Source organism: Lathamus discolor, chromosome 3, assembly GCF_037157495.1.
Source record: "Lathamus discolor isolate bLatDis1 chromosome 3, bLatDis1.hap1, whole genome shotgun sequence".
Lineage (NCBI taxonomy): Eukaryota > Metazoa > Chordata > Aves > Psittaciformes > Psittacidae > Lathamus > Lathamus discolor.
The window spans coordinates 140,599,772-140,660,719 of record NC_088886.1 but is presented as its reverse complement, the minus strand read 5'-3'; the positions used below and the strand labels follow the sequence as shown (position 1 = coordinate 140,660,719).

General features: G+C 46.5%; 1 protein-coding gene across 5 annotated transcripts; it reads left to right on the top strand.

The window, feature by feature from the left end:
* The first annotated feature begins 1,854 nt into the window (after positions 1 to 1,854).
* Positions 1,855 to 35,906, top strand: XPNPEP1 (X-prolyl aminopeptidase 1). Of its 5 annotated transcripts, XM_065672204.1 has the most exons (22): positions 1,855 to 1,942; positions 3,320 to 3,411; positions 6,200 to 6,330; positions 14,477 to 14,544; positions 16,195 to 16,295; positions 16,597 to 16,689; positions 17,606 to 17,749; positions 18,069 to 18,164; positions 20,360 to 20,441; positions 21,402 to 21,612; positions 24,598 to 24,687; positions 26,001 to 26,051; positions 27,164 to 27,222; positions 27,910 to 27,987; positions 28,513 to 28,584; positions 29,748 to 29,838; positions 30,219 to 30,278; positions 31,103 to 31,172; positions 32,337 to 32,510; positions 33,415 to 33,491; positions 34,215 to 34,313; positions 35,358 to 35,906. In XM_065672204.1, the coding sequence occupies exons 2-22, from the start codon at positions 3,357 to 3,359 to the stop codon at positions 35,484 to 35,486; spliced, it is 2,031 nt and encodes a 676-aa protein (XP_065528276.1). In that variant the 5' UTR covers positions 1,855 to 1,942; positions 3,320 to 3,356; the 3' UTR covers positions 35,487 to 35,906. The 5 variants fall into 5 exon arrangements, with proteins under 5 accessions (XP_065528276.1, XP_065528278.1, XP_065528280.1 ...); XM_065672206.1 differs by lacking the exon at positions 3,320 to 3,411; XM_065672208.1 differs by lacking the exon at positions 29,748 to 29,838 and having other exon boundaries at positions 30,218 to 30,278.
* Positions 35,907 to 60,948: the final 25,042 nt, after the last annotated feature.

Below are 60,948 nucleotides of genomic sequence, written 5' to 3'. Positions count from 1 at the left end.
TACCTGAGATGTGTGAGACAGAGCTCCACAATGTGGAGAGCTGCAGAGGGCAGCAGCAGGGCTGCAGGGGGGCTAGAATGGCTCAGCCTGGAGAACAGAGAGAAGAGGGAGCCAGACCCTTTCCAGATGTGCATAGCAAAAGGGCAAGGGGCAAGCTGCAACGAGGAAATTAGAATCACAGAATAGTTATGGTTGGAAAGGACCTTAAGATCATAAAGTTCCAACCCCCAAATTCTGCTTGGCTATCAGGAATAAAGCGTTTTACACCAGGGTGGTCAGTACTACCACGGGAGGCTGTGCTTCTCTGTTCTTGGAGATACACAAACCCCAGCAGGAGAGTCCCTAAACAACCTGCTCTAGCTTTGAAGCTGGCCTTGCTTTTAGCAGGGGGTTGGGTTAGAGACCTCCAAAAACCTCTTCCCCCCCATGAATTATTCTATGTGTCTCTCATCTTGTTTTTGCTCCATGCTTCCCCTGGAAATGCATTAGAAATACATTAGTAGTTAGGGAGACCCAAGTGGCTCAGTAAAAGCCTGGATTGTGTTGGCTCACCAGGCACAGCAGCAAACATTTGTCAGCTTGTGGGTAAAGCTCTGCAGGCTATGCCATTGGTGTGGACTGAAGGAGAAGAAGGATGAAGGGCAAAGTAGCTGCTGGCTGCACCTTTTCTCCTCTAGAAAAATGCTGACAGGCCCAAGGACTAGTTTCATGAGTTGACCTTGTATCCAAACAGTTCTCCCCTGCCAGCGGGATGCTGCATGTAGTGCCCAGCCTGTGTATCTCTGAGGGGCTAGTACTGAGCATCTCCTAGTCCTAAGGGCCCAGCCCAGCATCTGCTCTCCTAATGAGTCCCCAGGATGCACGGCAGGCCCTGGACTAAGATGGGTTTCACTGAGCTCCACATTTTCCTTCTCTATTCTTCCTCATAGAAGGAGGGGTGGCTGCAGCACTGCCCCAGTGTGGGGGACAGAGGGTCCCCAGCGCACCGACTGCTGCAAGCAAACCCTTCCGGCCCAGATGCAGTTACAAAGCAGCTTTTTCACTTTGTTACAGCCTTTCTTGGTGGCGATCTTCTCATTCCTGCATTTCTGTAACTGCCTCTTGGCTTTGTCAATAGGGTTGACTTATAGCCCCCCTGTAAAACACTGCCGGGGCAGAGGAGAGTGGTGGAAGGTGTTTTCATCAGCGAGCATGCGTGACAAACAGCCGTATTTTACAACAGTTCCACTCGCTGTCGTTACAAACACTGTTGTTACTCCTCCCTTCCAAGCACAAAACTGATGGTGAGCTAGCTTGAAAAGTAAATGGTGGAGCCTTGTGCTGGGCCCTTAAACAGTGACGGGATGCGGGATGCTGCCGTTCCTCTGCCGCTGTGCTCAACCCCAGAGAGCGAGCGGTGCCAGTGCTCACTCACCCGCTCCTCCGGCACACCGGGCCCTGCCCCGGCTCCTTCCGGCCCGCCTCGGCCGCTCCGCAGCACTGGCGGCTCCGGAGCCAGCGCGGGCGGGAGGGAGAGAAGCCAACCTCAAATCCCCGCCACGGACGGCGTGTTTGGGAGTCACAGCGCGAAGCGGACGCAAGGGCCGGGGTTCCGTGGACACAGCCCCGAGGCGGTTCGCTCCGCTCCGGGTTTACACCGCGCGGAGGCACCGGTAGCGGCCAAACGCCGACACTTCCCGCTGCCTGCGGCACCCTCGGATCCTCCGCCTGGACCGCAACACGGAGCCCTGCGTCCGGAGGTCCCTGCCCAGGCTCTCCCAGCGGGGACGGCGCCGAGCACCGGGCTGGGACCACGGGACAGGGCGGGCGGGCGGGCGAGCCGTCCCGGTCCCGGTCCCATCCGTGACATCCGCGACATCCGCCGGCACGTCATTGGCGGGTGGCCGCAGCCGCCCACGTGATCGCTGACGTCGCGGCGCGGCGGCGGGCGGGCCGGCGGCAGGTGAGGAGCGGCGGGGCGGGGGCAGGGGAAGGCCCGGGCCGGGGTGGGTGCTGTGGGGTGATGGCGGAGCACGGCGAGCGGGCGTGCAGGGCTTTCGGCACGGCCTGGGCCCGGCCTCACAACCGGCACCATCAGTCGCTCCCCCTCCGGCTGTCCGGGCCCGGTCGGGGCGCTCAGGCCCTGCCGGGGTACTCGGGCCCTCTTAGGCAGGCACGGCCAGGGTGTCCAGGCCCAAGGGGCCCTGTCAGGCTATGTGGGGCTGGGGAGGCGCAGGCCGGGCTGGGGGTCTCGGTGAGTTTGGTGCGCAGGGTACTGGGGGGCAAGCCCTGGGGTTTGTGCGAGTGCTTGGGCTGCCCTGCATGCGGCCAGCCTGGGTGGGAGGGCCTGGCTTTGAGGCAGTGCTGCTGGTTCCTGATGGTGCAAGCTGACATACTGATTTTGAACACTGGCACAGGGTGCCCAGAGAAGCTGTGGTTGCCCCATCTCTGGCAGTGCTCAAGGCCAGGTTCGACGAGGCTTGGAGCAACGTGGTCTAGTGGAAGGTGTCCCTGCCCGTAGCAGGGGGTTAGAACTGGATGAGCTTTAACGTCTGTTCCACCCCAAACCATTCTATGATTGTATGAACAAGTGTATTCATAAAAGAGAGAAAACAAGGAGGAAATTATCAGAGGAATGAGTGTATATGAAGCAAGCAGGATGTAACCACTCAGGGTGGTCTAATGCAGCAGACACAGGCAAACCCAGATGTAGCCTCTCCTGTTCTTGCCTCCCTTCCCCACCATGGCTCTGACACACCATGGGCCTCATGTCCCCAGCCATGGCCTGCACCCGGGGTTGTAGCAGCCCATTGCTCTGTGTGCATGTGGGAAGCAGGAGACGACGTCTGGTTCCTCCAGCAGCATTTTAATGGTTGCTGTTTGACTTGTGTGTCTGATAGAGGTGTTCTCCAGGCAGGATCCAGCCTTGGATCTCACCCTTGGAGAACTGGCTCCTGTGGTCTAGTGAGGTGTAGATAATATATGCCTAGACAGTGACAGATTTTGGGATCCAACTCTGTCATCATGCTGCAGAAGTGCTTTGCATGTTACTTCTGCTCTGCCTTAGTTTCTCCGTCTGTAAAGTGGGGACTCGCCTCTGACATAATGGTTGTGAAAATAAAGTGGCATAAACCAGCACATGCTTGTAAGATTCAGTTTTAAGTCTTGACTAGAAAATGGCTGGCCCTTGACATTCCCTGCTCCCCCATGATCTCTCCATGCACCTCCAATCTAGCCAGTGGAACATAGTGTTAATGGACTTCCAGCTCTTTGAGAATTAGAGTGTTTTATGGGGGACAAAGTTTGTCAGCTGCTTCAGTTTCACCCTTTGCTTTCTCAGGCACAGTGGAGCTTATGAAGACCAAGCAAAAAGCTGAATGGTATTTTGTGTAAGCAAAGGCAAGAGGCATCCAGACGTGGGGAACTACAGAGGCAGGTAACATGGGAGTGTGACACCTTGGAGAAAGGGCAGGGAATGGGACTGTTTCTTGTACTGCTAAATCATAGAATCATAGAATGATTTGGGTTGGAAATGACCTTAAGATCATCCAGTTCCAATGCCCTGCTGTGGGCAGGGATGGCTCACACTAGACCGTGTCGCCCAAGGCCATGTCCAGCCTGGCCTTGAACACTGCCAAGGATGGAGCATTTACCATTTCTTTAGGCGGCCTGTTCCAGTGCCTCACCACCTTCACAGTAAACAGTTTCTTTCAGCTGTGTTTGGTGTTAATCACTGGGGTGATTAAATAATGATAGAGAAGCTGTTCTGACTTTGTAGAGGATTATAATTATAACCCAGAAAGGAAAGGTCACTTGTTAAAAATTATGGGGGGACCAGAGTAAATGACTGCCAAAGATGTGGGAGAAAAGAGCTTCACTTTCCCCAGAAGCTGAAGGCAATTCTATTGGAAAGATTGTGGAGGATTTTTTAAAGCCATTTCTTATACTGTAGGACATCTAAAATAGATGTCCTCCTCAATATGGGTTTTGTTGGTAATCTGGCTTAGTTGTGTTTTAATATTGAAAGCAAGTCTTTCAACAGTGAGAGTACTTTGTTTTGTCCTTGAGAGAATCTTTTGCTTGCTAAGAAAACCATGGCTTGTCAGCAAGGAGCTTTATTAAAAGGCAAAGCCTTGTTATTCCTTGACTGAATGAGACTTTCAGGCTCATGGAAACAAAGCACAGGTCAAGAAAGGAAGCTGTGTTCTTATGAGTCTGTAGAAAGAGATTCTTTCTTACTGGCTGGTCGCTGTGTTGTTGCTTTCTCTCCTTTGTGTTTTTCCTTTGTCTGAATGTAAATCAGCAGCAAAGTTATAGAATGCTACAGCAGCTTGTTACAGAGGACAGACAGAAACAATTGTATTATTATAAAGTCCAGTGTATCTTGCAAACACTGTATAAACTATGAAATTTGTCTTGGAAATCAATCTGAGGTGTTATATAATCCCACTGGAGTCAAGATATCACTTTGAGGGTTTAGTGTGTGGTGCCTTTTGAGCTTGATTTGCTTCTGGTGGTTTGGGTTTTAAAACACACTGTACCTGTGGGCAGACAATCAGTCACACACAAGTCTGGTGTACTCCAGACTTCCTGTGATGAGACATGTGGTGGTGTTGGGCTGAGATTTTTGCGCCTGAAATGTTATCAGGTCTTGGTTCAGTTCCTGAATTGGTCACAGCGCTGCTTGGTGACCTTGGTCAAATCACGCCTTGCTATGGTTTGTGAAATAGAGGGAGCTTTCTGCCTTCCTGTTTAGATGGCAGATATCACAGACAGGGGCTGTGCTTTACTGGGTTTTGGCATAAGATGGTAATGTCACTTGGGGCTCCTGGTAATTACTGTGGTTTAAATAGAATAAATACTTGGATAAGCAAAAAACATTGGAGACTTGCATGCTATTTGCTTCTCCCATGTATGATCTGTTTGTGGATGTGGCTGTGAAATGAGTTGTGAAATGAGCTGGTCAGAGTTAAATACTACATAGCATGGCATTCAGGCAGCACAGAGCCTACCGACCTGGCCCTGGACAGTGACAGCATTAAACTTGCAACATCCCAGCATTTTCTTAAAAACTTGAGAGGAATGGGTGGAGAACGAGGAAGGGGATTATCCCACTTTGAGCACCCTTTGGAGATGTGAGTGAAGAAAAACTGGAGAGAACCTATGAAGAGGTTCAGGTTTCTTGATTTTCATAGGTTTTCAGGCCAGGCCTCCCCTCATCTTGAACATTCTCTGCAGTCAGCTGGTGCCTTCCACTGCAGCCTTCACTTGTGCCAGCATGGCAGTGTGCTCTGCTGTGTCACAGTGTGTGGTGCTCACAGCAGGCCTCAGCTGCTGATGGTTTCTGGGTAGCAAATTGAGAGGCTGGTGTTCACTCCAGTGCCAAAGGTACATCCATTGCAAAACCACAGCAAGGGACAGGGATTGGCCTGTGCCTTTGTTTTCCCCTCTGATCTGCTGCCTTCCAATCCAGCCCGTGCCCCACCCCTGCCTGCCTGCTGCCAGCTGAGATCTGCAGAGCATTTGCCAAAGGTCTTCAGAGAAGGCTCCTTTAAGCCTCTGTAGTTGTCCTCTGGCAGTCACTTATGAGAACTCAACGGGCAGTTCCTCCCGTTATCATTGTGTTCTTGCTACATGAACTAACATGCAGCTGTGAGGTAAGTATGGCCAGTGAACACATCCCTGTGAATGTCCTTGGCAGATTTCTTTTTTCTGAAACCCTGGGCTACGGTGAAACTTGTAAAAATTGCATCCTTAACTGCCCCTAGAAGTTTCTGAAAAAACCACAGAGACAAAGTTTCTCTCTGTGGGGCTACTTGTGATCTGTGAGTACTTGGGACCATCAACATCACAGGCCAAGAACTTTTCTGGCTGTCATAGGGCATGTCTGAGGTGCTCTGGTTCCTGCTGCTGTCCACATGTAAAAAGGGTCAGCAAGCATGCTGAGCTTGTGTGTTATCACCACTGGGATGCCAGTCCTTCTATGGGTGGGAGAGGTCCTTTACAGGATAAATCAGCTTTGACTTTCTGGCCTCAACTTGATCCCTCATGCTGAAGGAACATGAGCAAAGAGACAAGACAGCAGAAATTCTGGGCCAAGAGGGATGATGTTGGCACAGTTGTCCTCAGTAGAAGATTCCAGCAGTGACTGCCTCTAGCCGGTATGCGTGAGTGGCCTGGGATGGCTGGAGAAGCTCTGAAGTTTTGTGTTTTGTTTTAGTTACAGGTAGGAAGATGAGTCCAAAAATTACAACAGAGCTGCTGAAGCAACTGCGGCAGGTGATGAAGAGTCCCAGGTATGTCCAGGAGCCTGTCCAAGCCTACATAGTGCCCTCTGGAGATGCCCACCAGGTATGAATGTATTAAGGGTGTGATCGCACTTTCCTTCCCTGCAAAAAATAAAAGCTGGGGATAACTAAAGTCATTCTTTATTCACTCATTTAGAAACATAGAATCGTAGAATAGGTAGGGTGGGAAAGGAGCTTAAGATCATCTAGTTCCAACCCCCCTGCCATGGGCAGGGACACTTCACACTAAACTGTGTCACCCAAGGCTTAGTCCAGCCTGGCCTTGGACACCACCAGGGATGGAGCATTCGCAACTTCCCTGGGCAAGCCATTCCAGTGGCTCACCAACCTTACAGTAAAGAACTTCCTCCTTATATCCAATCTGAACTTCCCCTGTTTAAGTTTTAACCCATTACCCCTTGCCCTATCACTACAGTCCCTAATGAAGAGTAGCTCCTCAGCATCCCCATAGGCCCCCTTCAGGTACTGGAAGGCTGCTATGAGGTCTCCACACAGCCTTCTCTTCTCCAGGCTGAGCAGCCCCAACTTTCTCAGCCTGTCTTCACACAGGAGGTGCTCCAGTCCCCTGATCATCCTCGTGGCCTCCTCTGGACTTGTTCCAACAGTTCCATGTCCTTTTTATGTTGAGGACACCAGAACTGCACACAATACTCCAGGTGAGGTCTTACGAGAGCAGAGTAGAGGGGCAGGATCACCTCCTTTGACCTGCTGGTCACGCTCCTTTTGATGCAGCCCAGGATACGGTTGGCTTTCTGGGCTGCGAGCGCACACTGCAGCTGGCCCATGTTCATTTTCTCATCGCCCAGCACCCCCAAGTCCTTCTCTGCAGGGCCGCTCTGAATCTCTTCTCTGCCCAACCTGTAGCTGTGCCTGGGATTGCTCCAACCCAGGTGTAGGACCCTGCACTTGTCATGGTTGAACTTCATAAGGTTGGCATCAGCCCACCTCACAAGCATGTCAAGGTCCCTCTGGATGGTATCCCTTCCCTCCAGCATATCAACCGGACCACATAGCTTGTTGTCATTGGCAAACTTGCTGAGGGCGCACTCAATCCCACTGTCCATGTCAGCGACGAAGATGTTAAACAAGACCGGTCCCAACACCGATCCCTGAGGGACACCACTCGTTACTGGTCTCCAGCCGGACATTGAGCCATTGACCACAACTCTTTGTGTGTGGCCATCCAGCCAGTTCTTTATCCACTGAGTGCTCCATCCATCAAATTGATGTCTCTCCAATTTAGAGACAAGGATGTTGTGTGGGACAGTGTCGAACGCTTTACACAAGTCCATGTAGATGACATCAACTGCTCTGCCCCTGTCCATCAGTTCCATAGCCCCATCATAGAAGGCCACCAAATTGGTCAGGCAGGATTTCCCCTTAGTGAAGCCATGCTGGCTGTCACCAAGCACCTTGTTGTTTTTCATGTGCCTTAGCATGCTGTCCAGGAGAATGTGCTCCAAGATTTTGCCAGGCACAGAGGTGAGACTGACTGGTCTGTAATTCCCCTGGTCTTCCATTTTGCCCTTCTTGAAAATGGGGGTTATATTTCCCTTTTTCCAGTCGTCGGGAACTTCACCTGACTGCCATGATTTTTGAAATCCGATGGCCAGTGGCTTAGCAACTTCATTTGCCAGCTCCTTCAGGTCCTGCGGATGGATTTCATCAGGTCCCATGGACTTGTGCACGTTCAGGTTCTTAAGATGGTCTCGAACCAGATCCTCTCCTACAGTGGGCCCAAGGTCTTCGTTCTTACAGTCCCTGCGTCTGTCTTCCAAGACTTGGATGGCGCAGTCAGAGCCTTTGCCAGTGAAGACCGAGGCAAAGAAGTCATTAAGAACCTCAGCCTTCTCCAGGTCCAGCGTAGCCAGTTCTGAGAGCTGCTGGAGGGAGCCTGTGTTGTCCCTAGTTTGTCTTTTACTTGCAATGTACCTGTAGAATCCCTTCTTGTTATTTTTCACATCCCTAGCCAAGTTTAATTCTAACTGGGCCTTAGCCTTCCTAACCTGGTCCCTAGCTTCCTGGACAACATCCCTCTACTCTACCCAGGCCGCCTGTCCTTGCTTCCACTTTTTATAAGCCTCTTTTTTCCTTTGAATTTTCCTCAGCAGCTCCTTATCCATCCAAGGAGGTCTCCTGGCCCTCCTGCTGCACTTCCTTCTAGTTGGGGTGCAGCACTCCTGAGCTTATAGCAGGTGATCCTTGAATATCAGCCAATAGTCTTGGGCCCCCCTGCCCTCCAGGGCTATATCCCACGGAACCTTACTGAGCAGGTTCCTGGAGAGGCCAAAGTCTCTTGGGGTCCAGGGCAGTGAGCTTGCTACACGCTCTTCTCACTGTCCTGGGGATCTCGAACTCGACCATCTCATGATCACAGTTTTAATTTTTCTAGCATAAAAGCGTGGGTAACCTGAGAAACTTCGTGTTGGAAAAGGTTTCTGGAGTCTGTTCAGGAGGCTGAGGTTTTATGTTCTTGTAACAAATCAGCGTGGATGTTCCACCAGCAACTTCTCATCAGATTGTCTCCAGGGAGCTCATGCTGCAAAAGAAGGGAGCTTGTCAGAGCACTTGCTGTCCCTTTCCTGGCTGTTGGGAAGAATGGATTTAGTGGGTAAGGAAAAGACATTATCTAGCCTTTAGTTTCCCCATGAACACCTCCTGATCAACAGATGTTCTTAAGTGAGGTGGCAAAGGGTTAGTTGCAAAGCTCTCCCTTTGCTAGATCCAGTTCTTCGTTGAATTTGCTGTCTTACACAAAAGCCCTTCAGATCCCATGCAGAGGGATATTTGGAGAGGCAGGGAAGGAGCAGGCCATGCCAGCACTTCCCCTTCAGTGCTACGCTTCATCAGCTTGTTTTGAGCACTAAAGCCAGGAGAGAAGTGGGGGCTCTGGGTGGTAACTCTTGGCAGTAACTGTTACGGGCTGCTTCCACTGGTACGAGTTTTATAGCCCATGACATGAATTTTAAATGGCTGAACTGCCTTTTACCTCCCCTGCCTGCTCACATGCTCTTCTGCTCACTCTGTTAGGAGACCCAAGAACTGCCAAGGGTTTTTCCCTCCTCAGCCATTTTCAGGAAACAAAAGACCTGAAGCTTTCCTGGCTCACACCCAAAGCTCCCTTTTACCCCAGGGTGTGTGAGAGCAAAATGCAACTGAATCGGAACCTTTGCCCTTGACTTGGCACTGGGGTGAGCTGAGTCCAGACTTGCCTGTGCCTTGGGACTGTGTGTGCAGCATCATGTTTCCTCCTAGGGAGATCCAAACTTAGGCAGGTAGAGGGAAGGCTTTTTCTGCAGCTGCTATTGTCTGCTGCATTCCTGCCTCAAGCTGCCTCTGTCCATATATAACTCTGGTTTCATTTCACTAGACGTTACATACTGTCATGTGAGTTGAAGAATGTGACCCTCAGGACTTCTGGGGTTTTCTGTTGCTTGCTTTTCCTTGACAGAGTGCAGTTAAGCAGAGAACCCCATGTTGCTATTTCCTGCCAGGCGAGTTGGTCAGGTTTCTCTGCAGAGCGAATCTATCTGAATGGAAACGATTACTAAAAGCTGCTGATTCTGGTGCCTCCTGAATAGCTAGTGCAGGATTTTGTCTGTGAGCTTTGGGAATTAGTGCAGTTTTAGGCACTGGCAGGAACCTCTTGATCCCACAACAGACTTACTGATTCCAGGTAAATCGTGATGAGCGGAGATTTGCAGCTTCCCCACGTTCCAAGCAAAGGTTTGTTTCCTGTACACAAATAGGAGCTTTACAGCCCTGCAGTCAGCTTTTGCTCTTGGGCAGCTTCCTCTGTGACTCAGAAGGCTGCAGTTTAATGATAGCCAAGTTTTGGTGGCTTGAGCCATTTCTTCCGCACAGCCCAAGCTACTTACTGCTGTCCTTGCCTCATTCAGCTGTTCCTGAGGCTGTCCTGGAATCAGAGACCTTGTCAACAAAGAGGACTTTCCCTCCTCTGGTGTTAACATGGGGTTAAGATTAGGGGGAAACCTTATTCCTTTCTAGGTTGCAAAGGAACTCCTGGATTGCACTGGTGCTGATACACCCCAATGCTGCAACTTACTGACTAGTTTCTCTTCATAACATTGGGAGTGTTTGAGCTCTGAGCTTTGTGGTACTTTAGTATTGGTTTTCCTGCCAAGTCTAGAAGGCTTAGGTTATAATACTGCCAGGAGGCTTGCCACCAGCTGTGTCCTTTGCTTTCCATGTGTAGTTGTGTAAGGAGCTGAAGGACTTGCAGAACTTCTCAACCACATCTGGCTCTGACTCTGATTTAACCAAGGCTGCTAATACCTTGGATTTGTGGCTCCTCCAGCCAGCCCTGAATGTTGGCTTGCTTTGATTTTTGATAAGAAGTCAGAAGAAGCAGGCTGATTCCTTAGGAATGTTAGTGGTTTAAAGGCTGGTGAACAAGGAGGGCAGTCCCAGGCAAAAGTGGGCTGAAGTCCTTGGAAAGAGCCTGCTTCCTTTCAGGAGTTCTGGGTGGATCTTGCGGCTGGAGGTCTCAAAGGATCAGGAAGGGGTGAAATGCTATGCTTTTGGGAACGAGGCGCCTAAATCCTTTGTGGTTTGGTTAAAAATGCCTCTCTGAGCTTTTGGGATGTTGCAGTGGTAAATGCAGGATCCAATTTATGTTGAGTCACTCAGTTTACATTGAATCTGGAGTTTGCCCATATGGGAATATTCAGAGATTGGAGGAGCTTTCTTCTTAATGGGAGGGAAAGATGTTTGGATTACAGCTTGGGTTTGGAGCCAGTCACAGCTTAACTGGGGCTGGCTTCCACCCCTAGGCCTTGACTTGGTGAAAACATATTTGGTCAGATCTGGCTGGTCTTCCACATCAAGGAAGCACCTGCCCAACTCAGGGCCTGTGTTTGGGTTGGCAGAGGTGCTGTCTTCTGCTCAGGGCTGGCTCCTCTGAGACGCACTTGTTCAGAGCCAAGGAATCAGCAAAGTTATAAAGCAAGAGATGGCTTGTGCGCAGGTTGTACTGACCTGTTCTAGATCTTGCCAATGCAGTTAGGTTTTTGGCAGTGAATACTGACCTCCCTCCAAGCACACAGCAGTGTTTGTTCTTTAATGGCATCAGTGTTGTAGCTGTAAGGGCAGTAAGCTTCATTTTTCATTGCTGATCTTGGTTGACAATAGGATAGAATAGGCTTCAACATGTTAATGGCCCTACCAGGCAGGCTCTGGTGATCAGCACCACTGATTTTCTTTGGGCTTCTTCCTGGCTTACCTGAGGGTTTCTGTGATGCAGCCCCAGTTTTGTGTGTGTGTCAGAGACTGACAGGTGTGGTGCAAAGCAGACATGAAAGGCCCGAGGAGAGCCAGGTTGAAGGCCATCAGATCTGCAAGACAAGCCCCAGGAAAATACCTTGTTCTGACTGCTGTGGCCTGTACTTTGTGTGGCGTACGCAGGTGTTCCCCTTGTAATTTTAGCTTATGCAAAACATGGGCTCATCTTTGCACAGTGGGGGTTGCTGCATGGAACAGAACAGGTGGGTGTGCAAGAATTCAGACTGACAGATGAATGAACCATCTTACTCTCCACATCCCTCATACTCCTTTCTAAAGCCCATCTGCCTTGTTGTAAACTCAAAACATTCCCTGGATTTGTTTGTAAGTGGGACAGCATTAGGTATTTCCTACACAGCCAAGGTCTTTATTAGCTTAGGTCAGCTTTTGCTGGGTCTAAAACTGATGGGAGTCTTTTTTTTTTTTTTCCTTTAAGGTTTCTCTTTTTAATTGTTTTAATTAATTTCTCTGTTCTGTGCTGTTAATGCAGCCAGCTCAGTGTTAACCCTTTCTATGAATGTGAGATCCCTTGTCTGCACAAGCAAACTAGCCTGTACTCCCTGCTGTGTTGATCAAGAGAAAGGGAAGAGAAATTGCTGGTCTGATTTGAGCTGTGCTTAGTGGTATGATCCACAATGGGAAATTAAGAGCATTCCCTTTAGGCTTCTGACCCTGGGAGATTGTGTCCCAGCTTTGAGTTGAGATCTGCAGGAGAAGGGGGAGTTGTACCAGTTCACAGGCTGAATAGTCATGAGGAAAAGTTGAAATAGGGAATCCTTCTCAGATCTACATGGCTCTGCCTTCATGTTCTGTCCTGCTTCTGTGAGACAGGCAGCTGGGGAAATGAGCACTTGATTCCTTTTCTGATTGGTTTTGTTCTCTAGATCTGCTGATGTTGTTACATTAAAGGGGGTTAGTGGTGATGCTGGTGCTGTGGTGGGCTGAGGTGGATCCAGCTAGAGGTGTGCAGAGGGCAGTCATCCTTTCCTGAGGTGAGTATCCTGACCCCTCTCATCCCCACAGCTGCTGAGTGCATGTCACAGCCCTGTGGGGTCAGTGGGACTGGACAGGACAAGGCACATGGAACTGGACTGGCTCAGGGAAGAGAGTGCCTATGGTCTCAATACCCATCCCATTTCTGCCAGCTTTCATTAGTGGCTGGTTAAAATAGAGGATTTCTTGGGAACATATCCCAAAATATGCCCAGGAGTCTTCCCTGGCAACCAGGAGCAAATACTGTTCAGCCAGATCCAATTTTGGGCCATGGGTTTTATTACAAGGCTCAGTTTCAAAAGTAGGGGTGAATGGTTGATAGCTGCTGCCTGTGGGTCTCCTGTGTGGGGAGAGGCATAGCTGTTCTGGAGGGGTTTTGACCCATGGGGTGGTTGGAAGCAGAAATAGTTGGCCCTAGGTGCTTTGAATTGTGTTTCTTTTTCCCTCCTGTGCTTTGAACCCTCTGTGTTCCTTGGAGCAGTAAAGAGTAACAGGTTTGAAGGGAGTATTTGCTAACAGTCAGGTGATTTTAAAATAGCCCTGGCCAGAGACAGGCAGATGCAGTATCCGTCACAGTAGGAGCTAAAACCACCTGAGAACTGGGCTGTGATTTCTCAGCTCAGTCCCTAAAATGTTTCTTTTCCCATAGCACAGCTGAATGCAGGGAAGCTTTATGGGCAGAGGAACAGGCTTTGGCTTCAGACCATTTGTAAGATACAAATGCAGGGGTTTTGCAGCTCAAACATCAGTGCTGTCAACCTAGATTAAGCTGATGTGCTGAGTTGCACCACTTAATTACCAGTCCTACTCAGCAGTTCTGACCTCCCAACTTGCCAGAATGGTATCCCATAAAAATGGTGTGTGGGCCACTTCAAGGTACAGTTCCTTTAATCTCCTGTGGATTTTGGGTATCTGTGCATTCTCAGACTCATCTGTAATGCTGCCAACAGATGTGTCCACAAACACAGGTTGTGATGGGGCTTGGGATGAGGATGGACTGGTAATCCATGATTCTCTCTTGCTTACTGTCCTGTTCAGCAGTAGCAGTTATTTTTCTCCTTCTCAGTAGCTGGTGCAGTGTTGTTTTTTCGACTTTAGCCTGAGAACAGTGCTGATAACACCGATGTTTTTAGTTGTTGCTAAGTAATGCTTACTCTGACTTTCTCAGTCTCGTGCTCTGCCGGAGAGGAGGGGAAGCTAGGAGGAAGCAGAGACAGGACACCTGACCCAAACTAGCCAAAGGGGTATTCCATATCACAGCACGTTGTGCATAGTATATAAACCATGGTCTGGTGGTTTATGGTGGAGTTGGTTTTCGAGTAGACAAGGAAGAAGTGAGAGGATCAGCATCTAATTATGAAAGATCCTGAGGGTTAAAGTTTTTCCAGTTTTATTGATAATTTTCTTTCAGTGTCATTGTAGTGGAAAACAAAGGTCTTCAAGCAATTCCTATAAATGCCAGTGAGGGGACTTCACTGGAGATAGTGAATCTCACAGATTTTACGTGCTGATTACCCTGGTCTCCAAGATCAAGGGATGCTTCTGGTTTCCCTTCCTTTCACATTGCAGCTTCAAAGGCATTTGTTTGTTGCCCAAAGGGGAGGCTGAGTGTGAAATAAACATCTGCAAACTCTGAAGCACTTCAGTGTTTACAGATGTTTGTGGGAGAAAAGTGCTTCAGCTTAAGAAAAACCCCAAAAGCAGTTGGACATAAATGCAGTTTAATCACAGATGATTAAATGTTTCAGTAGAGTAGAGCCCAGGATTTTTAACTCATTTTGTTCTCTCTGTGGTGTCCTTTAGGAGAAAAGGCTTATCACAGTTTTTGTCATCAGCTGATTCCCACCCCCCCCCCCGCCCCGCTATAAATAATTGCTGCCTCTTTTGTTTCCTAGAGCGAGTACATTGCACCCTGTGATTGCAGACGGGCATTCATCTCTGGATTTGACGGCTCTGCAGGTACCTTTCCAGAGCTTGGGTTCTTGCTTAAGTACATAATGCCCCTATAAAGAAATATTCTCATTCATAACACAGGCAGTATGGAAACGGAAGCCTATCCAGGTTGTTTGAACTGTTTTCTTCCCATTTCAGCATCTGCAGAGTTATGTCTTGGCTGCCCACTGGAATTATGTAATATCAGCTCAATAACAAGTTTTCAGAAAATGGTTGACCCCTGAATGAACCTCTCAGAAAGTGAAATCCTATTTAACTCTTTCATGTGGTGCTTGTAACCTACAGTCATTCCTTCTGATGTGCAAGTTTTTACACTGACCGTTTGGGCTAGGTGAATAGTAGATGGACTTCAGCTAGCCTCTCTGTTTAAACACAGCCAGAAACTGCATTTGGAAACAACGCTGTGGAAAAGTTTGCTTATCTTGCTGAGACAGGATGTTTTCTTGGCTCTAGCGCAGGTCTGTTTCAAAAGACCTAGTTTTTACTCTAGCTGTGCCCTAAGCTCTGCAGCTTACTCTGCTGTGTGATTGTTGGAAAATCACTTTAGTCTTTTGAGGTCTTTTCCTTTCTAATTGCAAATTGGTTTAATAAATACTGCTACCTATGTATTTGGAGAGTCCATTCACCACTTCCTATGAGCTACTCTGGAACCTCATGTGGAAGGTTATAAATCCAGGGCTTTGAGCTGCTGTTAATGGATAACATGAATCCTGTATTAATTTCACGTCTTCTGCATGACCTCTTCATAACCTTCTTCTCTATTTTGGGTCCTTGTTATGTTCTTGGAAGGTCTGTGTTCCCAGCCTAGCAGTGAGGTTTCACCAGGGGCTCACCTTGTGTTTCTTGCTTCATCTTTGCAGAATGAAGCAGCTTAAAGTGGAGTTTGTCTTGGGGAAGTCTGGTAGAAGACAGTTAATTCCTGTTTGGAAACTGCTCTGCTAATCTGGACTTCAGTGTCTGGTGCCAGAGAGCATGGCCAAGATGCAGAGATTCAAAAGACATTTTGTTTTTGAATTGCCAAGGGCAAGGCAGCTAGAGTGCCTTGCTGAGATGTCACTACCCCTCAGCTGTCTGCTTGCATCCCTCCATCTGGAGTCAGGGGCATGGGACAGACATTGAAACCAGCAGAAGTTTATGTTTGTATTTCCTGTTCAGCCATCTCTGTTAGAGCTGTAACATTTGGGAAAGGGATGCAGCTGACAGCTGGAGTGATACCCATGTCTGCTGGCCTTTAACAGCTGTTTCTTGTGGATAGCCAGAGCCCAGGCTTCCTCCCCTCAAAAAGATGGGATGGAATCCGGGGATGTACAGTATGTGTTACTGTGACAGCAACCAAATGGAGACCACAGTCTGTTACAGAAGATTTAGAAAGTCCCATTTACCCAGTTCCATTGACTGGTTGAGCTTGCTTAAGTTGAATTCATCTGAGGCAATTCATTGAGCTGCATCTTTGTGCATACTGTCCCTGAGAGGATTTGGAAAGTTGTAGCGCAGGGTGAACAGTATCTCCACTGAAACTGGACTAACCTTTGAACAGTGAGAAAAGCTGCCTTTCTGGGAACTGGGGTGCATTTCAAATGCTCTCCCTGCTCTCTGTGTCTCTGCATGGTGGCTGCCCACCTCTCCATCACTGCATCTTTCTGTCTTCCTGCCTAGGTACTGCCATAGTAACTGACCAGCATGCAGCCATGTGGACAGATGGACGCTACTTCCTGCAAGCTGCACATCAAATGGATAACAACTGGACACTCATGAAAATGGGTATGCAGGAGGCTGGGATACTGCTCCACTGATAAACAGGGGACAATCACAGACCATTTGGTCACTTCGGACGGGTTATGGCTTGGGCTGTAGGGATTTTGCATCATGCATGGACTTAGGAACATCTTGGATACACTGCTCCTGCTTTAGTGTCCTGTGGCTCTTCTTGCTCATGGGTCTAGACATTCATTAGTAGATGTATTTGATGCATTAACATGGGCTTTGTGGGTTGTGTGGGAGTGCTTCAGTATGACTGATGCTTTGAACCTATTTTTCTTTTTCTTCCCTTAAATCCTTGGAGGTCTGAAAGATACACCAACTCAGGAGGACTGGTTAGTAAGTGTCCTTCCAGAAGGCTCGAAGGTGGGAGTGGACCCTTTCATTATTCCAGCTGGTTGGTTTTACTTTATTTTATAACTCTGGGTTGGGCAACTAGGTCTTGCTTTTCTATCTAAGCTGTTGTATGATGGTATGTAAATAACCTTGTTTCAGCCCAGATCGGATGGTGGGTTAGACTGTTACACAAAACAGGTTGGATTTTGGTTTTAGGCATGTATCACAAGAGCTCCATAGCAGTGCATTGACTCCAAAACGCAAGGGATGAGAGCTAGTCTTTGGGCCAGCAGTGACTATACCTGAAAAGCAGAGTCCCAGTGTACCTCTTTTTGTCTGTGCTGTGGCTTGGCACAGGTATTTCAGTACGAAGTTGCTGAGTGCTTTGGCCAGGTTGGGAGCCAGAACACTCAGGCAAAACTCATGCTGCTACTCCTGCTTTGTGGTCTTGGTATAGCTGCAGCTTTCCTTGTGGGAAGCACATCCCTGAAGAAGTATTCTTCTACCATTTTTATCAGATGAACAAGTATCCATCTCCTCCCTAAGCCCAATTCAAAGGTCACTGAAGGCAAGGGGAGACATATGCTTGATTCAGATTGACTAAGGATCAGTCTTGTGGCTTTGTGGAAGCTCATCTGGTCTCGTCTAGCTTAGATATAGCATGGTTCTGCACTGAGGTAGAGGACACCCTTACAGCACCCTCTGGGGTGCAGCATCTGTCTTCCAGCTGGAGCAGTTCTCCACCTCAAGCATGAGGCTCCAGGACTGTGAAGTTCTGTACCTGCTGCTGGCTGTAGTGATTGTATTTGTGGAGTTGCAATAGCTTTTGCTTTGTTCCTGAGGGAGTGGGAAGAAGGAGAAGCTGGAAGGAAAGGAGGAGATTCAGATTCTTGAGTCTGCCCCCTGTGAGTAGGGCTGTGGTTGAACCAGTGTGTGTTCTTCAAAGCCGTCACTCTAGACTCCTTTCCCTTTGGCAGACCAGTGGAAGAGGATGTCCAAAGCCTTGAGAAGTGCTGGCCATGATCTTGTGCCTGTCAAAGAAAACCTGATAGATACAATCTGGACAGACTGTCCTCAGCGCCCCTGCAAGCCTCTCATCACACTTGACCTGAGTTACACAGGTGAGAAGCTTAACTCCCTACAGACAGGGGCTGTTTTTACTGCCCTATCCCCATTTTACTTTCCTCTTAAAATGTAGGGAGAAGAGCACTACTGCAGCACCTCTGTCTTCAAAACTTAAAATAGCCATTTGTTAGTGGCTAGATAACCTTGAAACAAATCCATGTATGTCTGGAGGGTAGCTTGTTTGAGATGGCTCATGTCAGTTATCACAAACGCAATGTGTTTTGGGTACCTTCAAAATCCAGTGTGTTGGTCTGTGTTTGCATCATCATGCCCAGTAAAGCTGTGGTAACTAGCTGTTTATACTGTATTTTGTAGGGGTCACCTGGAAGGACAAAATTGCAGCCCTCCGTTCAAAAATGGCTGAGAGAAAAGTCCTGTGGTTTGTGGTAACGGCCTTGGATGAAGTAGCATGTAAGTCTTTGCATCTCCTTTCTCAGTTCTTCCTACAAAATGTATGCCCTTCCTGCCTTGGAAAGAAAGAACTCCACGAGGGTGAGAGGCACTTATGGCAGCCAATGTGTTTGTTAGAGACCAGTTAACTTGTATGGTGTGCAGTGGTGATAACAGTTTATAAACAGCAAGTCAGTATTTCTACATAGCGCCTTATTACACCAGGGCAGCTCCTGAGTACATTTTTGGCCCACAAAATTGCAAATTACCACCTTTAAAAACAGCCCAGGCAAAGGGAGAGGAGTTATATATAAAGCCTGAGGCAGTTTGAAGGAAAAAAAAAAAAGACCGGTGAGATCTTCTGGTTGTAAAATATCCTGATGCTGCCTTACCCTATGGGGAGATGGAGACTGTTTTCTGCTGTGGAGTCTGGGCTATAAACAAAGCAATGCAACATGCAGCTTTGTATACATAAGGCAAGGGTGGAGTACACAGCATTCACAGTAATCTTCCTAGTTGTCCCTACTTTTTAAGTCAGTCTGTCCCTCACCAGTGTTTGGCAAATGCTTTGGTTAAACAAATAAGTTGGGGCTCAACTTATATTTCCAGATCACTTTAACTGAGGGTTGTGGGGTGCTGCTGGAGTGTCCCCTCTGTTTGGGGCCCCAGGATGACTAGGTTTGCACACCTTGGCTCCCAGCCCAGTGTCTAGGAAGGGAGGATGGCCAAAACCAGCAGTGGTTTCCCCAGGACTGTTGTTGCTAGTGCTGTGTATCCTTTGTGCAGAAATCACCAGTGCACAGACTGGTGCAGTGGGAACACGGCATGGGTAGGTTCTGAGTGCTGCTAATGCCTGTGCCCCGTGTATGATATGGAAAGGTAGAATTGAAGGTCGTGTGTTCCTAGCAACAGCGCTGCTAGCTCAGTCTGTGGTGCTGGGTGAAGCTAGCTTGCTGGGGTCTGTGGGCTCTCCTGGATCTGGGACACTGAGCAAAGAGCTTGTTTCATGAAAGAAGTACTTCGGAGAGTGGTGAATATGACTCCTCCCCAGGGAGGCCTGCGTGAGCAGAGATTGTGTGTCTCACCTTTTCAGGCACATCTCCAATTAAATTAATGATAAATTGGTGCCCTTAGGTGGTTTCAGATTAAATGTCTCCAGCAAAGCCAAGCTTGGTTATGAATCAAAGGTTTTTAAGATGGACCAGAGTTTATGAGAGAAGCTTGTTGCCAGGTGCCTGGTTGATTTCCTATCCTAAAGGGGAAAGGGGAAGAAGTTGTCTTTAATTGCATCTAATTCAATTCACTGTATTAAACTCCAGACAAGTTTCTGGGGACAGAAGGAGCCACAGAGGAGGCTGTTGCCTCCTTACCGCACTGGGAGTCGGCTGAGCGAGGAAGTTTGTACTCGTGCAGTAAAGAGTTCTTTGTGGCTCTTTCCTGCTTCCAAGTGACCTCCTCCTTCCCTGGGGAGAATCAAACTCTATTTTTACTTTGAGGCAGAATTTGCACGGTTCAGTGAATACAGTGCTGGGCTGTGATTTAGGACATGTTGGTCCTTTTCCCAGCTGTCCTGCTGGCTGGCCTTATTGCCTTGAGTAACTCATTTCAGCTAATTGGATACCCTGGGGTTTTTATTTGACCCTAAAATCAGGAGTTTGGAGACGCTGAACATCTCCTTCCCCTCTTGACTTTGCCTGGAGTTAAGTAAGACTGTGCAGTCAGAATCTGAGGTGTTGTAGGCACCCAAATGAGAGAGAGGCCTTTTGGGAGTATTTTGGTCTTGCCTATTGCGTCTCCTTCCCTCAATGATCAAGAGAAGGGTTGGGATGAGATAACTTGTACCTTTGAAGTCTTCTGGCTGTTGAGAAGTGAACTTTAATTGCAGTGCACAGACCAGAAAGGGCAAACACTACTTATTTTTTCCCCTTGTCTTTTTTGCCCCTACCTTTCTTCCAAGACAGCCCTCTAGAAGTTAACCCCCAATTTCTTTGCCTGATGGGAGTGTTTAAACTGCAGTTCTGGTGCCATCTCGTGGCAAAAATTTAGGATTGCTGGTAAAGCAGCAGGACGTGGGACAGCTGGGTGGGAGCTGGACCCACGGCGTGCGTCCGTGACGACTCATTGCTTGACTGTGTTTTGCTGAGATTATTTTTGGCTTTCTCTAATGTTGCAACAGATGAACCAGGACTGTGATTCTTGGCGTTCTTATTTTCCAGGGCTTTTCAACCTCCGAGGCTCTGATGTTGAGTACAATCCTGTGTTTTTTGCATACGCCGTCATAGGAATGAACACAATCAGGTGCTTGTATTCCCCTCTTCTGTCCCTCCAAGATGCATTTTTTTACTGTGGGATTGCTGTTCTAGGAAAACATTTGTCTTTTCAAAATGCCCATGCTGGGGCACTTAATGTCCTTTCTGAGCACTTTTGTCTTCAACTTCAATTACTCTCCTCACCTCATCAGAGCTAGAGAGGCAGCCAAGGGCTCTGCTGCACTCCTCAGCGCCTCAAATGACTTGCTGGGTGACCTTGGGCATGATGGCTAACCCCTCTGTCTGTCACCCTGAGATAACACAGAGGGCCCTTGAAGCCTTGGGCGAAATGTGGGTAAGAGCCAATGCTGGGCTGCATGTTGGAAAACTTTACTGTTATTGATGAGTCACTTCAAAACTGCAGGGACTGTGTAGGAAAAGTTTCAGGACTGGCTTATGACAGAAGGCTTCTTTCCTGTGACTGCCCTGTATAATGAACCTCAGCAAACACAAGTCTTTTGGAGGCATCTCCAAGCCGCTAGCTAGATGTGTCTGAGGTGTAAAACCTGGCTGGGTGAGTACAGGCTGTATGAGAAGGTTGAGCTGAACTTTCCAATTTAGTGAAAGTGATAACTCTGATATACAGAACAACATTAGGTTTTCCTTTCCAGATGTTGCCCTTAAAAATTAGAGAATGGCCATTATTTGCCTCTCTTATTCTCTCCTGCTTGAAGTGCAGTGATGGGATGCAGCCAGTTTGAATGTGTCATACAAACAAAAATGCTGTCAGCTCCTTTCCTCTCAGCAGGGTGGTACCTCTTAATTTCAAAGCAGGATTTATGCAGTGTGAAGGCCAGTGGTTAAAACAATATAGGTTAAAGTGTAGCACATAAATTAACAAACTTCTTTCTCCCTGAAATGCCACCAGAGTGGTTTCTCCTTCCCTCCTTTACTCCAGCCACTGTCAGATATGGTCCCACCTATAATTTCTGTTTGATTTGTTTCTCAGACTCTTCATTGATGGTGACCGGATGACAGACCCAGCTGTGAGGGAACATTTACAGCTCGATTCCACCCTGGAGCCTGAGTTTAAAATCCAGGTGATGCCTTATGGATCTATTCTGTCGGAGCTTCAGGCTGTTGGTGCAGGCCTCTCACCCAAGGACAAAGTGTGGATCAGTGACAAAGCAAGCTATGCTCTGACTGAGGCCATTCCCAAGGTTAGTGGCCCTTGAAAAGGAAAATGCTTTCCTCTTTTCTGCTCAGCATGGTTAGGAATGGTGTTAATGAGGGCAGCTGGACTCAGCTTCCTGTCTGCAAAGGATGATTCAGGCTGGAGCTTGTGCGGAAGGGATCCAGCCATGCTGAGGTATTGAGGGGTTGTTAATCCTGGGGTTGCTCTCGATGGAGCTGCCCTTCCAACTCGCTAAGCTGATTTACCCAAAGAATTGTCAGCTTAAGATAAGGCCAGTACAGGGAGAGAGGGAGCAGGGTGAACTCGGGTCATGCTGCCCAGGGATGGAGCATGAGCCTTATGCAGACTGGCAGTAAGAGCTGGAAACTTGCAGAAACTAAAGCAATAAAGTTGAGCAGGACATCCAGGAGCAGGCATTTGGCTTGATCTGAGGGTCTGAAGATGGTTCCCCTTATTTATTTCAGTGGCTTGAGGATATCAGGCAATATGTGACATCCTGTATGGAAGACAGGAAGTAACAGGGTGATAGAGTTGTTGCATGAGGGAACCTTGTGAGGACACAACCTGCAGGCAGTGGTTGTCCATACAGTGAGTGCACCTGCTGAGGGACATCAGAATAATTTCAGTACAGCTGTACTTGCTATATCTTACCCTTGAACTTGACAGTCTAGGAGTCCTGCAGTCCACCTAATATTCAGTAGTCATGAAAGAATATACTTGGGGAAGGATATTTCCTGCCTGTTTCATGTACTGCAGGGGTGTGCTGCAGGTATGTGTATGATATAGCCATACCCATGACAAAAGAGCTAACTCATGGGGCCTGAAGGCTTTTTCTGTAGACAGGGATTTTAAGAGTGGTATCAGCTTTGTGTCTTCTGAAAAACAAAATCCCGAGAGTAGGGTCTGTTAATGTGTCATTAGGCTGCCACAGTTTGATGCCAGCACACATCTCTGCTTATACTCTTTGGCTCTCATGGCCAAACTAGAAGGAGTTATTTTTCTCCAATGAAGACATTCACTTACATACTTTAATAGGTTCACTGCACTTGGTGCACGAGGACAAACAGGTCTGGAAAGTTTTGTTACTTTCAGTGTATCCCCTTAATATGGGATGTGGCTCTCTGTGCCTTTGCACTGACTTGAGGGAAATGTGAAGTTGCATTTTGTAGGGTTTTTTTTTTTTTGTTCTAAAAACCAACAAGACATGTACGTGAGAATGACCTTTTTTTTAAAAGGGTTAAATCTTCTGACACCTTAATCCATTTCTAGGTGCAAATGGCCTCTTGTTTAGGGTAGCAGAAAGCAAAGTGTTTGGGGAGCATTCAGGATAAATTGTTGTTGCTCTTTTGACTTCAGAGTAGAATTGCTGTAGTTGGAGTTAATTGACTAACCCTAGTTTGGCTAAGTTGCTGTAGGTGATTTACTCAGAACATCCATGTAGAGAGGTACAGCAGATCTGGCCTAGATTGAGGAATGTAATAAGTTGTAGTGACATTATTTACCCTGTTAGCAGTTTCAGCTGATACTGAGTCATTACAGTGCTACATGCCCTCTGTTTGCAATGGGAGAGTCCCTTCCTCAAGGAGGTCTGTGCAATAGAAAGCATGAGAGTCAGGACTGAAATGTCTTGATTAAAAACCACTGAGAGAGTCATTGGGAGAGCTATAGGTTTCCTGGTTCCTCGTGCTGGGCTTTTTTCTTCAGCTTTACGCCCGCTGAGCAGCTGGTCTGTGGTTCTTCGAAGAGCCCTAGTGCTGGAAGTCCATCTACTGTCTGTCTCCATCAAAGCCAAATACTGACACTGGCAAAAATCCAGTCCATTGTTAAACACAGATCTGCAAACCCTTTATAGATTTGCCTACAGCTGCATGTAAATATGCTTTTCACAGAAGATCAATAGAACCTACTGGTATCTGTAAAAGGCAAACCAGTCTAAGAATCTGACAGTTGAGAAGTGTTCTGAATCTGATAAAAGAACTTTCCTGACTTGTGGCTTCTTCAGTACTTTAATTCCAGCATAACTTAGTGTAATTGTCTTGCTATTTTTAGACCTGTAGGATTTGTGTGAAATTGGTCTTTGCTGAAGGTCTATCAAGCCTGTGCTTGTGTAGGTGCTCATCCCATATCCTCATATATAATGAGTAGAGCGGAGAACTCTGAGGCAAAAGACTTCGTCTTTGATCCTTCTTTTGATGCCAAGTGTGACAAGGCTTGGGCAAGTCACCTCAGTTGGTGAATTTCTGAAGACATGCTCAGAACCAGCCAAGCATTCCTGCTAATCTAAGGACAGCTGATGTCTGGGGACATGGTAAGGGATCAATTACTAGTTCTTAATGTAGGACCATCCCATCCAGGTACAGGAAAGTTTTGTCTCAAAACTGCTGATGTAAGCTTCTTTCAGAAGTAGACAGCATATAACATTCAGCTTTGCAAAGGCCCTTCATGGTTTTTAGGGCCTTGAGGTATTTGTTAGAGCTGCTGATCATTAGAAGTGGTGATGCTAGGTGCTGGAGGAGCCAGACCCTTGAGGAGCCCACCAGGTTCAACTCCAGTGCTTGTAACTTGGGCTGGATACCTTTTGCTTCCTGCTACTTGGGTGACAGTCAGGTAACAAGTCAAGGTGACTTTTGGTCTGTTTGCACAGTGTAAATTTCACCTTAGCCCTGGGATTGGTGTTTCTCATTGTCTGTCTCTGGGACTTTAGTGTACATCAGCAGTAGGAAACCCATGGCTCAGGCATTGATATATATTCTAATTAGGATATCCAAATCTTCACCCTGCTTCATGACAAGCTCCTTGCATTTCCTTGTGGCTGTTCTTCCTTCAGTCAGGGACTGTTTCTCCTCTTTATTCACCAGTGCACTTAGCTGCCTACTGGCAACCAGTATTTCCCAGCTCTGAAGGTTGAGAGGGACTGCCAAAGTACTAATTGTGGCCAGGCTGAGTTATTAAACCTTTCGGATTATATTGTCTGGCTAATCCACAAGTAATCCCTGTCCTTCTACTGCAGGCTTACCGATACCTCACCCCATATACTCCCATCTGCATTGCAAAAGCTGTGAAGAATGCATCGGAAACAGAAGGCATGAGAAGAGCACATGTAAGTGAAACTTTGAGAGTCTCCTTGCACATGGCAAGAGGTTTGTTTTACATTTAGGGAGAGAAATTACATTTTTCATCCAGTTTTAGTGTTTCAGCTAAAAAGTAAATAAGAATTTGGATGGCAGGGTAAAAGTGGTTTTCTGTCACATATCTACTGCTGCTGAAGCAGTGTTTTTTGCTTGTTTAGCATTCCCTTGGAGTGAAGAACAACATTTGTGATAGTGTGAGGAACCAGCCTTGCTCTGTTGGAAGACCCTGCAGACTTGAGAAGTGTTGTTTAGAGTATGAGCCCTTAAAAGGCTGTTCTTTCCCCTGTGCTAGTTCTGTTGTCTTTCTCAGTGGAGTCTTCAAATTGTTATGACTTGTATAAACACAGCCTAGAGAACACAGAGAAATTCTTCGACACATGGTGCAAAACACAGTTCAAGATGCTCAGGAGCAGTCAAGTGTCCTCAAAGTACTCTTGATTTTGTGTCATCATCATGACACAATGGAAATGAGACTGATTTCCCAGAAAGCTTCATATTTTCAAACAAAAAAAGCTGCCTGTGAAACAGGTTCATGGTGGGGCTGAAATTTTCTCTTGTGTTTTTCCTGTTAAGTTTCAAGCAGCAATTTTCACAGGAGGAGAAATGTGGCAGTTAAAGCAGGGCTGGCAATTCTGGACTTGTTCCATATTTTCTGCAAGCTTCTTGGGAACTGCTACTTTCTATTTCAATGCTTTTCTTTGCCTGTTAGGTAATGGGAAGTAAAAATACTTGTACTGAATAGACACTTTGTCTCCGGCCACCTGAGGACAAAATTGTGCCTTGCTCTTGTATACTTGTCTCCTTGCCTCTGCATGCTGTAAGCATGTAGAAAAAAGGAAGAAAAAATGGGGATTATCAGGCAAGAGAGAAGTCAGAAGCTGTGTGACAGACTGTGGTGCCATGTGCCCAAAGGGTATGTTCCGCTGTCACATCACCAGATGTATCGCGTGGTTACCTGCCACAAGCTGAAATGCAAGATCTTGCGTGTTGAAGCGCAGGGGACTTGAAAGTCATGTGTATGGTTTGCTGCGCACTTGGTAATTCTTCACAATATGATACTTTCCAGCAGTAAACTTTTATTAATGTTTATTTAATTGTCTAGATACATTTCCAGTGCCTTTATTAATTACAGGAGGCAGAACTCAGAAATACTTCTTAGATCATCTCTTAGTGTTTCTGAAACTTGCAGGTTAAATTATTTTGCCTTAAAACCTGTTTATACTGAGGCTTGATACATCTTTTTTCTTCTCAATTCCCTTTTCTTCTGCCTGTTTTAACACAGATTAAAGATGCTGTTGCCCTGTGTGAGCTCTTTAACTGGCTGGAGAAAGAGGTAGTGTATTCATTTTTTTCAACTTGGAGATTTTATTACTGTGTAAAATTCTTCATGAGCATAAAATTTTGTAGTCTTTATAGTGCCTTTGCTAAAAATGAAAAAACAGTTGGGCTTTTGTCTGATTTTTATTGGTGGGGATTTCAATCATGCTTTCATCCAAGGCCCCCATTCATTTTACATAGACCAAAGCCAGAGCAGGTGAGAAATGACCTGAATAGGCTTAATATAGTGTTAATACTGTCTTATGCTGGCTTGGTAGTATAAATCATGAAGAAATACCCAGTTCGGTGCAATAGTTCAGAACTATTCTCATGGTGATTGGTGTTGTCTGTCAGTATGGACAAATTTGGAGTTTATGAATGAAGAGGTGCAGTCATGCCCATGTGCAGTGAAAATGGGATAAAGACAAAATTAGTTATGTTTTCTCTGGAAGTACACAGCGAAGGTGCAGAGTGCCCAGTGTTACGCAGCAACTTACTAAGCTGTGCTCCTTCTGTGCTACTGCATGTCTGAGCCCATTGACTTTACCTGTGGAGATGGCTTGACGGCTTCCCAAAGGTACCTTTTTACATGTCTGAGTACCTCAAGAAGTCTGCCTCAGGGGCTATGAAGCCTAGCTCTTGCTTCACTTTGCTTGTTGTCCAGTCCTGGGGAGGTTGTCACAGGTTTTAATTTATCAGATGCCTAAAGTAAAATTTAACGTCCTTTGTTTTTCCTGCAACTGCTTCCATTTCTTATTTAAAAGCATAAAAATTCTGCTAATACCGTGGTTTGTTGGAGAGAACTGTTTAAACTTAGTGTAACCTGTCTGTGAAGAGATGTTGTCTTGTGAGATGTTACCTCTGCACGTATCTCAGTGAAATTAACACTGCATTAACTGCTTCCTAGTCAGGGTTCAGCAATACTGCTTTGTCTTTCTCTGCTTCCTCTACTCACATGCCCTGCACAATATTGCTAGGTCGGTGCTTGTCAGTACTGAGGAATGAGGACAAAAAGCCTTAAAAGAGGTCACTTCAAGACTCAGTTTCATAATGCACAGACAAGGGTCAGTGCTTAAGCATTTAGCATTTTCTTGGTGTGCTAATTCAACCTACATCTTTGTCCACTAGGTTCCAAAGGGAACAGTAACAGAAATAATTGCTGCAGACAAAGCAGAGGAGTTCCGCAGGTAAAAAGTAAATCCCCTGTGAGGATGGTTTCTGGGTGGCGTTTTTATCCTTTGTTTTTATTTCATTCCTTAGAAATCCAGCTCACTTGCAGATAAATTTTACTTGAGGACAAACCATTACTACAGGATTTCTTTGAATGCTTGAAAGAGTTGGGAAAGAATTGGGTCTCTAGGGAGATAGAAGTCCCAGCCCACTGGATCCTATCCGGTTTTCTTTTGAGATAGCAATGAGGAATGTCACAGGTTAGGACACTTAAATATAAGACAGTTGCTTTGTTACCACAGAGGAGCTGATATGAGAGTTAAAGTTCCTTCTCTTCTGATGGAGAGTGAGCACCATTTGTATTGAGAGATACTCGCATGCATACGTACATCAACAAGACTTCTAAAAATGCCTTTGAGTAAATAATTGACAAAGAAGAAATAGTTCAGAACATGTCTTCCATAGGTGGGTTGGGTGGTGAGTTCTGCTGGTAAGAAAGAGATGGAAAGCAGGTTTCCACATGGTTGGGAGGATAGGGCTTCAATCTGTACAACTCTCCTACCCAAGTATGCTTGCCCAAATGGCTTTCAAGGCTAAGGGGAAGGTTGAGGCGATGTGAAATTGATGATGGGGCACTCCAGGTACCTTAGGTGCCTGTGTGCTCCTTTCACTTGTACTGTAGTGATCACAATCTTTTCTTTCAGCCAACAGAAAGACTTTGTTGAATTGAGTTTTGCTACCATATCAAGCACAGGTCCAAATGGAGCCATCATTCACTACAAGTAAGAGAAACACAGCTTCTCCTTTCATCCTTCAGCAAACATAGTTGGAAGGAGCTGTCAGGCTTCGTTGTGGTGTCACAACAGAGTACTCTAGGGAGATGTTGATTGCCATCTCACTTTATTCCACCAGAGCTTCCACACTTACTAAATTAAAATCTCTCCCTGCTGGCAGCATGCATGTATTATCATGCTGATTTGCTCAGGGGCCATAGAAAAGGGCTATTTTGGGGGTAGAAGTCTGAAAAGGAGGAGTATGAACTGCAGAATGTTCTGAAATATGTCCAGGAACAGATGTTGAGGGTTTTGCTGGAAGCAACAAAGCTATACTGTACAGTAGTGCTATTTTACTGTAGACAAATACACTCCTCAGTATGATCCCTGGCTTAGCATGTGTGTTTTCTATCACTGCCACAAGAAATCAGAGCCGACACATCCAAGCTTGCACTTAATATGGTTTCTGGACTGCAGACATGGGCTGGAGGCCTTAAAACTGTGGAACAAAAAGCTTTGTGTTTAACTGAACAGGCCAGTTCCTGAGACCAACAGAACGCTGTCTGTGAATGAGATCTACCTCCTGGACTCGGGAGCACAATACAAGTGAGTGGGATGAGTGGTGCTATATTTTCTGCTCCCTGTGACCACCTATGGGGTCAGCTCCCCATTGCTGTGGCAGGCATGGTAACATGTAGTTTTGAGCACAGTGCCATTTCACAGTGTTCATTGTGTCACCTTTATAAAGCCAAGTGCATCAGTCAGTGGGTGGCTGATGTATGACAGGAGGCTCTAAGCTGGGCTCAGGGCAGCAGACTGGGGCTGCTGACAAGCCTTGCCTGGGTATAAAAGTACAGTTCTCACCTAAGTCCCATTACCAGGGTAATGGTATCTGTGCTCTAGCACAGGCCTGACTGCCCTGTTTAGGCTTGGGCTGCCTGCACAGCAGCCTGCACAGCTGAGTGAGGCACCTCCCCTGCCAGGTTTGCCCTGTGGGCAGATTTGACTGATGCTGAGGTCAGAGCAAGGCAGGACAGCACTGGTGTGTGGTGTTCTGTGCCTTTCCAGAGAGAGAATCGGAGACAGGGTTTCAAGTGGATACTTGGGTCTCGGGTGTCTTTTTGGGAGGGCGTCATATGTCTGTTGACTCACTCAGTATTGTTTTGATAGTGACGTTCAGTGGCCTCAATCTCTGCGGCTATTTACTGTGGAACTCTTGACTCCATGGAAAATGAAAGAAGTGGTGTTTTTAACCAGTGTAGATAGATGAGAAATGGCTTGTTCACTAAGATGCAGGACAGGCCTGGCCGCTTCTTTGAGATGAGCTTTGTCTTTAGAGCTATGCTTTTTTGTTATGTCAGTCAGGAAGAACTTTGCAGAAGAACCATACAGACATCCTTTGATAAGATTTTTACAAGGAGATCTTTTTTCCTTCCTGTGATGGCCTAATTAATGATTTCCTTAGTGCCGCTGTGAAAAGCAACCCTTTGAATACAATATAAGCTGGACATCAATGGCACTTACCACAGCATTGTGACAGGGATGCTCTGCTTGGCCCTGCTAAGAAGTTAAATCGTGAGCTCTTTATGACCATGGCCTGTTGTGTGTAGGGGAAAAGCGTAGGCACAGGAGTGTTTCAAAGGGAACTCATTATTTAAGAGCCTCTGTGTATTTGACAGCAGGCTCAAACTGATATTTGTTAGAAGGAACTTAGAGACAGTTTCAGACATCTCAGACTAACCCCTATCCAAATGCTGGATAACTTGTAGAAATCTTAGAACAAGACTCCCTGAGGATGGAAGGAATGCTGTACCCCCCCTTACATTTCTCTTCCCTGAGCTGGTAGCTGTCGTTTGTGCATAAGTATATCTTTTTAAACTGCTGATGAATCATCTTCCATACAAATTTGGCCTTTTCTGTTCTGTTCTCTATGGATGGGTACCAGTTGCTAAACCTCAAATTAGCATCATTTTTATGAGGAGTTTAGATTCTAATTTGCGAAGAGCTTTGGGATGCTTATAGATGAAAGATAACATTTTGAATTGTAAATCCTTATTGCTACATCTGGGACGTGTATGTTCAGGAATTTTGGAGATTAAGAGCTGTTACATCATCAGCAGATGACTTTACCCAATTATGAGCTTGGTTGCTTTGCTGCAGTGCGACTGGTTTTTTTTGTGCATTCTCACTTTGATCTTTCTCCCCCATCCCTTTGCTTCCTGCATCTTTGTCTTTGAAGAGATGGTACAACAGATGTGACCAGGACAATGCATTTTGGCACACCATCAGCCTATGAAAAGGTAATTTGGCATCTCAGTGTGGCTTGTGATCTGACACTTATTATTAGAGATACTTAAACAAATGAGTAATGTGTCCTATTGCTATATAGTCAAAATACTCTATCAAGTATCATTTATTTAATAATATGTGACAGCATCTTGATAAAGACTGAAAAGAAGGCTGTCAGACTTCATACTTCCAAAACATAAACTAAGTGATTTAGTGAATGACACCTTTCTATCTTAAAATGCACACCTCTCATCTGCAAAGTGACATGTCTTCTCTAAATAATCAAATCAGCAGGCTGAAGATAGATGTTACTGGCTTGTCCAACATGGGGGTTTAATTTAGTGCAGAGCTCAGTGTCTAATGCAAGGCTGCAGTAATGGTCTGTGTCTAGTGTACCATATAAAAAAACAGTCTCAGACTTACTTGAGGAGGTCTGTATTGGAAATTCAGCAATGTAGTTTTGTTTATTTTAAATTGCTTCTTTAATTAAAACTAATTTCATCATTATAGTTCACCAGGTGATGAAAATGTGCTGTAGGGCATTCTCAGGAAGTAAAACTACAGCCATGGAGAAAATCAGTCAAGTAGGTCAGGTGAATCCTGCTGCTAAACCTGCACTCTGAGTTAGTGACACTCTCCGTAATTAGCAAAGAAATACCTTCAGAGTAATTTAAAGTCGTTCTGCTCATGGTTTGCTTTGGTGTTGCCAGCCACTGAGAAGCATGAGCAAGCCTTCCCAGGTCCTTTGCAGTTTTCCCAAGATGCAGTCTTTCTTTCCATTCCTGGGGAAGTTTTGGCTCTCCCTCTTTACTTATGGCACACATTTCTTTGACAGGAATGCTTCACCTATGTCCTGAAGGGACATATAGCTGTGAGTGCAGCCATCTTCCCAAATGGAACCAAAGGTGGGTTGGTGAGTTGGAGTGTTTTGACCACAGCAGTGACCTCTGGAGACTGGTGGTCTGAGAGCAACGTTATGGTTGACAGGTCCAGATGTGTTAGGAAGATGTTGATGTGTCTGTGTCTCTGTGTCTGTTTCCATCATAATATTTTGGATCTGGATTACTGATGCCACTTCTCTCAGCATCAACCAGTGCTGAAAATTTTGAGGGAAAAAGTCTGAAGGGCATTTGAAATGCATTTAGGGTGATAGTGACTTTCATTACTCAGTGGCACTCTAATACATCTGTGGCCTTTCTGTCCTTGGAAGTTGTCTTTATGCTTTCCTCATGGCCGTATCAAAGTGAGAGGTCACTTTCCAGCTCCAAAAGGACAGGCTAATTCTGTTCCAGTTAATGTGGAATCTCTTTTGTCAGTGAGAAGCATGGAAAAATGACACAGGAAGGAGCTGTTTTGATTTTGTGCAGGAGAAGCTGTGACATACATTCACCCCTGGTGAATTTGTTGCAGAGCTATTTTCCCCTTGATGAGACCCCTTGCACAAAGACTTTTCTTCTTAGAGTTTTCTTCAGTTTGCATTCTTGGGTAGGTGAGGAAAAAGCAGCTGCATAGTGGTGCAAGAAACCCCAACTAAAACTGGAGGGTGTCTGAGCTTGAACATACGGGGTTGATGTTCACAGGCAGGCAACAGAAATCTCTGCATTCTGGTTGAAACAATCTAGAATGACTGGCCATCCAAGCAAGAAGTCTGGCTTATTAGTTCACCAGATATAATTGGCAAGTCATCTATTTTGAGTTCATTTGGTGCAGCTACCTGTAAGAAAGGTGCTGAATTCTCAGTGGAACATTTAACCACTAGATTGTTTTCTGAAAATGCCACTGGAGCAAGCAGGAGTGCAATGTTTCTGTTACAGACCATCTTCTGAAGAGCTGTGCAATCAGACAGGCAGGGGCTCTTTAGAAAAGTTTTGAACATGAGACTTGCCCAATCTGCCTTGTAACTTTTAACAATCCAGTTAGTTGCTTTCTTTGGTTGATGGTGGGGTTTTTGGTTGATTGATTGGGGTTTTTTTGCATGTTTTCCAGGTTTGATCCTTCAGAGCGTCTCTGTGGGAGCCTGACTTGATCACATTCTCTCTTCATGTCCATCTCTTTCCTTTGACCTTCAGGTCACCTTCTAGATTCCTTTGCCCGCTCTGCCTTGTGGGACTGTGGTTTGGATTACCTGCATGGAACAGGACATGGAGTTGGCGCTTTCCTAAATGTGCATGAGGGTCCTTGTGGCATTAGCTACAAAACCTTTGCAGATGAGCCCTTGGAGGCTGGAATGATCGTCTCTGATGGTATTTATCACTGGTGATTCTCTCTGGTTACTGGGGAAGGACCAAGCTCTTTAAGACGCAGAAGGAATAAATCTGACAGCAGTGTAAAAGAAAGGTGGGATCATAAGCTCTGGTCCTGCCTCCTCAGGGTGTTATTTTAATTGTCATTTAAACTTTCTAGGTAAAGATCCTTATTTTAGCTCTTTCACCTTCCATAAAGCATCTTTGCAGTCGGGTGCTGCAAGCCTGCTGCCTGCTCTCCACAGTGCAAGCCTCAGCAGAGCTGTGCGCTGACCAGCCAGGCTCTGGCATGCTGCCTCCTATTCTGCAGTGGAAGAGCTGGCTGCAGTACAAGCTGGACACCAGGCTTTCGGGAGCTAATCCTGTCTTTACTATGAGCTATTTGAGGCAGCTATTGAATCTTTACATGCCTTATTCTTCCAATAGTAAATGAGCAGCCTGTTAAGGTTTGCTGAGAGACAGCACATTCCTTCAGGGCTGCAAAGTCCTGTCAGGAAGTTGGGAGCGCTCTCTAAAATAAGTGTTTTGGGGGAAGGTGTTACCCACTTGCCTTTTGTAATTAGTATTGTCTTTGGCTGAACACAACTTGTAAGGGCACCATTAGTATCTGATATTTGGAACACATGTACTCTGTGCTCTCTCTTGACTTGCAAGGAGACTTTCTGAGCTTGAGGGCTGTCTGTCTTGTTTCTCCTCTCTTTGAGAACTTTTGCTTTAACCTTGCTCAGGGCTTATGTGCAGATTAAGTAGAGTAAGAAATTTGTTTGCCTCTGTGGATGCTTGATGTCAAGATTGCTTAGTGACTTCAGCGGACTAAACCCATGCAGTGGAAGTTTGGCCATAGGGAATAAGTATTTGCACAGTGCAGCTGTGTGGCTTAGTTAATTACTGTCTGTTTCTGCAGAGCCTGGGTATTATGAAGATGGGTCCTTCGGGATCCGAATAGAAAATGTCGTCCTTGTGATCCCTGCTGAAACCAAGGTGAATAATGTGCTCAAGATGCACCTTTCTCCATGACTCACTGGTTGTAAACCTTTAAAGTACTGGAACTTGAGGTGGGACCATGCTGCAGGCAATTGAATCCTACACAAGGTCTCCAAAACCTCACTATGGTGAAGACTGATTCCAAGTCTTCCTTGCTAATAGAGACACAGATGACAGTTCTGCTTCTGCAGTTTCCATAGGTTGAAATGTGTATTTCAAACACGTGTATATAAACCAAGTACGTGATAGTAGTTTCAAAATGTTTTCTGTGTGGATGTCAAAACATCTTTGTTCAGCCCCTTGGAGTTATTGCTGTAGAGTTAGCTGATCTTCTGAAGTCAGGATTTTCTTCTCTGATAGAGTCCGCTGTGGCAGTAGAGACAAAACTACAGACAGATTTTGACGTTATAACTGGCAGTCTGACTGGGTTATGCTTTTAGAAATGTCAAACTGAAAATGACCGTACAGTCATCAAGCTGAGTCCTGTACAGTTGTGACATGGGACATGACCTTTGAGAAGTGACTATTGAAAGGAAATAACTGAGGTTTATGTTGAGATTCTTTGCTTGAGCTGTAAGAAAAATGTTATTGTAAGTTGCTGCCCTCTCATCTGAATGTTACATGGGTTTTTCTGTAGTGATGACATGAACCACAGGGTAAGCATGATTTGGCTAGAGCTGTTCCTAAAGATTTACAACCCCATTTGTCTTTCTGCTGCAGTATAATTTCAAAAACAGAGGGAGCCTGACTTTTGAACCCTTAACCCTGGTTCCAATCCAGATGAAAATGATTGATGTTAATTTGCTGACACAAAAAGAGGTAAGTGAAACAATAGGTTAGTATTGCCTTCTTTGCACTAGTACCACCTTCTTCTGTTCTCTTTATAAAAACCACTGGCCTCTGTTCAATTTGATTGATCGAGCGAGTGATCCTGAGCAATCTGACTTGACTTTAAACTTGATCCAGCTCTGGGTGGGAGGCTGGACTTGGATGAGCTCTCCAGAGGTCTTTCCCATTTAAATTATTCTATGTCATCACAGGCAGCAAGGGCCCCTCCAATGATTTTTTTGGTAGTTCTCTTGGTCTGTTTGCTGCTATCATCTCTCCTCTTTTCCTACTTCTGCCTTAATTTACTTCTGTGAGACTATCATGCTTTCTCCCCAGAGACTTACAGTATGTCTTGTGTTGTTGTTTGCATTTGCTTATGGTCAGTCCCATTCAGCCACACATTGTGTAGTACCTATGGACTCTGAGCAGGCATCAGTGATATGTCTCGTCAGCGTTTATGTCCTGAATAGCTTCATACTCTAAACTTACTGTTTAGGTTTCCCACTACCTTCACTAGTATGTCACCTTGTTTTTCTACCATACTCTTTATTTTGCCTCAACCCATCTTCCTTTTCTGAATGACAATCCTGTTTTCATTTCCTTTTTCTGAAGAGGACTGTGAAGAGTATCAAGATCTGCTGTAAGGTTACGTGTTCTGATCAATAGGGCAATTTGTGTCTCAGGGCTGCATTGTTCAGTTGGTAGTTTGTAAAGCTATTTACTAGACCGTGCCAACGTAGCTCTTCTGGCTTGCTGGAGGCAGTGATTTGCAGAGACTTTAAATACTTGTCAGCTGAACTGAACCTTGGCTCTTCTGAAGACCTGGGACCAATTGCTTCAGTTCCTACACGTATCAAATTTACAAGCCGTTTCCATACATTAGAGCTCTGTCTTCTTTGGGACAGGATCCCATCCCAGCCTAACAGCTAAGTCCCAAAGAACACAAGGGCCTGCAAATGTCTGGCTGAACACAGCTTGTAAGGGCACCGACTCCTCTGTGGTTATGCTGAATGTCATACCCCTCCCTTTCTCTAGCGTAACTGGGTGGACGACTACCATCGGAAGTGCAGAGAAGTAGTTGGAGCAGAACTGGAGAGGCAAGGCCGGCACGAAGCTCTCCAGTGGCTCTTCCGGGAGACGGAGCCTCTCCTCGGAGCTCAGTAGCACCACGGTTGTCTGAAGTGTGTAGAACATCAGGACCACTCCGTATCACAATGATCTGTGTCTTCTTGACCGTTGACACCACTGGGAGAACGTTCTTCAGTAAACCTTTGGGAATCAGGAGGAGATTCATGTAGTGTTTGGCTCCCCATGATGTGTGCAGGTGGGATGGGGGTCACGAGGTTACTGTCTGAACAATTTTGGGGGGAGGGATTGAGAATAGAAATCAAGCAAACTAAATAAGCATGTTGCCTTTGAAACAGGGCTCTTACTGAAATAATGGTTCTAAGAGGCAATACTGGAATATTTTATACTGCCTGTTTTTTCACTGCTGAAAACTCAGTATTTTTGCATTTTTGGGTTCCAGTTGCTAAGATGCTACCACACAGCAGGACTGATTACTGAATAAAAGATTGCAACCCACTCTTTGCTCCATCTGCCTTTTCTTGCCATCTGATATGTTGGATGTGACAGCTTGAAGAAGGGCAAGAACCAGATAATTCCACCTTTATGTGTGCATCCAGCTCAGACAGTGACAAAACATGTGCAGGGCTGCCCAGTGCCAGGCACTGGACAGATATTGTGGACCAGAGTAATCAGTTGTTCTTGTGCTTTGTGACAGATCGTGAAGGGACATGGTGACACTCAGCAGAGGTTTATGTGTGCAGGGCACCCAGGCCAGTTCTGTCTATTGTTATACTTGTATAACCCTTTGCAGTGCAGGGTGTGCGGGCAGTATCATGGAATTGCAGCTCTTCCTGGACACAAAGCAATTATTACGTTAAAAAAGGCTCAGTGCATACAATGGACAAAAGAAGGGCTCTGTAACTTTGGGCTGAAAGCAGCCTGGCCTTGAGCACCAGAAACTGTGCTCTGCATCCCAGGCAGCGCTCAAAGACATCTAGTGGTGAAGCGAGCTGCTGCAAGTTAAAAACAGGCAGGAGAGCTTCTCCCTCACCAGAGAAATTCTCTGCTTTGTGGTCTGAAAATCACTCTGTGCAGATGCATCAAAGTGTCATCCATGATGTTACATGATGGGGTAAGAGTATGTTTACTAAAAGAAGTAATTCTTGACATACTGAAGGTGTTTTGATCAAACCTAAGTTCAATATCGTGTCTAGAAAGAGCAATCAGGTGATGGCAACTCAAATTCCTGGTATTTTAAAGAGATGTTCAGTGCATATGAAAATATTTATATACAGAATTTTCTTCCCCTTTCCCTCCCAAGAAATTCTGAGGTGGAAATACTAATCTCTTGAGAGATTAATAGAAATCTCTATAGGGATTTATAGAGATCTGCATTTCCCTCAGGAGTTCTGGAAATTGGAAGCAGTATCATGCAGCCAAACAGAAAAGGCCTGGGAAGATAAACAAAGTTGCCTAGGTTCCTAGCTATGTTATCCAAGAAAGTGATAAACCAAAAGTGCAGTAAGTGTTTGGAAAGGTCATTTTCACACCACAGCCCCTGCAGGTACGAGCATATATTTACATATCCAAGTGGTTTGCCCTCACCCCCTGGATGTATTTGCTTTCATCTCAGCTGTGCCTGTGGAAACCCAGCTCACACATCAGCCAGGCCACAGTGTCTCATGAGCTTGTGCTGTGGACTAGAGCAGATTGAGGAAAACATATCTGCCAGCTTCTGTTGCCTCTAGGTACTGACTGTGCCATGGGGACAAGGGGCGAGTGAGGGGTCTGACCAGGTTGTGCTCTGACAAATGGCGAATGGTGGGAGACCTCTGAGGCTGGAACCTGCTCTCCAGGTTAGTGGTGGAAGCTGAAGCAGATACTGCTGACCACTGATGTTCCCAAGAGCGGCGTCCCAGATGTCCTGGCAAAGACCCAGCCCTGGTAGGTCTCTTCTCAAACTCAAGGGCAAGTGCTTCCCACAGGAAGGTGGAAGAGGAGGATTCCTACCAAATGGTGAGACACAGCAGCCAGGGAAGCTTTTGTCCTCTTGGCCCAAAGCCACTGTGTTTGGTTCAGGCACCTCAATGTGGAGAGGGAACACAGCAATTTACTAGGTTTGAGTGGCCTTATTAGACCTTTTCCCCACATGCATTCCTCTTTTCAGTCAGATGTCCACCTGGGGCCATTCCCACTCAGATCCCAGAAATTCACTGCTCTTTCCCAAAGTCTCCTGTACACAAGGGCCCAGAAGTGGGGCAATCCAGACTTGTCTTCTCTAGGCACCAACCCAGGGAGCCTCAGCAGATATGTGCTGCTTTCACACCCCAGGTTGTCCCTCCATGCCACATCACCCCTGAGGGCTTTTGTTACAGGGAATCTGCCATGTCACAGCTTGGGGATCTTCATCCCTTTCTAGGATTTGGCACCTCAGCACAGGGACCCAGTGTGTTTCATGGACGGGGCTGGTTGACATACTTCCTCACTCCAAGGCATCTGCCTCTCTCCCTATTCACATCTTTAAAACACAACTACATTTTATATCCTTTCCTCTCTGAGCCTCGGGTTTCCAATGGGAATTAAACTTGCCTTGATGCCTTTTTTAATTTCCCTTCTCACAGGTTTTGATTTATGCCATCAGTGCATGCTTACTTTGGGTGGTCTTTCCCTTCATCTCTCTTGGTGGAAGGAAAAAGTTAAGGAAGAGAGGAGCAAGAAGAATGAATGGAGACCAAGCTCCTGTCAGGTTTGGGTTTTATTTTTGTATGAGTGCCACCCACAGAGAAACACCATAAAATTACACTGTTCAAGTGAAAAGTGTCATTTCATTTATTTTTTCCATATTGGCTTTTTTTCTGTTGTGGGAAGGAAGGGGCATTTTCATTAACAAGATTCGCAATGGTCTATTTCAAGCCATTGAGTTTTGCAGTAATTTTAACCCAGTGGATGTCTCATAGGTTTAGATCATGCTGCAAAGCGCATTTCTGCTCCCTGCACAGCCTCTCTTACAGGGATGCTTGATGATTTCATCCAGCCCAGGAGCTCAGTGGGTAGTTGTACCTCACCACCACCTGATTCTGTTTCTACCCGTGGGACAGGACTTCAGCAAAAGCAAACTATACTCAAGGTCCATGTGGCCACCCTGACTCATGTCACCAGAGCACTTCCCTCATTGTCTGCTGCCCAGTTGTTTGTCCATGTTTGTGCCAGAAGTCTTCAGCTTTGCTACTGCTGTGTTTAGAGGCTCTGGAATTCTTTGTTCCCTTTGGAATAAAAACATTGCAGCAGGAGACAGACCGTATTTTTCAGCGAGGAAAACACACATGGGGTTTACCATTCAGTCAGGAATCATGATGTGTGCATTGTCAATGTGCCTGTTGGTGTACAAGGCATTTGAGGCAAATAGATGATTTCTCCTTGAGCAGAGGTATTCATGTGTATTCATCGCCAGCAACAAATGCTCCTTCCCTCCATAGGCTGGGTGACTGCTTGGCTTCTCTGCAGTCACCCCTCCTTCCTCAGTGTGTGGGTATTACCTTAAGTGTGCCTGGCAGCAATCCAGTTGTTTTTTGACTTAAATGGCTCATAACTCACCTTTAATGGAAGCCCCACTATTGTTCGTGTGACTATTAAACCCATCCTTTTCCATGACAGCTATTGGAGCAAGTTTTGATTTACCCCAGCCCAGCCTTAGAAAGAAAAAGAAAACTTCCGAGAGCATCATTGCTGAGGACCTCCTCAGCAAACCCACCAACCCAGCCTGGCATTCAGGATGCACACAGTGAGTAGTGATGAAGCGCTGGGGTTATGAAAGGTTATTAGAGGTCTCCTGGGGATCAGGGGATGGCATCTTCTTTCATTTGGTACTTCCTCTCTATCATACGGTGCTCTGAGCTGTGGTGTGCGGCTGAGGATAGCATGGAGTGCAGCTGCAGTTCTGAAGATGCTCAGGAGAGGCTGAATGAGGCTCCTCATTCATTTGGTCTAAAACCCACCTTCCTGTTGGTATCTGATACCTGGAGAAGACCTTGCTTTGCCCAGCACTGTCTCCTTTTTGCAGTCAGTGGGGGTTAGTTGGCTGCCGGTGCTAAGGATTACTGGCATTCATTCTTGTTCCAATTCACACCTCATTCCCAGAGCCCTCCGTCTTCTTTAGAGGGAAGAAACTGCAGGCCTGGGCATCTGGCAGAGGTGTCAGGAGTTAGATAAGTTGCCTGGTGTCACTGCCCTCAGCTTGTTTACATGATTAGGACAAAACTCCCCATGGCTTTGGATGTAATAAGTAAAAACAAAATAAAAACTGAAACAAGAGCCTCTGGAGGGTAGAAATATGAACTGGGTTAGTGCTTAATTAAGTTGCCTATTAACAGTTGTGTAGCGGCTTGGAAGAATTTTAATGTACCAATTAAAGCCAGGAGCTATCTCCTCGGCTTTCCACCACCTCTGGGGATGCTGTCAAGAATGGGGAGCTTGCAGATCAAGTGCTGTTTATTTTGCTCCTTGCAGCTTGTTAAAAATCGTTCTAAATCTGGGATGTGGTGGATGCCCATGGACATGTTTGCTTCTGAGAGGCAGTCATGTCTGCCTGATGAAAATCAGCACTGGAAAGAAAGGGGATGGTAATGCCATCTGACCCTGTAAAACACCTCCTGTTTCTTATGTTTTCTCTGTTTAATGTGTTCTCTGTGTTGCTGCAGGAGGAACAGGGGGTTAGCGGCTGCAGGATGGCTGCATCCTGGCAGTGGGATGTGTTGGTTTGGCGCATACAGACTGGACAGCTGGTGTGGGCTCATGGCACATGTTTGGAAAGGATGCGATGAGTTATCCTACCTGTTTTCTGGCTGTCCCATCACCACATCACACCATCCTTCGGGAGCTCACCCGACTCTGTCATGAGCTGCAGAGATTGGGGGGGTCTCCTGAATGTGCCTTGTGTTATGTGGTCAGAAGGCATGGATGCTCTGATGTCCAGGAAAGGCTTTAACCATCACATTACTTGAGAGCTGGACTTTTGAAAGAAGAATAAATTTAACCCCAGGGTTGGTACGCCAGTCTGGGGCCAGCATGTTGTAAACATATCCCAAAACAGAGCATTAACCAAGAGGAGAGGGTCTACCATGAGCCCTTAATATCCCCCCTATCACCCCAGCATGTGTCAAGCAGCCCTGGCTGGGCATCTCCGGAGCTGGAGCAAGCCCCTACTCACTATGACCCATCCCTCTGTGCATCCTGCTCTCCCCTCCGTGGTGACAGGGGACTCGGAGAGCATCCTTTGTTTCCATTTGGAGCACATCTTCTGATAAACACCACCATGTTCCTCTTGAGATTTGAATACAAAATGTGCTGGGGAATTTCAGATGAAGATAGCATTAGTTTGGAGCTCTACAGTCTTCTCAGGGGAGGGAGAGGGGGGGATAAGGAGCTTGGAGTGGTTGTGAGAGTATCTCTGCTTAAATGCAAGCAGGCAGCTCGGTAAGTGCGAAGTTGAGGGAAATGTCCTCTTCCCCTTGTATCTTATTAATATTTAGGGCTGGGCTTCAATTATTCATTCCTTCAGGGTATGCTTTTATCATCTCAGTGCCACAGGATTCGCTTGTGCACCTTCTCTGGGTGCTTGGAAAAGACCTTTTTATAATACGTGAGAATTTTCATATCTGAGACAATTTGCAAGCAAAATATATGCCCTTAGTCACAAAAAACAGATCATCCCCATCCCCATCCAGAGCTTATTTAAGACCACACGGAGCTGAGCCGTAGATACAGAGGATCTGGCCTTGGATGGAGATGAGTTAATTCAGCATGATTTGGTTAGAGGATGGAGCCAGTATTTCTTGCGTATTTCATATGCAAGAATGAGGCAATATCAAATTATATTAGATAGCCCCAGACCAGCTCCGTATGCATCCCTGACCCTTGGCACAACCAGCTTGCCAAGGACAAATCAAAGTATGCTGTGATTAAATACTCCAAATTACTGACATCTGCACTATAAATACCTGAGTTGTTAATAACCTGTCTTCCTGCTGGGTCACAAACCCCGACAGTCAGCTTGCTCAAATGAGGATAATCAGATTGCATGTTTCTGAGCACAGCTTGATCAGGGCATGGTCTGGGAGGAGTCCTCTTTTATTTGACCCAATATTCTTGTCATCAATAAAGTAAAATCAACCAAGGAATGATTTGACGATCAAGTAGTGAGGTGGATCGAGAACTGGTTGAAAGGAAGAAGGCAGAGAGTTGTGGTCAATGGCGCAGAATCTAGCTGGAGGTCTGTGACTAGTGGAGTTCCTCAGGGGTCGGTGCTGGGACCGGTGCTGTTTAATATTTTCATCAATGACCTGGATGAGGGAACTGAGTGCACCCTCAGCAAGTTTGCTGATGACACAAAACTGGGAGGAGTGGCTGACACACCAGAGGACTGTGCTGCCATTCAGCGAGACCTGGACAGGCTGGAGAGTTGGGCGGGGAGAAACTTGATGAAATTTAACAAGGGCAAGTGTAGAGTCTTGCATCTGGGGAAGAACAACCCCATGTACCAGTACAGGTTGGGGGTCGACCTGCTGGAAAGTAGTGAAGGGGAAAGGGACCTGGGGGTCCTGGTGGATAGGAGGATGACCATGAGCCAGCAATGTGCTCTTGTGGCCAAGAAGGCAAATGGCATCTTAGGGTGCATTAGAAAGGGAGTGGTTAGTAGGTCAAGAGAGGTTCTCCTCCCCCTCTACTCAGCCTTGGTGAGGCCGCATCTGGAATATTGCGTCCAGTTCTGGGCCCCTCTGTTCAAGAAGGACAGGGAATTGCTTGAAGGAGTCCAGCGCAGAGCCACAAAGATGATTAAGGGAGTGGAACATCTCCCTTATGAGGAGAGGCTGAGGGAGCTGGGTCTCTTTAGCTTGGAGAAGAGGAGACTGAGGGGTGACCTCATCAATGTTTACAAATATGTGAAGGGTAGGTGTCAGGATGATGGAGCTAGGCTTTTTTCAGTGATATCCAGTGATAGGACAAGGGGCAATGGGTGTAAACTGGAACATAGGAAGTTCCACGTTAACATCAGGAAGAACTTCTTTACTGTAAGAGTGACAGAGCACTGGAACAGGTTGCCCAGGGGGGTTGTGGAGTCTCCTACACTGGAGATATTCAAGGCCCGCCTGGACAAGTTCCTGTGTGATGTACTGTAGGTTACCCTGCTCTTGCAGGGGGGTTGGACTAGATGATCTTTTGAGGTCCCTTCCAACCCTTGGGATTCTGTGATTCTGTGAAGGAATTGCCACTTCTCCCTTCAGGGGACTGAGTGCCCGTGGAAGCTCAACACGGTGGCAATCACTGCAACTTCAGTTGGTCAAAACAGGAAATCTTCTTTTTCCTGCCTTTTGGGAATGTTTTGTAGGGCTGTTCGGTTCTGGGGCAAGGCGATAAGGTCATGATAAGACCATGAAAAGTTTTGCTAACCGAAAACTTGGAAAAACGATTGAGCTGAAAGATGATATCCATAAAACCATTTAGGGTTTGCTGGTTTAGGAGATGTTTCGTAAATACTGGCTGTTAAACTTGAAAGGTTGGATTATTTTTTAAAGAAAACCGAAGTTGGGAGTTTTGCAGTTAGAACCTGTGCGACGAGGCAGCCTGACCATTTCTGAAACTGTATTAAAACCTATTTTTTGACATAACCTGCTGAAATCTGCCCCAAACACCCTGTGCAGGTTGAATTCTGAAGAACTGGAATTTTTCAGATAAGAAACACAAAACCCATAGAAAACCTCCCTTGAAGTCAAACATTTTGCTGAAAAATTCCCTGCTGCAGTGATTGCACTAGTAGCCAAGATGCATCAAAGCATGTGTTCATCCTATCAAACAGAGTGAATACCTTCTGTTTGCTCTCTATGCTCAGTGGAGAGAGATAGGTAACTCCAGAAATGATGTAGCATACTTATGAGTGGAAGCATCCTTTTGAGTTACAGACTTCTCCATTGACTTGACAAGCAGACAAGGCTTCTCTCTAAGCTGTCTCAGGCAAGCGGTTACAGCTAGGTGGAATAAATAAACCTGTGTTCAAGTGAGGAGACTCAGAAGTAACTCTTTGCTTCAGGTAATGGTTCCCACTTAGGACCTTCACCAGCCCCACTCTGTGCACAGTGCTGCCTTATCACTTGTGAAGCACTCACATCCTTTACAAAGTTCTCAACTATTCAGATTTAAAAGATGTTTCAATTCCAGACCAACAGCACCGGGCAGCTATGAATCGATTGCATTTTGAACATGGCTGGGTGAGAAATGCTGAGCCAGGTGAGCAGCTTGATGGACCATGCTTGTGGGCATTATTGCTGATGCTGAGACCTGCAGTGGCATCCGTGTGCAGGCAGCACTGTATGCCGGTGCAGACTAGTGAGCAAACTGCATCCCACCTCAGCTATCTAAAGCTGAGCTATGATTACATGTGTTTCTTCTAACCTCTTGTCTAGATTGTGGCAGGGCAGTTTAAGAGGGCTCACACCCCCTGGGGCAGGTGTCAGGTACTGTTACTGTCTTTGGGTTTCCCACAGAGGAATGAGAACAAGCGCTTCCACTTGGCAAAGCAAATAACTCTGGATATGGATGCTTTTGCATTTCCTTTGCTAAAGGCCATGGGTAACAGTACCTGCACACCTTGTAGTGCAGGGGATGTGGTAGAGATGCCTCCTGGGGTTAAGTCAGACAGCATTGCCCTGCTTCTGCTGCAGAGTGGAGGTGACAGGAGGCAGGTGCCTGAGCTATTGCTTAAAAAATAGCCCCTCTTCACAAGTGCACTGTTTAATGATGCTTTGCGGGAGCAGAGTTGGCTGTTTCCATAACACTGTAAGGCAAACATCAGGTGTTTGCCCCACAGCAAATCAGCAACACAATTATAGAATCATAGAATCAACTAGGATGGAAAAGACCTTTAAAATCATCAAGTCCAACTTTAACAAGCCCCTCCTGGGCAGGAAGCCACAGGTAAGACCATCCCTATTTTGGGATAACCAGCCCCTTACGAAGCCAGGCTGAAATGTAACATCTGCAAACCAGAAAGCATTGTTAGTTATAGTTAGTCATAGCGCGAGCAGCCTGATGGAGCGGTACCCAGCTCCCTCACAGGGTCTTTCCACCGAAAGCTACAAGCCTGTTTTATATCTGCAAACCTATTTTATATTAAAGGCTCAGCATAGCTACAAGGAGGCTCAGTAGGACTCAGTTTTTAATTGTGAAATATCAATAGACACAGCACTTTTGGTGCTGCTTCTTGCTCCTGCAGCACTGGTTATAATCTTCCACCAGCTCTGGATTCTGCAAGCAACCCCAGCTGAGCACCAGGGAGATGCTAGCATCAAAAAGGACCACCATGGCCCTGAGACAGTGTGGAGAGCAGTGATGCTAACTGCCAGTAAAAGCTGACAACCAGAAATTAATGTTGCTTTTAACAATCAACTCACAGTAAAAACAAACCTTGAATCCTACCAAGCGTCACTGTAAAATCACATGGATCTTGCTTTAATCATCTGCTGAGCACACTGCGCTCTCTGCTGCTGTCTTGGGGAGGACGGTGTAACGCCAGTCTGGCTCATCGAATGTTATATGGGCTGAGAGATGGAGATTATGTGAATCCATCGCTCTAGCAAGGGGTGTTGGCACTGTCAAAACTTGGGCTGTCCACAGGGAACAGCCTTGTCCAGGAGCAACCCCAGTCACATCATCGTGACCACTGTCCTGGGATGGAAGATGGGCTGCGAGGCGGGGTTCACCCACCCTCCCCAGCCTATAGTCTTCCTCCTGAGCCATGTGAGCTGTCTTAAGGAGAGCTGGGACACCCATCTTTTCCTGAGCCTGAATATATGAAGTTATCTTGCAATGCATGTCATCACAGGTTGTTGTGCATGATCTGGATAAATGGGATGGCTCCTGAAACAGTAGGAGGTTTTTTTTCAAGGGCAGGAAAACAGCAGTAGTAGTACAGATAAGGGTCTCTAGAAGGCAGCATTCTGGCTCCATGTATTCAGTTCTCTGTGTACAAATGGACATTGCTTGCTTCATCACAGGTCAGATGATAGTCTTTGTATGTTGAGATATCTGGTACACAGTTAGACCTATAGCAGGAGAAAAGGGTGAGTTCCCAATGTAAGGTGGAAGGGCTGTAAGAACCCAGAAAAGATCCAGCTCTTGAATCAGAAGAAGACATGGCAGGGGATTGGAACTGGATGATCTTAAGGTCCTTTCTAACCCTAACTATTCTGTGATTCTGTGATTCTATGCAATGGCACCAGAAAAGCAGCAGAGTCACAACTAAGCTGATAATGACTGCAGTACAGTAGGTTCCCATGACCTTTAAAGAACAAAGCAAGTGAGCTTCATGTTGGTGTGGTCAAGCATTTCAAAGTGCATTTCATAAACCCAGAATTTTTAATAGGAGCCATCCCACCATCAATAACAATCTGCCTAGCATGAAAAATTGTGCCACAGATGCATGATTTTGCCAGTTTTGAAACATCATCAGATTTAGCTTTAATCTGCTGTAAAGCTAGAAATAGTCACTGTAAGGATAATACTGTTTTGCATTCAGTGCATTTATTGACATGGGAAAACCAGCAAGCAGAACCCCATCTGAAGCAGATTGCTGATCTGGTGAATGACCCAGGATGGGTTTTGGGTTGGCACTCAGCTGTCTGGGTGGCAGAAACCCAGCAAGGAGGGAGGCCTTCAGGTAATGATTTGGACATGTGATCCTGACCTGATGGGTCAGTGTGGTCCAGAGGCTTCACATGCAAGAAGCATGAAACAAATGCTACCCAAAGAGAGTGCAGGGATGCTTCTTGCGTGAGGACTGCAGCGTGACCTATTCCTGCTGTACGTTGCATACTGAATAAGGCTTCCAGCTATCCATGGCATTTTTCACAGCACTCGACACTGTGAAACTGCTTTTAAAAGAGAGGAAATAGCCCAGGGAGAAGAGCCTTTGTGCAGCCCTCCTTGTTTGCTGCAGAGCGGTCAAGGGACCTATGTGAGCTTTGCCCTAGAGAACAGGGCAGAAGCAGATTCAAGCCCAGCACAAATTGCTCTCAATTAACACTTCTTCCCTAGGCTCAGGATGACTTTTGGGAAGATGACAGCTGTAAGGCTCCTCTGTCTCGCAACTCTGCAATAAAGAAACCACTGTAGTAATTTACTCTCTCCTTTTGAGAACCAGGCATTGGCTTGGTCTGTAACACACACATCCCAGCTGGCAAAGGCAAACTGGATCATTAGGACAATGGAAACAGTGGGTGTACAGAGAAACGTGAAAAAACGACTCTGAGATGAGTTCACAATTTCTACATTTACTGGGGTAAAGCCTTGAGTCTCTAACATTAAATCAGAATGTCAGAGACAGCTTATGCTAATTTAATTAAAGGCAGCATCCTGGCACACATGGGTTAGGAACTGAATTAATATTGCGCATCATCCACTAATTTTGGGACATCCTGATGTGCTCATGGCTCTATTAGTTTTTTCTGGACAAGGATGAGTATCCCCCCCACCTCTCTCCCAAAGTTAGGCAGGGAAAAACATTACGCTTTTCAGTCCCAAATCTGGCACACTGTGTGTAAATGCCGCTTCTGGGTATATAGGTACCAGCTTATCTGGATATGCTGAAGATTTGGGGTCCATGCCTGCCTTTGCTCCCCATGGGGGGAAAAAGAGAGAGGATTCTCAAGCAAGCCTGAAGTTAAGTGCAGTGAACACCTCCACCGTTTCCCTAAGTAGAACTGAATCCTTCTGGAAAACAAACCGACTTCTTAATGGATTTTGAGGCATCATAAAGGTGCCATAAGCCCTCAGCTTCGCACTTCATACATTTATATCCTAATTTTGTTTTGGGCACATTTTCTTCCTTCAGGTGTGTAGGAAAATCATCCTTCAAGAGGCATAGTAGGGCAAGATTTTGAACAGCTTGACCTTTCCATAGGTGCCACAAAGAAGCTTCACTCGCTGCCTGTCAGGGCCAGGGGATGGTGAGATTTGACCGCCATTTGGATGGAGCCACCTCTCTTCTCCCTTCCAGCCGTGTCCTCCCACTCCCAGTAGGTAGAAATGACAGGGGTGGATGTCCCCGTTATTTATATCATAGGAACATTTTAAATCTTCAAAGCTTTAACAAATACCTCCGCATGTGCTGGACCTTGGCAACAACTAGGTGACTCTTTAGGAAGTTGTCTCAGTCTCAGAGGATTTTCTTGTCCCAGAGTTGGATGCAGAAAAGAGCTTATGGATTCTTTGTGCAGCACATTGTGATGTGCTAAACTTGCAGAAGGTGTTGACGTTCCTCGACGTTTCTTGGTAACACCAAAGCTTCCAGAGAGCTTCTGACCTGCAAGGTCCTTGCTGCTTTGTCATTGGCATGGCAGGGCTTGTGAGACAAATTTCAGTTCTTCTTTCCCAGCTTGGGTTGGGAAAAGGGAGAATGTGCAATTAAAACATTGTTGGGTCAAACCTAGCATCCTAATACTGATTTCACACTTAGATCTTGTCCTGGTTTTGAGCAGCAGCAGTCATTTTTCTCCTTCTTAGGAGCTAGTACAGTGCTGTGTTTTGATCTTTTGGCCTTGGAACAGTGGTGATAACGCCGATGTTTTCAGTTGCTGCTCGAATGTTTGGTCTGGCCAAGGACTTTCTGAGCCTCGTGCTCTGCCAGGGAGGAGGGGAGGCCGGGAGGAAGCAGAGACAGGACACCTGACCCAAACTGACCAAAAAGGTATTCCATACCACAGCACGTCATGCCCAGGATGTAACTTAGAGTGACCCGGAAGGGGTAGAGGGACTACAGGGTTGGAGGAGGTATCGGTCGGTGCTTGGCTGGGGGGAGTGGGGCGAGTTATTGGTTGGCTGGTGTTGAGGTGTTGTATTCTTTCCTCTTGTTATTTCCTTTATCATTATTATTATTGGTGGTAGCAGTAGTGATCTGTGTTATACCTTAGTTACTAAACTGTTCTTATCTCAACCCGTGGGAGTTGCATTCTTTTTGATTCTCCTCTCCGTCCCTCCAGAAGCAGGGGGAGGGCAAGAAGGGGGGAGTGAGTGGACGAGGTTTGTGGTTGGGTTTAAACCACGACAATCTTCAGATCTTCTTGCGAGAAGCTGTTTGAATGCTTTTGCCCTCTGCAAATCAGGTGAAGAGCCTGGGTCCGTTGCAGGTGGAGATGCACAGTTTGAGGCTGAACTTGTAGCCCAATTTGAGCCCATTAGAATCAGGAGCAGTCTGTCTGTATGCCTGCTTACTTCAATGGGGCACTGGCTCTCTGCTTCGAAGTGCTTGGTTGTTAATGGTGCCAAGAAAGCAGAGATTTCATTAATAACTGCGAGAGCTGTGGAGGGAATTGCCTCTCTGAGGGTGAGCTTTGCCTCGCTGGGGAGCAAGACTGGCATTTTAGGCAGAACCTGATGCAGTTCTAATGGGAAGAAAGTAAAATAAGAATAAAACGCAGCATAAAGTTCCTCCCTAGTGCTCTTCTTCCAGACAGAGGAAGCACTAAAGCACGAGTGCACCATGGGCAGCAGAGCTTTAAGGCTGCAGTAATACCTGATACTGCTGCTAAGTAATAAGAAAAGCATTTGCTGCATGGTACCTGCAGCTCCTCACTGTTAGGCTGTAAGTGGTATATGGAGAGTGTGAGCACCTTTGCAATGAAAATTGCTTGTGCGCAAAGCTGTCTGTGCTCTGCAGCAGAGTGAGATGCTTGGTCATGATGTGAGCTCTGTGCATTGGCTATGGACATAAGGACAATAGTTATCATGGAGCAAAAGTACCCATGAGGTGTCAAGGCTGAGCTCTGAGAGTCGAGATGTTGGAGGGAGCATTGCCACCATCTGGGATATATTCAGACGGGACCTTTCTGCAGTGTGTCAGTGCTGGAACACGAGCAGCTCCATCCATGTGGTCTGTTTAAGAGATGATTCAGCAGGGTTTGCTGAGCCACCGCCCTCACTGGTTTATAGAATCATAGAATAGTTTGGGTTGGAAAGGACCTCAAGATCATCTAGTTCCAACCCCCCTGCCATGGGCAGGGACACCTCACACTAAACTATCCCACACAAGGCTTCATCCAACCTGGCCTTGAACACTGCCAGGGATGGAGCACTCACAACCTCCCTGGGCAACCCATTCCAGTGCCTCACCACCCTAACAGGAAAAAATTTACTCCTTATATTGAATCTAAACTTCCCCTGTTTAAGTTTTAACCTGTTAAACAGGGGAAGTTATAAAACACCTTCCTGCTGCCTTGGGAGCTAGCACATTGCCCTCTGAACGGGTGCAACTGCAAACATCTCTATTCTGCAAACGGGAGGCCTGAGAGGCAGACTTTTCTTCTTCCATTAGAGGTGAGCTTCTCAGATGATGAACACTGACTTATGAGAGATGGAAAAAACTAAGATGCCAAATTAGGCATGAAATCTGCAATAGTCAGGACTCGGATTTGCACTTAGTTCTGCTTCCTGCTAAAGGGCATGAATGAAACAAGTTAATAACTCCTTTGCCTGAGGAGTGTGTAATGTCAGACCCCCAGGGGAGTTGGAAGGACTGCTCTCACCCCTTGAAATTTCCCACAGGTATTCTTTTATCACCGCACTTTAAGGTGAAAACGCTGTACATCTGTCTCTATGACTGTATCGCAGAACATGACTTGGGAATGACCCAAATAGGAAGGTCTGGCAGATTGCTTTTTTTAAAGGCTCTTCAGGGAAAAAGCAGACATGACCCTCTGCTAAATGCCACCTGTGTTAAAGTAATGCATTGCTACCGCTCTTGAGAGCATCACACCTGCCTAAATGAATGTGAAAAGAGGATGGGGAGCAGCATCACATTATTTTCCACTTAGCAGAGTTCTGCAGTCTCCCCTGAGCCCGGGGAGGGCCTAGAAAATCCTCCTTGGATCTGACCTCCTTCGCACAGGTCATTAGAGATGGTGAATCAGCCATACCTTCAATCTAGCCATTTGGAAATGTAAATAGTGGCTGTATTTCAATCTCTGAAAGAAGATGTTGCTATTTCGGGCTACATCAGTGCGAGTGCGCTGTAGGTGATTTGTGGGAAAGGTATTTGAAGCCGGTTCGCTTGGTACTGGCTGCTGAGCTGCAGTGATCAGAGTATCTCTTTTGGTCCGTCCTCTGCCCACGGCACTGAGATCATCCATTCTTTCCCCATTCTATCTTTTCTTCCCAAAATGCTGCATGCGTGGGAGTTCGCAATACGTGACCACGTCCCTGCTTTCCATGTTCTGTGCAGGGATTGTTGATTCATTTCCTTAAGCCCAGGGAGAAATAGAATTTCTTGTTCTTGAAACTTCTAACTGTTAAAAGACAGATTATCTGCAGCCTGAGAAACCTGAGTGTAGGCAGTGCCTCATTTTGCCTTTGGGACATGACCTGCTGCCGTGTCCCTGATCTGAGGTGGAAGAGAGGGAAGGATGCTGTGGGGCCACACTGTGAACTGCACTGCTATAGGGGCAAGTAATCCTACATCCCTTGGTTTACTAGCATCAGCCTGGTGAATGCTGCCCGACCCAATGGGCCCCACATAACCATGGGATCAGATCTTACAGGTCTCCGTTGATGTGGTTGATATGCTGGAGGGAAGGGATGTCAAACGGAGGGACCTTGACATGCTTGAGGGGTGACCAATGCCAACCTCTTGAAGTTTAACAATGACAAGTGCAAGGTCCTACACCTGGGTTGGAGCAATCCCAGGCACAGCTACAGGTTGGGCAAGGAAGAGATTCAGAGCAGTTCTGCAGAGAAGGACTTGGGGGTGCTGGTCAATGAGAAAATGAACATGAGCCGGCTGCAGTGTGCGCTCGCAGCCCAGAAAGCCAACCGTATCCTGGGCTGCATCAAAAGGAGCGTGACCAGCAGGTTGAAGGAAATGATTCTGGACCACTGCTCTCATGAGACTGCACCTGCAGTACTGCATTCAGTTCTGAGACCCACAATATAAGAGAGACATGGAGCTGTTGAAATGTGTCCAGAGGGGGCCACAAAGATGCTCTGAGAGCTGGAGCACCTCTGCTATGGAGACAGGCTGAGACAGCTGGGCTTGTTCAGCCTGGAGAAGAGAAGGCTCTGGGGACACCTTAGAGCAGATTCAGTGCCTAAAGGCATAAGACAGCTGGAGAGGGACCTTTTCTGAGGGCATGTAGTGATGGAGCAAGGGGGAATGACCTTAAACTGAAAGAGGGGAGATTGGGATGAGCTCTTAGGCAGAAGCTCTTCCCTGTGAGGGTGCTGAGGCGCTGGCACAGGGTGCCCAGAGAAGCTGTGGCTGCCCCATCCCTGGCAGTGTTCAAGGCCAGGTTGGACAGGGCTTGGAGCAAGCTGCTCTAGTGGAAGGTGTCCCTGCCCATGGCAGGGGTTGGAGCTGGATGAGCTTTAAGGACCCTTCCAACCCAAACCATTCTGTGGTTCTGTGATTCTGCCTGGCTGCCTGGCTGCGATGCTCCGGGGGCACCCAGGGGAGCTGCTCACTCGGGTGGGCATCCAGAGGGCAGGGTGCTGGGGCCGGCTCCTCGGGACACAAACCCGCCCGCGGGCAGCGTTCAGCGAAGAGAGAGCCGGAGCAGCCCCTGCTCCGCTCCGCTCCCCGCCGCCGCCGCTTCCCATCACCAGAGGGACCCCTCGGACCAGCCATGGCATCCCCCCAGCTCGGCTCGCTGGAGATAACCCTGCCCGGGGCCGGGCTGCCCGGCGGAGCTGTGCCCGCCGGAGCCCGCCGGGGTCGGGCTCAGGAGCGGTAAACACGGGATGGCCGAGCAAGCTGGGCATGGAGATGTGAAACACGCGCTGCTCCACCTCCGCTCCTCCGGGTGTGTGTCCATTCGGAAAACCTGCTGACAATTGCACAGCGATGCAATGTGATCCGGGAGCTCTGCAGGGACCCGGCGTGAATCATCTGCTTCCTACCATGGGGAGGGAGTCAGTGTGGAAAAGAGCTATGGCTATGGGGGAAAAGTAAGAAGAGAAATAATAATCAAGTCTTTCTGTTCACCTGCGGGTTGCCTGACGCTTCTTTTGCTGCTGGCAAGCGATTGAAATTATGAAGGTAGAGGAGCGCTGGTAAAACTAAGGCTCATTGCTCCCAAACCTGTTCTGTAACAGTCTTGTTCAGGATTTTATGGGCACTAAGACAAAAGTAGTGAGTGATTATGCATGGGTTTAGGTGAGAGCAGGAGTCTGGTCTCTTCTTCTGAAACACCATATGCCTTTACATCTGCTGGTGGCTCAGCATTACAGGTGAGCCTCATCACCCTCTTCATCCTCCCCCTCCAAAAGAAAGAAATGCCCGTGGATTTTTCTTGACAGAGTCATAAGGTCAATAAATTAGCAATAAGAAAAAGAAGAACAACCAAAGGGCATGTGCTCCATCCTAAGAAACTGCTGGTCTCCACTATACCAAACACTGCAATTATTAAAGCAACAGACAAGGGGTTGATCCAGAACCTTAGTGAAGTTGCCTGTAGCACTTTTTCCACCCTTATCAGGGCTGAAACATGGATTAGGGCCTTGCAGAGAACAGTTTCGCTCAAAGCAAGTGCAGCTCCTGGGTTAGAAGGAGGACATGAACACCCTGTCCTCAGCTCACTGGAAGGAACTGCCTTTTGGAGCGGTGTCTGTATTGAAGGATGCGTGCTCAGGCTGTGACAAGAGCCCCTTTGGTACCCCTGTGAATTCTGCCACTGAAAGCTCTTGTCTCTCTGCTGTTCTTCAGAAGCTACCAGCTGGATGGGAAAGATTTTTAGTGCATTGATCAAGGATTATTTGGAAATCACTGTTTTGCGTGCATCATTCCTCTCTTTTTGCGAAGGATTCCTTTCATAATGACCAAGTGCAGTGCTGTGAAAACACCTACGAGATGCTAAACACAGGTAAAAAGAACTCAAGGCAGAAGCTTTATACCCAGCTGAAGTAGAAGGATGGATCCCTGCCCTGGCTGCTTTAGTCATCTGTATTCATCTTTGCTGCAATAATCCTTCCTGCAAAGCCAGCCATATGCCTTCGATACAGCTGCGTGACTAATCCTTAAGTAATCGTTTATTTGGGGAATGTCACCTCTGGGTGTGCTATTTGTTGGTCTATAATGGTCCATTCTGAAGGGAGCAGGTTGAAATAATTCAATCAGCATTTCCTGAAGGGGGATATGACCCCTTTCCCCTTTCCTCCTTGTCCCCAGCAGAGCACAGGAAGCACATGGTGTGTGTGCAAAGAGATGAGAATGTGAGTCCCAAGGAGAAGAGCGGTGTCTGAAGGCTGATTGCAGTGTGATGGGTAGACTTGGGAGGAAACATGGGAAAAACAATGTGGGAAAAGCTGTCTTGCCTGACTTGGAGCTGCCTGCTGCAGGGCAGTGGAGTCCCATGGTGCCTTTTGCAGATATAGTGGGAGGCATAACACTGCGCCTTGCAGTGGGATGCTTTGTGGCTGGAGAACATCTGGGCTTCCACGTCTGAGGCCACATCATGGCCACACTGTTATACTGGTGTTTCTGCTACACCTGAATGTCCAGGTCATAGAATCATAGAATCATAGAACAGTTAGGGTTGGAAAGGACCTTAAGAACATCCAGTTCCACCCCCCTGCCATGGGCAGGGACACCTCACACTAAACCATCCCACACAAGGCTCTGTCCAGCCTGGCCTTGAACACTGCCACGGATGGAGCATTCACAGCCTCCCTGGGCAACCCATTCCAGTGCTTCGCCACCCTCACAGTAAAGAACTTCTTCCTTATATGCAATCAACTTCCCAGTTTAGGTTTGAACCCGTTACCCCTTGTCTTATCACCACAGTCCCTAATGAAGAGTCCCTCCCCAGCATCCTTATAGCCCCCCTTCATGATACTCCAGGGTGCAGAGTTCTCTAAGGGCTGGTCCCTCTCGAGCTTTGTTGGGCTGGAGCAGTGTAGTTGAGGATAGATGTGTCTCTCCTGTTAGAAGCCGGTACGTTTCAAAAGTCACAGCACAGCTAGCTAATCGTTAAGGGTGTTGTCAAGACTGACAGCTAGGAAGAATGTTATGTCTAAAGCCAGATCCCACCCCAGCAACCAGTGGAGTACCTGCCTTCTCAATGTCTCCTCTTGAATATAATGCTTCAGCTTTTGTGTACTGCTTATCTCCAGGGGAAAGAACATTTTCAGCCCAAACTCCTCTTGTTTTTTCACTTCATGTCTTTTTTTCCCTCACATAAGTTAACTTAGGAACTTAGCAGCTTGAAGAGGAGGGTGCTGACAGTCCCTGGGGCTGGTTCCTCGCTCTGGCCTGCGTCCCAAGATGTGGTTTGAGTTGCTGGCATAACTCAGGGAAGATTCAGCCCATTGCAGGACTGGTTGCTATGACGCTTTGTAGATCACCGTATCAGGAGCTATTGGAGCAAGAGTAACCTGCATTCTGCCTTGTGTCTGGTTAAAGCCTTTTGACAGGAACTTTGTGTGTTTGCCATGAATATGGATGATCTGGGCTTTGCGAACCAGAAATATTTACATCCATCCAGGGGTGATAAAGGGTAACTCCTGTGGGACAGCTCTGGGGTCATTATGCTTTTTAAGGGGTGAGTTAAAAATAAAGCTGTTTTTCATGCATCTATTGCTTCCTTTGGCAACAATGCTTATCACTTACAATTTACTATAGTGATGGAGAATTTCTAGGTGACAGTTTGATTTGAAAAGTCAGAGTAAACACTTCGAACAAAACTGACTCCCACAAAATGAAGAGTGGGCCGGCATTTTCCTTAGATAAAGAGGTCAAAACTGGTCATTTCCACACAAAGCTGAAGGTAATGTTCCTGCCCTGGTCACTAAAACCAGGAGATGGTCATTGGTCAAGTGTCCCAGAGGCATTATATGTAAAGACGACTTTGGTAACATCCTTAGCCAACATCCTTAATGCTGCTGCAGTGAAGAAAAGAGAAAAGCTGGTTCAAACGAGGACCAGCATCTGGATGTCTGGTTCCAGCAGCATTTTTAAGGCAATACAAATGTTTCTTATGGCTATATTTTTGCATTCTGCTTCAAACTGCTATCTAATTCCATCTAGCATCTGTGCTTCAAAGAAAGGAAAGGAAGAACAAAATGAAACTTCCCTGTAGACCCAGAACATTGGAGTAAACTACAGTTTTTCTTGTCTTAAACAAGATTAGCAATCATTAAAAAGACAACTCATAGAATAGCAGTGCTGGGTAATGGTCATTTCCATGAAGTTATCAATACGTCCTTAGGCATGAAGTCTTCATTTTCAATGCCTTCTATTAAACACCAGCTCGACAGGATCATCATGGGGTCACTGACATTAAGTCAATCGGTTACTTTTCCCAGCTGATGCTACCACCTATTTTTGGCTTTGCCCTTTGGCTTGCCTTTGGCACTTGAAGTGTATTAACCACTAGCAATATGAATCAGTGCACAGGCCTGACAGTCTAACATCATGCGGGCAAGCTGGAGATGAGCCGAATAAATAATCAAAGCTACTAATGAGGCTGCATGATGCTGGGGGCTTGGAGGGAACTTTCTTCAGATGTGGTCATGAGTGTCACTGTGGTTTGAGAAGAAGAGGGGAAACTTCATGTTTGTTACAGCAGAGAGGAAACATGACTAGAATAATCTAAGTTCAGTGAGTAGCAGCCTCGGTGTTGTTTAGACTCTTGGCACACAGTTGAGTATGTCCATTATTTATGATAGCATTGTTGGAGGTGCAGTGGTATAAGGGCAAAATGATTTTTGTAAGGAGAAGTAATAGCTTTTTGTTGTAACAGAAGTTACTGCCTCTACCTAAAAGCACTTTTTTTGTGGTTGCCGCATAGGTGTCTGCATCTGGGGAGTGATTGTGCAAATTGCAAATGGGTCTTCTGCTTTTTTGCCTAGAGGAATTGCTCGCTGTAGCGTGAATATAGCCATAGGCCCAACTTCTCCAGGAAATTCCACATGTTAAACCATTGATTATCAGCTGACTTTGTGGAAACTTATTGACTACCACGTCCACTAAGGAAACTGCTGCCTCTGTGCTTCAGGTTAACTCAGAGAGAGGAAAGAAAAGAGGTTCAGAGCTCCCCTGCATCACTGGGAACAAACTGTAGCAGTCCTCAATAACATTCGCCACTGGAACCTGCTGTCCATCTTTCCAGATGTGACAACACACTTTACGGAGGGCAAACATTATCAAGCCTTGCTATCAGAAACTACCCTGTAGCACACCTTTCCTCATCCGGCCAGCCAGCTGATCTCTGCCTGTCCTCACTTTTGTGCAATCTTCCTGTAGAGAGGAGTGAGTAGGAAGCTCATCTCTTTCTTTCCATGTATGTTTAGCCTCTTGGTCTGTCTCTGTCCCAGAATGAAAGGGGAGGGTGGAAAACCTGGTTTCATAGAGATAACTGGAACAGTTTGTCAGGTAAATGCAATGTTTTCCTTCAGTAACAAGGGCCATCTGTCCTCCTCACCCCCCCTGCTGAGAGCCTGCTGCAGTGCTGTGACTGCTAAATCCACCTTGGTGCCTCCATGTGTTGGGAGGGAATGGGGGATGTGGCACATGGGACAACATCCTTGGTCCCTCAAAGTCCTGGTTGCCAATGAGAGGACCTGGATACCATTTTCCCTGACTAACCCAGGACATGTTGCCTTTGGGAGCACCTTGCCTAGCTCAGATAAGTGAGGCAGATCACTCTAACATCCTCAGGCATGCTATGCAGAAATTAATTCATTATGCCCCAGCCTCCAAAATCATTAGTCAGCATTTTGCAGTTATGGGGATTAAGGGATTATTGTGAGTCATTCCCATAGGTATTAATATCTGCATTGCTACCATAAGGGTTCAGGTAAGGAGGTGGTACAGCACCTGCACCCAGGACAGCCAGGAGCTGGGAGTGTGACCCTTTCTTTCAGTCTTCAGAGCAGAACTGAAAGGAAAACATGCCCTTGTGTTAAAAATTCAACTCATTCCATAAGCTTTTCACTTTGTCTCTCTAGGGGTCAATTAATGCTTCACACTCTTTCCTGCCACACTGGCAAAAAAAGATCTTCGTGTCCCCTTCCTTTGATTAACTATGGTGCTGTAAAGAGATGATGCAGCACAAGCCAGGGAAACTAATACGCTTCCCCCCCTAGCTGAGGTCCTTGTAAATGAAACAATTAATTTGAACTAGTGCACCCCTGTGCTTGAAAAGGTGCGCAGCTGGCACACAGCTACAGCCCTGCTGGAGCCTCAGAGTCATGGGGGGAGAATGGCCTCAGATATGGGAAGCCACCACTGCGCACATGGACATCCCACACGTGTTGGGCATGGGCTTGCTGAAGCTGTTTGCTACTGCAGATCCCTTCCCTAGTTTAAGAGATTTTCTTGGCCTCTTCGTTCCATGGAAAAGATGCTCGTAGCAGGCATTTAAATTTTTATGAAGTGCTTGCTTTATTATCTTAATAAATCCTTGTTTGGTTTGCAGAATGCATCCCCATTGAAGTTAAGAGTTTATATGAAAATTAAAGCGGCACTTTGTCTTCTTAATTAGACAAATGTATAGATAAAAAGAAACAAATGTCAGCTGGCAGTGGGATTTAGCTTTGCTGGGAGGCCTCTTTTTCCTTTCTCTCTCCAGATGCTTGCAGAGGTTAACGCTGGTGCTGCAGGCACTCGAAGGGACAGCAAAACTGTCCCTTATCAGTAGGCGAAACACGGGCACAGCCCAATCTTCTGTGCTGTGCATCGCATCCTTCCTCAACTATTTACTTCCAGAAATAAGTTACACAATTATTGTCGCAGAAAAATTAAGCGGGTTTTGTTTTCCACCGGTGAACAGCCAAGGCCGAGCCCATGAAGCCTTTGCTCTGGCGTGTTTCCTAAGGTACAGTTAACTTACAGGCTTAATTGGTGGAAAATGGTGGGAGAATATTGATCAATGAATGTTTTATTCAGATTGGTTTTGGCTTTCAGAAGCAAGACATTCCAGAAGCAGGTCATTTTCTTACACCTCCTAAAGACCGTAGCTGTAAATCACGGGGAATCATCTGATGTGCTCTACAAGACAGCTATTCTTTTCTGTTTTTTTCAATTTGAAAGAACAAGCAGCAAATTTTAGCTGAACTGTGGGAGCAGTTTTGTCCTAGCTCGGGGCTGGCTGCAGGCTGGACCTCAGGCTGCATTTGCTCTATTAGCTGCATGTGGCAGAAGAATTTCTGGTTCTCATAATCAAACACAGTGTGAGAAACCATTGGATTTTAAAATGAACAGCAGCTGCTGGCTCTGGTGTCCAGGGTTTTTGGTAATGGGTTTTGTTCCATGTAATGGGTTGGGATAACTGCTGCTCTGCAGCAGGTCTAGTGCAGCAGAAATGACCTTGGCTATAGGGACCATCAGCTTCTTTCTTGTGTTGAGGTGAACGGAGACTGAGCAGGATCTATCAGTCTGGAGATCTCCTACCAAAAGGTTCCAAGATAGATCCTATTTCTTTCACGTGTGTATCATTTCTGGCTGCAGCAGCTACCTCTCCTCCCCTGTTTTCCCAAGCAGACCAGGACACATAAGAAAGTACCTGCTTTGGCTTTGCAAGGAGTTTCATAACCCTGCCCTGCAGCGTGATGAGTGAGAGCCAGCAAAGCTGTCACTGCAGTGGCTGGAATAAAGGTAGAGAGCAGAGGAATAAAAGTGTTAATGCAGCATCTAAAGAACTCTTACAGCAGATAGGATGCTTTCTGTTTACTGCACAGCTTAAACCGCTGTTGCCCATTGACTCTGCTTAAAAGATTTTTCATCTTGAATTCTCATGCTTCTTTTAAAACTTTCTAAATCAAGGAATTTGTTCTGCTTTAAAAGGGACCATGACAGACCTGGGGAAACTTTCACACTTACCAAACAAAACTAGGACCATCAAAGCACATCCTTGGTGGGGGAAGTCTTTCTGTCTATGGCAAATCACAGAAAAAGCTATTTTTAAATAAAAAATTAATTGTGAGGCCATATTATGACATATTGCGACAGTGAGCAGTGCTGATACTATTAGAGTAGGAGGAGATTTCACTGTGCCATGAGTTCCATGGGTAAATCAGCTTTTTGGGAGCTGGGACCAATTCCACAAGTGCTGTGACTGTGTGGGCGCATCCTGCTAATGTCCTGGTGTCTGGTGCCCCTTGCTTTGCGGATGAGTTCAGTCACTGCCAAGTGGGTGAGCAGAGGCTGGTTACTGCTGTGCGTTAGCACAGTGCTGCTGCAGGACAAGCTGCTGGGCTTGAGTGTGCATCTGGGTGACAGCATAAACATGTCCAAGGGATTTTCTGCAGCAGAACAGCCCTTCTCAAGTTTTGAAGCATTGAGTTGTGGCTGCTTGAGCTGAGGCTGGGCAGGAGCTGAATGTATTTGCTGCCTGGGCTATCTGACCTTCATCTCCTTTGGGAAAGGCAGGATGGGACCAGCAGCCATCCTAGGGAGAGCAGCCTTTTGGGGGAAGAATTCCTCTCCCAGGCACACAGCAGCAGCCATCATTAGTTATGTTGTGCATGTATCTTCCAAATGCAGAAATCAATTCTGAATATTTTATGGCTTTAATTACACCACCCTGCATGTGATGCAGAGAATGGGTTATTAGGCTGCCGGATGCTAATTTCCTTCTAGGATGCTGGGTGTTTTTCTCATGCTTTTCATGCTTTGGATAGCAAAATACTGCATGCAAGAAGGCAAAAGTTCACGGCAGCATTGAACTAGCAGGTAGGCTCAAAGCAAGAGCTGGCAGAGCAAAAGGCCCCCACTCTTCCAATATGACGCAATAGCTGGGCTATCGGAGGCATATAGATTTCGAAGGTGAGAGAGGGAGCATTTATCAATCAGAAAGTCATTCATCTCTGTGCCAGACTGGGTCTTCTGCAGTTCCATCCAAAAGTCCCTGGAGTCACTGGGTTTTGGTCTAGCACCCAGGATACACGGATGAGCAGGTAGATCAGGCTAGGGGAGTTGCCATGTCTGATTCAAAGAAAGGGCCCAAACTTACTGCTGTGATGTGCCACAAGACTGGGTGTTGGAGCTAAATGCAGGGCTTAGTTTCTACCAGGGAAACAAGAGCAGTGATATTACAGCTGTCGCAGGCAGGGTCTGGACTATCTCTTTGTGCTTTCTAAGCTCACCTGCAGGCAAGTCTGTCAACGGTAAGCAGGTCTGCAAGTCTTTGAAAAGTCAGGTCTAAGGAATAGCCAAGGCACTATGGGCACAAATCAGAGCCTTGATGAAAAGTTTGGCTTTTCCCATCTAAGCCAAGTGCCTATCTCTCCCCGGTATCTTTTACCAGCGTTGATCATTCCAAGTAATTTATTTTGACAGGTTGCACCGTGGCATAGAATCATAGAATGGTTTAGGCTGAAAAATACCCTGAAGATCATCAAGACCATGCCATACAGATGCTGTCTACTCCAGCAAGTAATGGGTTCAGATTTTTGCTTTGTATATGGATGTAAGAGGTGATTCCCTCAGGTTGTGAGGTCTTGGCCTATCGTCATGTCAAATCTCATCAATGAAACAGGATTGAGCTGACTTCATCTTGGCATCTTCCGAGCGAGTGGGTCTGGT

Bases quoted from the DNA above. Each gene is read 5' to 3' on its own strand.
- XPNPEP1 (XM_065672204.1), top strand. From the start codon at position 3,357: ATGGTATTTTGTGTAAGCAAAGGCAAGAGGCATCCAGACGTGGGGAAC. The intron at 29,839-30,218 runs TAAGTATATCTT...TGTCTTTGAAGA, and splicing joins TGGTAGCTGTCGTTTGTGCA to GATGGTACAACAGATGTGAC. The intron at 30,279-31,102 runs GTAATTTGGCAT...TTTCTTTGACAG, and splicing joins CACCATCAGCCTATGAAAAG to GAATGCTTCACCTATGTCCT.